Source organism: Myxine glutinosa, chromosome 2 (assembly GCF_964187855.1).
Source record: "Myxine glutinosa chromosome 2, kmMyxGlut1.1, whole genome shotgun sequence".
NCBI classification, from domain to species: Eukaryota; Metazoa; Chordata; class Myxini; order Myxiniformes; family Myxinidae; genus Myxine; species Myxine glutinosa.
Genome location: NC_136262.1, coordinates 161,797,696 through 161,869,784, shown reverse-complemented (window position 1 = coordinate 161,869,784; position 72,089 = coordinate 161,797,696). Strand labels below are relative to the sequence as shown.

Here is a 72,089-nt window from a genome sequence, read left to right as displayed (position 1 = left end):
CCTGCACTCGTTGTCCAGTTATCAACAAATCTGGGAAATGTCCCTGCACTCATTGTCCAGTTATCACCAAATCTGGTAATTGCACCTGCACTCGTTGTCCAGTTATCACCAAATCTGGCAATTGCACCTGCACTCGTTGTCCAGTTATCACCAAATCTGGCAAGTGCACCTGCCCACATTGTCCAGTTATCCCCAAATCTGGCAATTGTACCTGCCCTCGTTGTCCAGTTATCACCAAATCTGGCAAATGTACCTGCGCTCGTTGTCCAGTTATCACCAAATCTGGCAATTGTACCTGCCCTCGTTGTCCAGTTATCACCAAATCTGGCAAATGTACCTGCGCTCGTTGTCCAGTTATCACCAAATCTGGCGATTGCACCTGCACTCGTTGTCCAGCTATCACCAAATCTGGCAATTGCACCTGCCCTCATTGTCCAGTTATCACCAAATCCGGCAATTGTACCTGCCCTCGTTGTCCAGTTATCACCAAATCTGGCAATTGTACCTGCACTCGTTGTCCAGTGATCACCAAATCTGGCAATTGTACCTCTACTCGTCCAGTTATCACCAAATCTGGCAATTGTACCTGCCCTCGTTGTCCAGTTATCACCAAATCTGGCAAATGTACCTGCACTCGTCCAGTGATCACCAAATCTGGCAATTGTACCTGCCCTCGTTGTCCAGTTATCACCAAATCTAGCAATTGTACATGCCCTCGTTGTCCAGTTATCACCAAATCTGGCAATTGTACCTGCCCTCGTTGTCCAGGTATCACCAAATCTGGCAATTGCACGTGCACTCGTTGTCCAGTTATCACCAAATCTGGCAATTGCACTTGCCCTCATTGTCTAGTTATCACCAAATCTGGCAATTGTACCTGCCCTCGTTGTCCAGTTATCACCAAATCTGGCAAATATACCTGCCCTCATTGTCCAGTTTTCACCAAATCTGGCAATTGCACCTGCACTCGTTGTCCAGTTATCACCAAATCTGGCAAATGTCCCTGCACTCGTTGTCCAGTTATCACCAAATCTGGCAATTGCACCTGCACGCGTTGTCCAGTTGTCACCAAATCTGGCAAGTGCACCTGCCGGCATTGTCCAGTTATCCCCAAATCTGGCAATTGTACCTGCCCTCGTTGTCCAGTTATCACCAAATCTGGCAAATGTACCTGCGCTCGTTGTCCAGTTATCACCAAATCTGGCAATTGCACCTGCACTCGTTGTCTAGTTATCACCAAATCTGGCAATTGCACCTGCCCTCGTTGTCCAGTTATCACCAAATCTGGCAATTGTACCTGCCCTCGTTGTCCAGTTATCACCAAATCTGGCAATTGTACCTGCACTCGTTGTCCAGTGATCACCAAATCTGGCAATTGTACCTGCACTCGTCCAGTTATCACCAAATCTGGCAATTGTACCTGCCCTCGTTGTCCAGTTATCACCAAATCTGGCAAATGTACCTGCACTCGTCCGGTGATCACCAAATCTGGCAATTGTACCTGCGCTCGTTGTCCAGTTATCACCAAATCTGGCAAATGTACCTGCACTCGTCCAGTGATCACCAAATCTGGCAATTGTACCTGCCCTCGTTGTCCCATTATCACCAAATCTGGCAATTGTACCTGACCTCGTTGTCCAGTTATCACCAAATCTGGCAATTGCACCTGTCCTCGTTGTCCAGTTTTCACCAAATCTGGCAATTGTACCTGCCCTCGTTGTCCAGTTATCACCAAATCTGGCAATTGTACCTACCCTCGTTGTCCAGTTATCACCAAATCTGGCAAATGTACCTGCACTCGTTGTCCAGTTATCACCAAATCTGGCAATTGCACCTACCCTCGTTGTCCTGTTATCACCAAATCTGGCAATTGTACCTGCCCTCGTTGTCCTGTTATCACCAAATCTGGCAAATGTACCTGCGCTCGTTGTCCAGTTATCACCAAATCTGGCAATTGTACCGACCCTTGTTGTCCTGTTATCACCAAATCTGGCAATTGTGCCTGCCCTCGTTGTCCTGTTATCACCAAATCTGGCAATTGTACCTGCCCTCGTTGTCCAGTTATCACCAAATCTGGCAATTGTACCTGCCCTCGTTGTCCAGTTATCACCAAATCTGGCAATTGTACCTGCCCTCGTTGTCCAGTTATCAACAAATCTGGCAATTGTACCTGCCCTCGTTGTCCAGTTATCACCAAATCTGGCAATTGTACCTGCCCTCGTTGTCCAGTTATCACCAAATCTGGCAATTGTTCCTGCCCTCGTCCAGTGATCACCAAATCTGGCAATTGTACCTGCACTCGTCCAGTTATCACCAAATCTGGCAATTGTACCTGCCGTCGTTGTCCACCAATTATCACCAAATCTAGCAATTGTACCTGCCCTCGTTGGCCAGTTATCACCAAATCTGGCGATTGTACCTGCCCTCGTTGTCCAGTTATCACCAAATCTGGCAATTGTACCTGCCCTCGTTGTCCAGTTATCACCAAATCTGGCAAATGTGCCTGCGCTCGTTGTGCAGTTATCACCAAATCTGGCAATTGTACCTGCCCTCGTTGTCCAGTTATCACCAAATCTGGCAATTGTACCTGCCCTCGTTGTCCAGTTATCACCACATCTGGCAATTGCACCTGCACTCGTTGTCCAGTTATCACCAAATCTGGCAATTGCACCTGCACTCGTTGTCCAGTTATCACCAAATCTGGCAATTGCACCTGCACTCGTTGTGCAGTTATCGCCAAATCTGGCAATTGCACCTGCACTCGTTGTCCAGTTATCACCAAATCTGGCAATTGCACCTGCACTCGTTGTCCAGTTATCACCAAATCTGGCAAATGTACCTGCGCTCGTTGTGCAGTTATCACCAAATCTGGCAATTGAACCTGCTCTTGTTGTCCAGTTATCACCAAATCTAGCAATTGTACCTGCCCTCGTTGTCCAGTTATCACCAAATCTGGCAATTGTACCTGCCCTCGTTGTCCAGTTATCACCAAATCTAGCAATTGTACCTGCCCTCGTTGTCCAGATATCACCAAATCTGGCAATTGTACCTGCCCTCGTTGTCCAGGTATCACCAAATCTGGCAATTGCACCTGCCCTCGTTGTCCACGTATCACCAAATCTGGCAATTGCACCTGCACTCGTTGTCCAGTTATCACCAAATCTGTCAATTGCACTTGCCCTCGTTGTCTAGTTATCACCAAATCTGGCAATTGTACCTGCCCTCGTTGTCCAGTTATCACCAAATCTGGCAAATATACCTGTGCTCGTTGTCCAGTTATCACCAAATCTGGCAATTGCACCTGCACTCGTTGTCCAGTTATCAACAAATCTGGGAAATGTCCCTGCACTCATTGTCCAGTTATCACCAAATCTGGTAATTGCACCTGCACTCGTTGTCCAGTTATCACCAAATCTGGCAATTGCACCTGCACTCGTTGTCCAGTTATCACCAAATCTGGCAAGTGCACCTGCCCACATTGTCCAGTTATCCCCAAATCTGGCAATTGTACCTGCCCTCGTTGTCCAGTTATCACCAAATCTGGCAAATGTACCTGCGCTCGTTGTCCAGTTATCACCAAATCTGGCAATTGTACCTGCCCTCGTTGTCCAGTTATCACCAAATCTGGCAAATGTACCTGCGCTCGTTGTCCAGTTATCACCAAATCTGGCGATTGCACCTGCACTCGTTGTCCAGCTATCACCAAATCTGGCAATTGCACCTGCCCTCATTGTCCAGTTATCACCAAATCCGGCAATTGTACCTGCCCTCGTTGTCCAGTTATCACCAAATCTGGCAATTGTACCTGCACTCGTTGTCCAGTGATCACCAAATCTGGCAATTGTACCTCTACTCGTCCAGTTATCACCAAATCTGGCAATTGTACCTGCCCTCGTTGTCCAGTTATCACCAAATCTGGCAAATGTACCTGCACTCGTCCAGTGATCACCAAATCTGGCAATTGTACCTGCCCTCGTTGTCCAGTTATCACCAAATCTAGCAATTGTACATGCCCTCGTTGTCCAGTTATCACCAAATCTGGCAATTGTACCTGCCCTCGTTGTCCAGGTATCACCAAATCTGGCAATTGCACGTGCACTCGTTGTCCAGTTATCACCAAATCTGGCAATTGCACTTGCCCTCATTGTCTAGTTATCACCAAATCTGGCAATTGTACCTGCCCTCGTTGTCCAGTTATCACCAAATCTGGCAAATATACCTGCCCTCATTGTTCAGTTTTCACCAAATCTGGCAATTGCACCTGCACTCGTTGTCCAGTTATCACCAAATCTGGCAAATGTCCCTGCACTCGTTGTCCAGTTATCACCAAATCTGGCAATTGCACCTGCACGCGTTGTCCAGTTGTCACCAAATCTGGCAAGTGCACCTGCCGGCATTGTCCAGTTATCCCCAAATCTGGCAATTGTACCTGCCCTCGTTGTCCAGTTATCACCAAATCTGGCAAATGTACCTGCGCTCGTTGTCCAGTTATCACCAAATCTGGCAATTGCACCTGCACTCGTTGTCTAGTTATCACCAAATCTGGCAATTGCACCTGCCCTCGTTGTCCAGTTATCACCAAATCTGGCAATTGTACCTGCCCTCGTTGTCCAGTTATCACCAAATCTGGCAATTGTACCTGCACTCGTTGTCCAGTGATCACCAAATCTGGCAATTGTACCTGCACTCGTCCAGTTATCACCAAATCTGGCAATTGTACCTGCCCTCGTTGTCCAGTTATCACCAAATCTGGCAAATGTACCTGCACTCGTCCGGTGATCACCAAATCTGGCAATTGTACCTGCGCTCGTTGTCCAGTTATCACCAAATCTGGCAAATGTACCTGCACTCGTCCAGTGATCACCAAATCTGGCAATTGCACCTGTCCTCGTTGTCCAGTTTTCACCAAATCTGGCAATTGTACCTGCCCTCGTTGTCCAGTTATCACCAAATCTGGCAATTGCACCTGTCCTCGTTGTCCAGTTTTCACCAAATCTGGCAATTGTACCTGCCCTCGTTGTCCAGTTATCACCAAATCTGGCAATTGTACCTACCCTCGTTGTCCAGTTATCACCAAATCTGGCAAATGTACCTGCACTCGTTGTCCAGTTATCACCAAATCTGGCAATTGCACCTACCCTCGTTGTCCTGTTATCACCAAATCTGGCAATTGTACCTGCCCTCGTTGTCCTGTTATCACCAAATCTGGCAAATGTACCTGCGCTCGTTGTCCAGTTATCACCAAATCTGGCAATTGTACCGACCCTTGTTGTCCTGTTATCACCAAATCTGGCAATTGTGCCTGCCCTCGTTGTCCTGTTATCACCAAATCTGGCAATTGTACCTGCCCTCGTTGTCCAGTTATCACCAAATCTGGCAATTGTACCTGCCCTCGTTGTCCAGTTATCACCAAATCTGGCAATTGTACCTGCCCTCGTTGTCCAGTTATCAACAAATCTGGCAATTGTACCTGCCCTCGTTGTCCAGTTATCACCAAATCTGGCAATTGTACCTGCCCTCGTTGTCCAGTTATCACCAAATCTGGCAATTGTACCTGCCCTTGTCCAGTGATCACCAAATCTGGCAATTGTACCTGCACTCGTCCAGTTATCACCAAATCTGGCAATTGTACCTGCCGTCGTTGTCCACCAATTATCACCAAATCTAGCAATTGTACCTGCCCTCGTTGGCCAGTTATCACCAAATCTGGCAATTGTACCTGCCCTCGTTGTCCAGTTATCACCAAATCTGGCAATTGTACCCGCCCTCTTTGTCCAGCTATTCTGGCAGGATTATCGCAATGCTCACACATTCAATTTCCGCCATGTCGACCAATCAGATTTGCTGCTCGCTTTCTCAGCATTGGGGAATAGAGATTGAGATGAAATTCCGGCTTGTAGGAAATATAGTTTGTGCTGGGAAACGCAAAGCAAGAGTTGAAGAGGCCTTTTCCGCGTCCTTTTTCTCAAGACTGTGTGGAGTAAGATGTTTCATGAACTCTCTCGTTTCATATGTAAAATTTCTGTATCAGAATACCCATTTTATGACAAAAGGTAACAATAGTTTGTGTTCCACCTTTCCACTCTGGTGGGGTATTCATCATGGTCGTCCCCTCTCCGGCCTTCTAGGGGGAGGTGGATAGCATGGACAAGCCCCATAGGTTGGCATCCATGGGGAAGAGGAAATTCTTCCTTTGGAAATTCCCCAGAGTGCGGTGAGAAAGGCATCGCCATTGGTGTGTCGTTGCTGGTACCCAGAGTGCCCCAGAAAGTGACGTCACTTCCCCTAACCTCTGCGGCTAGCTTTGTTTGTCTTGTCTCACATTCCTGTGTTGTGTCTCTTGTATTTGTTGATTTAAATGTGTGTGATGTGTTTTTTGTAGCAACTCCACAAAGAGCCTGAGATTCTGTAAAATAAATAAATAAATCTCGACAGCCTCCTCGGCAGGTAAATTGGACCAAAAGTGCAGCCTTATGATGTAGCACAAACAATATCTCATCAATATCGGCCCTTCCATCTGCATAATTTCGTTTGGAGGACAGATGGGGTTAAATATCTCAGAGTGCATCTTGGTGATCATCAGTTTGAATTGGGAAAAGGTGTTAAAGCAGATTTTTGAATCATTTGAAAATATGGCAAAGACCGCTTATGTTCTTCTCGGCTTATCAAGGACATAACCTTGTTATTAATAATTAGCTTGCATCAGGATTGTGACGGAACGTTGTTGCTGTAAAAATGCCAAAATAACTAATCCTTACAAGCTTTGGTGGATTTGTTTTGAGTGGCTATCATTCGCTTCGGCCTGCTCTGCTGCATCGCCCTAGGGAAGAAGGTGGCCAAGGTGTCATTGGTATTTCGAGTCGAATTGGGGCTTTTTGCTGTGATCTGTGCAAGGATTCCTGTATATACTGAGGCGCTGCTTTGATCTTACTGCATTACCTGCTGATGCGCAGGTTGAAGATTTACAGGACGGAGGCACCTCGTTAATATGGATTTTAATTGTGTGGTTTTTTTTGTATACAGAATCGAGGCTCGTATAACAGCTAACACAATGAACATGAAAACATGCACAGACACATAAAACATGCGATGAAGGGAGCGGGAGAAAAGAGGGAGAGAGAGGGAAGCACACACGCACAACAACAGAAGAGAACAGGGTCGTCGGTAGATCTGTGGAAGGGGGAGGGCTGGTGGAGGAGGGAGGGGTACACGGTATAAAGCAAATGAACACTTCTAGGAAATTAAGGAAAGACGTTGGGATTTAAAGAGGCGGATTTGGGGTGTTTTAACGGGGGTTGGAAAGATCAAGGTTTTGGATGGGGGAAGATAAGAGATGGTGGTGAACAGCTGTTTTAAAGACCTGGAGGGATGAGTGGGATTGAAGAGAGTGAGGGAGTTTGTTCCAGAGGCGGGAGTAAAGGAGAATGAAAGAGTGAAGGTGAGCAGAGAGTCTTGATTTTGGCAGTTTCACCAGAAGAGGGTTGCTAGCAGATCTTGTGCGACCTTAAGCCTCTGTTTCAGACTAAGTCCAACGGGCAATTGGGCAACGGGCATTGGGCAATTTAAAATGTAAAAATTTTTTTTTCCTAATTTGGGCATGTGTGGGAACATGGACGAGATTGCAGGTGTCCATGAAGTGGTTGGGGGTGTCAGTATAATGAGATAGAACCAGGTACTTGTTTTCATTGTATGTATATGAATGGGATTTTACAACAGGGCCTTGACCTTTCACAAACAATTGCAGCAAACATGCAGTTGATTAACTGAGTACATACAAAAGAAGAGAAGAGCTATTCTTTATGTATATTAAGCAGCACTGCCATTTATCATAAGGTGGCCCACAACGACAACTAAACCAGAAATAATACTCCAGAAAAGCTTTCCTGCTCCTTTGGACCTCCTGATAAATTACGATGTATGCAATACAGGTGGTATATCTATTAGATGAGCAATGTGGTCACAGTATGCTCAATCAAATGCTTTAAAATTTTAAAACTGAATCGAACATACATATACTATGCCGTCATCTTCAGTTATGCATGTGCAAAGAAAACAGCGATTGAAACAGACACATTTAAGATAGAGACCTAAATGCTTGAATGATCCATCCACACCCACTGTCCACCCACTGATACAATCCATGATGAGACTGCTTCGATGGCAACGTTCTTAGTGGGCCGGTGGCTTAAGAGTGTGTCACGAAATTCAAGCAGTCAGTGGCTGAAACAAGAGGGATTATGTGAAAGCAAAGAAACTTATGTGTATTGGTACTGTGAGAGAAAGCATGGAAAAAACAATATGTCACCTTTTCGACGCAACACTGCAAGGGATTTTTGTAGGTCTGACTGTTGGTGCCTTTCAAAATGTTGAAAAGGCCTCCTTCATCTTCGCCTCCTTCATGATTCTCCATCCCACGCTGCACAAGGCTATTGCATTCTGCCCCGTGGGGATTCTCACTGCAAAGAAAATGTATTTATTGTGATGAGGCTAGAACTGCATGACTTGATATAGCCAAACTCCTTTGTGCAATATTATGGAGGTGTTCTCAAATTTATGCATTTTCTGTGCCATATTATATTCAATGGGCTATAATTTGATGGAAGGTCTGAGTATCATTTCAACGAGCTTGCTATTTTGTTCATTCCATTTCATCGAGCTTGATAAACAATACAATAAATAAACAATAAATTCGAGCTGAAACTGATTCAAGATTGGAGGTCACGATCTTTCGAAGCTGTCCATGCGCTCACGCTTTCGAAGTGAAGTAATTTTTTCACAATTGTGTTTTTGTCGATACTGTATCTATCTTTCGGTGTGTGTACTTATAGTGTGTCTTTAGTAAGATTATCGGTGTTAATTTTTCATACCTGCATACAAAATCGTCGGTTAATTCGTGTCGCGTATTCTGAAGCCTAGTAGGCTTCCGTGTCCGACCTTGAGGCTTTGTTTTTCTCTCAGCGGTTCGTCGATTGCGCTGCAATTACTTTCGTTCTTTGTTTTTTGTCCCAGTCTTTCACCCCATACTTCCTTGTTTAAAATCTCAACTCAAACAAATTTTAAAAAACAAAAAATATTTCCTTCCCTGCTCTTATTCGTTTATTTGTTGTTCTCATTTGTTCGCTCGTTCTTCGACCACGTTGTTCGTGATCATGTGATCACGTTGTTAAAAATGTTTAAACTATCCCCTGAAGAACTGTATTCTGTCGTATATTATAACACCTTTTTCTTCTTCTTCTATAAAAGGATGCTTTCGACTTGCTCACCAAATCTATTCATTCCAAAAAAAAATCCCCTCCTCCTCCTCCTCTTACAGTTCCTTTTTTAAACATTCCCGAAACTCTCCTGCACTCCACCCCTCCTTCAGCGTCCTCAAACGTATTGTTGACTCGAAGGTCTCAAGAAACTCATTTTGCAATAAATGTTCGTTTCCCATTAATCGTACACTTTTCAAAATCCAATCTCACCCCTCCCCTCCAAATCTTCCCCATCACCCCTTCCCTCCAAAACTTCCCCATCACCCCTCCCCTCCAAAACTTCCCCATCACCCCTCCCCTCCAAATCTACCCCCTTGCCCCTCCCCTCCAAATCTTCCCCATCACCCATCTCTTTCAAATATTCCCCCTTGCCCCTCCCCTCCAAATCTTCCCCATCACCCATCCCTTTCAAATCTTCCCCCTTGCCCCTCCCCTCCAAATCTTCCCCATCACCCTTCCCTCCAAAACTTCCCCATCACCCCTCCCCTCCAAAACTTCCCCATCACCCCTCCCCTCCAAATCTACCCCCTTGCCACTCCCCTCCAAATCTTCCCCATCACCCATCTCTTTCAAATATTCCCCCTTGCCCCTCCCCTCCAAATATTCCCCATCACCCATCCCTTTCAAATCTTCCCCCTTGCCCCTCCCCTCCAAATCTTCCCCATCACCCCTTCCCTCCAAAACTTCCCCATCACCCCTCCCCTACAAATCTACCCCCTTGCCCCTCCCCTCCAAATCTTCCCCATCACCCATCTCTTTCACATCTTCCCCCTTGCCCCTCCCCTCCAAATCTTCCCCATCACCCATCTCTTTCAAATCTTCCCCCTTGCCCCTCCCCTCCAAATCTTCCCCATCACCCATCCCTTTCAAATCTCCCCCCACACCCCTCCCCTCCGAGACTCTCCCTCGCTCCTCCCCTCCTAGAATCCCCTCTCACCCCTCCTCCTCAAAGCGTCCTCCCCGCTTCTTCCCCCTTCCAACTTTCACTTTCATCTCCCTCGACCTTCTGCCTCGCTCTTCCCCCTCCTCAAATAACACCTCACTGTGCCTCACCCAATCACCATCAAACCTTTTGCCTGCCCCATTCTTCCCTTTCTCCAAGCTATCCTGAAATCTCTGACACACCTTCAACAGCTCTCCCTATCTTTTCATCCTCTTCCACATCTTACCCTACCCCTCCCCCCCCCCCCCCTGTTCTGTATCCGATGCTCCCCCTTCCTTTTCATTAATGGTATGGACCTCAAACATCCAGGGCCTTCGCTCAAACTTGACTGATCTCTCCATACAGGTTGCTTCTGACAAACCAGACGTGATCTGCTTAACAGAAACTTTCCTCCTTCATGATGTCTCTGATTCGTTGGTATCTCTCCCAGGTTACTCCCTCCTCCGGTATGATAGACCTGAGCCTCGTCCTGGAGGTGGGGTTGCTATCTTTATAAAAAAAACTCTCTTCCTCACTCGCCCTGCACTGCCCTCTCTCCACCCCACCCCTAGGAATACCTTTGGCTACGGCTTCGCCTTAGCTCCCAGATTTTGTTCATATGTGTGTTGTACCGTCCACCAAACAGTGATGACTCCATCTACATCTCGCTGTCTGATAATATGGACCAACTTCTATCTACCCATCCCAACTCTCTCTTCCTCATATGTGGTGATTTCAATTGTCACCATTCCAGTTGGTTGGGTGTGGGTACCTCTCTCACCAGCCATGGCTCTTCAGCAAAGGACTTCTGCGACTCACTGGGACTGACACAATCTGTCAATTTCCCGACCCGGATCTCAGTCAACATAGCATCTTCTCTTCTGGACTTGGTTATGACTAACTTCCCTGAAAATGTCTGCTGCTCTTCTTCTGCTCCAATCGGCTCATCTGATCATGTGCTTGTTAAAGTGGACATCTCTCTGACCATTCTCAGAGAGCCTCTTCAGCGTCGAAGAGTCTGGCATTTCACTCAGGCCAACTGGCATGGTTTTCAAGCAGCCATCAATCATCTGGACTGGTCTCCCATCTCTAACGCCTCTGACATCAACTCATCCTGGGAATTCTTCCAAAGTAAATTGCTCTCTCTCATGCACAGATTTATCCCATCTCGTCTTCAGTTGTCATACCCTTCCTCCCGTCCATGGTACACGGAATCTTGTGGTGAGGCTGTTGCCCAGAAACAACTTGCTTTCGTCTCCTTGAAAGCAAATCCAACGGAAGGAAATCTCATTTCCTTTCACAAAGCCCGGAGCAAGTGTGTGTCCACCCTCAGGAAAGCCACGAAACAATATCTCTCCATTCTTAAGACTGAACTCTCTTATCTGTCTCCCTCTTCCAAATCCTGGTGGCGTCTGGTCAAATCTGTTTCTGGTGTTTGTTCCCCATCCATCCCCTCCCTCACCTCAAACGGCTACACGGCTGACTCCGCACGTGAAAAAGCTGAATGCCTCAACTCTGTGTTTGCCTCTAAATCTTGTGTCCCAAACCCATCCCTCTCTGTACCCACCATACCCAGTCGTACCCCGCTGCTCCTGGACTCTGTCTCCTTTCCTCCTGACAAGGTGGAAAAGTTTCTGTCAACCCTCGACTCTGATTCTGCAACTGGACCTGACGGCATCAGCCCACGGGTCCTAAAATCCTGTTCTTCCGCTCTTTCACTCCCTCTCTCTGTTCTCTTCACCCTCTCTTTTGCTCAAGGTCATCTCCCATCTACTTTGAAATCAGCCAACATCACCGCTTTGCACAAAAAAGGTGCAAAAACAGATCCTAGCAACTTCAGACCAATCAGCCTTTTCCCAATTATCAGCAAAGTCATGGAATCCATCATTGCTTCAGATATGAAATCTTTCCTCTTCTCCGATGGCTTGATCTCTGATCATCAATTTGGTTTCAGACCTGGTCACTCTACTCTGGACATGCTGCTTCTGCTTTCTCAACAATGGATGGAGCTCCTCAATGCCAAACAGGAAATTAGAGCTGTCTCCCTTGACATAGCACGTGCCTTCGATACGGTCTGGCACGCCGCTCTGCTCACCAAACTGTCCTCCTTTGGTATCCATCGAAATCTCCACGCATGGCTGGCGGACTTCCTCTCTAGTCGTAGTCAACGTGTGGCCCTGAATGGGTTTCTCTCATCTCCTCTTCCTGTTCAGGCTGGAGTTGCCCAAGGCGGTGTTCTGGGCCCTGTGCTTTTTCTGGTCTTCATCAATGATCTCTCTGACTCTTTTGAAAATCCTCTCTATCTCTTTGCTGATGACTCTATTCTCTGTCGCTCCATTCCTCATCCCTCAGATCGGCAGTCTGCAGCCTCCTCACTCTCTGCAGACATGGACAAAATCACAGACTGGGCAAACAAGTGGAACATGTCTTTCAATCCTGACAAATCTCACACTCTTACGATGTCTCTCTGAAAAGACCGACTGGACAACCCTCCCATCCACTTTCTGAATAATCCTCTCCAAGAAGTTCTGTCACTCAAGCTTTTAGGTCTCACTATCTGCCATGATCTTTCCTGGGAAAACCACATTTCAAATCTGGCCTCCAAAGCCAGTCGCTGACTGGGCATCCTCTGTCGTGCGAAGTCCTTCCTTGGCACACCTGAGCTCCTCACCACATACAAGGCTTTCATCCACAGCTCAATGGAATACTGCTCTCCCCTCTGGGCTGGTGCTCCTGCCTCACACCTAGCTCGGCTTCACGCTGTTGAAACCAAAGCTTTCAGAATCATTGGAATCTCCCGCGATGAAGCTAACTCCAAGGGCCTTTCACTCACTCACCGCAAGCAGGTTGGTGTTCTTTCCGTCTTCTACCGACTCCTCTCTGGCCTTGCCCCCCCAGCTCTCTGTGGGCTCTGTCCCCCAAATATTCCTACATGTCGCACAAGATCTGCCTGCAACCCTCTTATGGTTAAACTGCCAAAATCAAGACTCTCTGCTCACCTTCACTCCTCTTTTATCCCGCCTCTGGAACAAACTCCCTCACTCTCTTCAATCCCACTCCACCCTCCAGGTCTTTAAAACAGCTGTTCACCACCATCTCTTATCTTCCCCCCTCCAAAACCTTGATCTTTTCTACCCCCGCTAATTTCACCCCAAATCCACTTTTTTGAAATACCAACTTCTGTCCTGGAAGTCCTTGGTGTCCTTGTGTTTTATACTTCAAGTTCCCACGCCTCCTCCCCCCAAGCCCTCTCCCTCCCACACATCTCCCTGCTGTCAAATGTTGTGTTTGTGTGCTTCCCTTTCTCTCCCCATCGTCCTCCGCTCCCTCTTTTTATATATTTTGTTTGTCTGGTTGATTTGTTTGTGAAATAAATGTTAGCTCTTTCACGAGCCTCGATTCAGTGTACAAAAAAAAAAAAAAATACTGCTCAAAGTATTCGACACTTGTCTGGCCTTTGTGACTGCGATTCTACCGCATCATAACATAAATAAATGAATCAGACAAGGAAATCGTTACATTAAAAGCAATTTACTGTTCCACTGAATTATAGGTAGAAGCCTGGTGTTGGCTTAGCGGTTAGGGTGTCGGCTTGGGATCCTAAGATCCTGAGTTGGAATCCCGATCGATCGCTGAATTAACGCCAGGGGGGTTGACTCAGCCTGTCATCCTTCCGAGGTCGGCAAATTGAGTACCAGCTTAGCTGGGATGAATGATCCCGGCAAATTGAGTACCAGCTTAGCTGGGATGAATGATCCCGGTGTGTACCCCGATTTAGAATAGGTACACCGTACCCCTGCGCATCGTAAGAGGCGACTAAGGGTTGTTGTCAGGAAGGGCATCCGGCCATAAAAACATTGCCTCAAAAAGAGAACCCTGATTGTCATGGGGTCCGCAAGGCTAACCCCCACTCTCGCGGGGAAAAATAGCCTTAAAATTATCATTCATTCATTTTCATTTACTGAATTATAGGTTGTTCTATTGAAAAGCCCAAAGATTGATGTAAAGATAGAAATTAATAATATCTCGAAAGCATCTCTAAATTCAAAGGCCATCCGCATCAGTGTTTTACTCAAACTAAACTTTGTGAAAGTGACATTTAAAAAAAATAGAACGACACTCTTTGACGTCGCGACGTCCACCGATATGCCTCGTTATTTGAGGCATATCGGTGGACGTCGTACAAGTACAAACCAAGCTGCTGGCTTGTACTTTGCTGTGTGTTTAACATAGCAGCTCAACTGTTTTGGTCTCCACTAGTTCCTCAGGAAACCTTAAGGTAGCTGCTGGCTTGTACTTCGCTGTGCGTGTTTAACATAGCAGCTCAACTGTTTTGGTCTCCACTAGTTCCTCAGGAAACCTTACGGTAGATGCTGGCTTGTACTTCGCTGTGCGTGTTTAACATAGCAGCTGAACTGTTTTGGTCTCCACTAGTTCCTCAGGAAACCTTACGGTAGATGCTGGCTTGTACTTCGCTGTGCGTGTTTAACATAGCAGCTGAACTGTTTTGGTCTCCACTAGTTCCTCAGGAAACCTTATGGTAGCTGCTGGCTTGTACTTCGCTGTGCGTGTTTAACATCCTCCTAGTTAAGGTGCTGACGTGGTACCTAACCGTTTATATAGTAGTTTTACTGTCAAGAGAAAAAACATCAGCCTTTTCCTGGGATGAACACTTTCATTTGTGGAGAACCAGAGAATAAAAAGAAAGGAATAAAACTTACAGCAGCGAATATGAAGCCAGCAGAAGTTCGTGAGAATGTACTTACAACAATGGTTCTGATGACAAAAATGATTCCCAAATACTTCACCGTGCAGTTAGTATTATTCGCAGAGACATAGACAAATTACAACCAACAACTGAATACCCAAATACCCAAGAAATTGATCTTAATGCATCAGCTGCGTTTAATTTAAATATTATTTAAATATTATTTAAATATTTAAATTAAATTATTAAATTAATTTAAATATTTAAATGCATTGCATGCATGCATTTAAATTAATTTATTATTTAAATATTATTTAAATATTTGAATTAAATTATTAAATTAATTTAAATATTTAAATGCATTGCATGCATGCATTTAAATTAATTTATTATTTAAACATTATTTAAATATTTGAATTAAATTATTAAATTAATTTAAATATTTAAATGCATTGCATGCATGCATTTAAATTAATTTATTATTTAAATATTATTTAAATATTATTTTAAATATTATTAAATAGAATTAATAATATTATTTTTAAATATTATTAAATATTAATATTATTAAAAAGAATATTTAAATCAGATGCTGGTATCATTTTATTACAGATCAGGACACAGGGACCTTCAATGTAAAAAATAAAATAGAAAAACTTAATAAAAATGGAGGCCATCTTGATGACGTCACTTGAACATGTTCCCTCAAGGGGTTCCTGGGTATTTTTGGTGTGTGAAGTAGTCAGGGCCCATACTTTATAAAAATATATCAAAATTAGCTGGTAGGAAGCTAGTTGCCACTTCACCCTCATTTTCATGCTCAATCTGCAGCCCTATGAGCAAGAGTTCAATATGGATCACATGATCTCCTGAGTTGATTAGCTTTATTAACTACAAGTAATCCGGAAGAATTCCCATGTTTTAAACTTACGCTATGTTGAGGTGTACAGAGAAGCTAAATAGAGCAATCCACAGCATAGCATTGTCATTACAAAATAAATAACAAAAACAATGATAACATTGTAACAAAGCAAATATTAATTAATACCAATAATATAAACAACAACAATGATAGCAGTATAATTTGGCAATAATAATAGCTAACGTATAATCTCCGACCGGGCCCAAGCTTACCTGGGCTTGGTGAAAGGCAAACTGATGCATCAAGGAGTACAGCAGCAAGGTATGCTACAAGGCCGTGAAGACCAATGCAAATTTGGTCCAGATGACCAATGGGCCCAATCGTGTATCAAAAGTCCTGAAAAGGTATATGGATGTGGAATTCAGTATCCATTTATTTTATGATAATATGCTGTACGGACTGAAAAGAATAATCTTTCTATCAATGGTTGTTCGGGGGGGGGGGGGGGGCGGGGGGGGGGGGTAAGGAGTCGATTTGCTCATGACTTTCAGATCTGAATTCATATTCAGATCTTCACCAAAATCGGATCGATTTGTCCTTGTCACACACACAACCTCTCCACCAAGTTTCGTCCAAATCCGTCCACAACCTTTTGAGATATCCTGCTATGTATCGTTTTTGGCCCTATCACCCAATGGTGAAGAATCACTTGCAAAATTAAATAATTCTCATATCCGAATCCATATTCAGATCTTCACCAAAATCGAATCGAATCGTCCTTGTCAGACACCCAACCTCTCCACCAAGTTTCGTCCAAATCCGTCCACAACTTTTTGAGATATCCTGCTATGTATCGTTTTTGGCCCCATCTCCCAATGGTGAAGAATCATTTGCAAAATTAAATAATTCTCATATCCGAATCCATATTCAGATCTTCACCAAAATCGAATCGAATCGTCCTTGTCAGACACCCAACCTCTCCACCAAGTTTCGTCCAAATCCGTCCACAACTTTTTGAGATATCTTGCTATATATAGTTTTTGGGCCCATCTCCCAATGGTGAAGAATCACTTTAAAAATTCTAGTAGCCGGATCCGAATCCGGATCTTCACCAAAATCGAATCATTTCGTCCTTGTGACATAAGCTACAACTCTACCAAATTTCGTCCGAATCCGTCCACAACTTTTTGAGATATTTTGTTCACAAACAAACAGACAGACGGGGTGAAAATATAATCTCCATCCACTTTTGGTGGTGGAGGTAAAAGTTGCTGCATATTGTTTTGTGAATTGTCATTGGTGCAGAGTGTGTGCTTTAAGACGTCACATACATTCATTCATCAGACTTGGTGGTGTAATGGGTGGAGTGTCCGATCTTATCAAATAAATATAAATACTCAAAATGCTGTTTCCCAACAAGTTACCAACATAACATTCGATATCCATGATGTTTAAAGAGACGCTCCGGACGCGAGCTGCACGTGTCAACGTCTGACGTAAGGACGTCGTGTCTGACGTAAAGACGTTGCCAGCGCGTGACGCATTTCCTAGTTACCGTCTTAGCGACTGTCATGGTGAGTAAAGCTAAACCGTTGTTGGAAATGCGAGTTTGTGACTGTTCTCTATTTGGGGAAACTTGTTTTTTGTGACTTGTCTTTGTTTCCCGCGGGGTAATAGATTCCCGATGTTACGGAGTAGTCTTTGCGCTCCGTCTTTCCACCGTAGTTTCGTTTTATTCATCGCGTCCACATTAATCCATTTGAATGGGTGGCCCAGCATTTGGACCAGGCCACAAATGGGGCTCTCGGCGAAAATAACGGGATATCTATGACTGAAGAGCTAATGGCTGAGCTGAGGTGGGATCATATAGGTGGTTCAATGGTCAGGTACCGATAGTACATTTTCAACGGAAATGAAGACCAGGCCCACGTATGTGGTCTTTACTCCAGGAGGACCCAACCACAACATCAACTAAAACGGCACTCAGTCAGTAGAGAGCATACCTCCAATGTTGGCCATATCACTCAATGCTGAAGAATCACTTAAAAAATTATACTAGCCGGATCCGGATCTTCACCAAAATTGAATTGATTTTTTCTTGTCACACACACAACCTCTCCAACAAGTTTTGTCCAAATCATCCATAACTTTTCGAGATATCCTGCTATGTATCGATTTTGGCCCTATCTCCCAATGGTTAAGAATCACTTAAAAAATAAATAATTCTCATATCCGAATCCATATTCAGATCTTCACCAAAATCGAATCGATTTGTCCTTGTCAGACACCCAACCTGTCCACCAGGTTTCGTCCAAATCCGTCCACAACTTTTTGAGATATCCTGCTATGCATCGTTTTTGGCCCTATCTCCCAATGGTGAAGAATCACTTAACAAATTATAATAGCCGGATACGGATCTTCACGAAAATCTAATCATTTCGTCCGTGTCACATACGCTACATCTCCGTCAAATTTCGTCTGAATCCGTCCACAACTTCTTGAGATCTGCTATGCATCGTTTTTGGCCCTATCTCCCAATGGTGAAGAATCACTTAAAAAATAAATAATTCTCATATCCGAATCCATATTCAGATCTTCACCAAAATCGAATCGATTTGTCCTTGTCAGACACCCAACCTGTCCACCAGGTTTCGTCCAAATCCGTCCACAACTTTTTGAGATATCCTGCTATGCATCGTTTTTGGCCCTATCTCCCAATGGTGAAGAATCACTTAACAAATCATAGTAGCCGGATCCGGATCTTCAACAAAATCTAATCATTTCGTCCGTGTCACATATGCCACATCTCTGTCAAATTTCGTCTGAATCCGTCCACATGTTTTTGAGATATTTTGTTCACAACCAATCAGACAGTGAGACAGGGGTGAAAACATAACCTCCATCCTTTGGTGGCGGAGGTAAATATCATTCAAATGTCTTTGTCTTGCAAGCATTATATTTCATAATTGAAATGAATCAATCGATTTGTCCTTGTCAGACACCCAACCCAAAAATAAAAAAATAAAAAAATCCATTATTACCCATGATGCATTTCAGAAACGTTCCACAGTTCAATTTGGATACGTGGATGGTTATGAGTTGGCTGGTACAGGTGGCATATCGTGCCATGGGAGTGTGATTATGGTGCTGTAGTTTTGGTGTGCACCTCTCACCCTCACATATTAACCCCAGCCTCCTGCTATTTTGCTTGATGTGAATATAGATTTATTTTATATCTTCCAAAAAGAAAAATCATGCCCATTAACACGAAATATAATTAGTTTGGCCCTATACAGTTATAGGTCCAACAAAAGTTAATAAAACGATTTGTCCACCAAATTGTTTTATTTTGCAGAACAGTATATCATTTTACCTTACTTACGTAGACATGAAAGAGTAAATTTTTTCACCCAATTGGTAATAAATGTACAGTGCATTCAGAAAGTATTCAGACCCCTTCACTTTTTTCACATTTTGTTATGTTGCAGCCTCATGCTGAAATAGTTTAAATTCATTTTTCCCTCATCAATCTACACTCAATACCCCATAATGACAAATAGAAAACAGGATTTTAGAAAGTTTTGCAAATTTATTAAAAAGAAAAACCTGAAATATCACATTTACATAAGTATTCAGACCCTTTGCTATGACACTTGAAATTTAGCTCAGGTGCCTCCCATTTCTCTTGATCATCTTTGAGATGTTTCTACACCTTGATTGGAGTCCACCTGTGGTAAATTCAATTGATTGGACATGATTTGGAAAGGCACACACCTGTCTATATAAGGTCTCACAGCTGACAATGCATATCGGAGCAAAAACCAAGCCATGAGGTCGAAGGAACTGCCTGCAGAGCTCAGAGACAGGATTGTGTCGAGACACAGATTTGGGGAAGCCCACAAAAAAAAATCTGCTGCATTGAAGGTTCCCAAGAGCACAGTGGCCTCCATAATTCTTAAATAGAAGAAGTTTGGAACAACCAGGACTCTTCCTAGAGCTGGCCGCCCGGCCAAACTGAGCAATCGGGGGAGAAGGGCCTTGGTAAGAGGTGACCAAGAACCCGATGATCACTCTGGCTGAGCTGCAGAGATCCTGTGTGGAGTTGGGAGAAACTTCCAGAAGGACAACCATCACTGCAACACTCCACCGATCTGGGCTTTATGGCAGAGTGGCCAGACGGAAGCCTCTCCTCAGTGAAAGACACATGAAAGCCCACAGAATCTTGTTTCTCACAGTCTGAGAGTCCTTTAGGTGCTTTTTTGCAAACTCCAAGTGGGCTTTCATCTTCTCTGCAGTTATTTTGTTTTGTTTGGGAATAAACTTGTTCGGTTCTAAAAAGCTTTAATGTTCTCGTGATTCTCCTCAGTCCCGCGTGTGAGCATAAAGTCTGCAATAATTGACAGTCTGGGGGGAGTTAAAAACCTGTTCGGTCCATCCATTCAGAGGTGGTGTTAATCGCCCTGAACCCAACAATATTCACTAGCATGGATCCGCTCACTACACTCGCCTCTCCACACGTTTCTACAGAGGCACGGGTTTGTTTTAACTGAGGAGAATGATCTGACTGAACTTGAGTTGTTGTGTTAAGTCATGATTTACACCAATCATAATACAAACATTTATTTTGTACAAATTCATTTGGAATGTTGGTGATATTATTTATTTGTAATTTATTTGTAATCTAAAAAGGTCCAACTGGTATAAAATTCGAAATGATCGACGGTCTAAGCTGGTGTAATGGGTGTAAAGGGTCTTACAGGTTTTAACCCTTTGAGTACGGATGACGTCCAGAGAAAAAGTTGTGTGTACGGATGACGTTACTACACGTCATCGACTATACCTATAAATAGATCGTCAGTACGTGGTTGCATTCCTGTACCAAAATGCCAAATTAATCCCGTACCGGGGGTATTTTTATCCCCAAAAAAATCCCGTACTCAAAGGGTTAAGGGTCTTCAGGATCTTCGGGGTCTTTTGGATATTCGCGGTTTATAATGGTCTTTGGGGTCTTTAAGTGTCTTTTGGGGATATTATATATATATATATATATATATATATATATATATATATATATATATATATATATATATATCTTTAAGAAACAGGAAGTAAATTCCTGCGCGGGGCTGGTGTGAAAACTTTCTGATTCAACCCGGGACTCGAACCCACGAACCTCATCACTTACGTGGTGACAGCCCACTGAGCTATTGAGTCTCCGGTATATCCTCAGAGATTTCTCACACCAACACTGTGAACTTTACAATGGCCGATGTCTTATGTGCCTGCTAGGCAGACTCCGGATGTGAGTGTATGTATGTATGTGTGTGTGAGTGCATTGAGGATGAACTCATCTAACAATTTAAGAAACAGGAAGTAAATTCCTGCATGGGGCTGGTGTGAAAAAATTCTGTCTCAACCCGGGACTCGAACCCACGAACCTCATCACTTACGTGGTGACAGCCCACTGAGCTATTCAGTCTCTGGGATATCCTCAGAGATTTCTCACACTAACACTGCAAGCTTTACAATGGCCGATGTCTTACGTGCCTGCTAGGCAGACCCCAGATGTGAGTGTATGTATGTGTATGTAAGTGCGTGAAAGTGCATTGAAGATGAACCCATCTAACAATTTAAGAAACAGGAAGAAACAGGATTCCAACCAAACTTTACAGTTGGCACTATGCATTTGGGCAGGTAGCATTCTCCTGGCATCCGCCAAACCCAGATTTGTCCGTCGGACTGCCAGATGGTGAAGCGTGATTCATTATTCCAGAGAACGCGTTCCCACTGCTCCAGAGTCCAATTCGGCAAGCTTTAAACCACTCCAACCAAAGCTTGGCATTGCGCATGGTGATCTGAGGCTTGTGTGCGGCTGCTCGGCCATTGAAACCCATTTGATGAAGCTCCCGACGAACAGTTGTTGTGCTGACGTTGCTGTCAGAGGCAGTTTGGAACTCGGTAGTGAGTGTTGCAACCAAGGACAGATGATTTTTACGTGCTCCGCGGTTCAGCACTCGGCTGTCCGGTTCTGTGAGCTTATGAGGCCTACCACTTTGCGGTTGAGCTGTTGTTGCTCCGAGACGTTGCCACTTCGCAATAACAGCACTTACAGTTGACTGGGGCAGCTCAAGATAAATTTGACAAACTGACTTGTTGGAAAGGTGGCATCCTATGACGGTGGCACGTTGAAAGTCACTGAGCTCTTCAATACAGCTTATTCTACTGCTAATGTTTGTCTATGGAGATTGCATGGCTGTGTGCTTGATTATATATACCTGTCAACAATGGGTGTGGCTGAAACAGCCGAATCCACTAATTAGAAGGGATGTCCACATACTTTTGGTCATGTAGTGTGTATATATATATATATATGTCATGTAGTGTGTATATATATATATATATGTATATATATATATATACAGTGGAACCTTGACTTACGAGTGCACCAACTTACGAGTTTTTCGAGATACGAGCCGTCGCTCGGGCGGTTTATTGCTTTGAGATGCGAGCCGAGATTTGAGTTATGAGCTTTCGCCACCCGCCACCAGGTGGGTTCCGGTCACGTGGTTATCTTGCCGTGCAAGTATCTCTGCCGTATATCGCTGCATTTTTGTTTTCGCATGTTGGTTATTTTGAGTTTACGCCACCCGCCACCAGGTGGGTTCCGGTCACGTGGTTATCTTGCCGTGCAAGTACAGTATCTCTGCCGTATATCGCTGCATTTTTGTTTTCGCATGTTGGTTATTGTGAGTTTACGCCACCCGCCACCAGGTGGGTTCCGGTCACGTGGTTATCTTGCCGTGCAAGTACAGTATCTCTGCCGTATACCGCTGCTGTTTTGTTTTTGTTTTCGCATGTTGGTTATTTTGGAGCGTTATTCTGAAGGTTATTTTGAAGAAGAGGATGATGTGCTTGGATATAAAACACGCAATCGTCGAAAAACATGAGCGAGGTGTGCGTGTTGTCGACTTGGTGAGGCAGATGTGAAGGCAGCTGAAGATTTTATTATAACTGAGAAGAAGAAGAGGATGATATGCTTGGATATAAAACACGCAATCGTCGAAAAACATGAGCGAGGTGTGCGTGTTGTCGACTTGGTGAGGCGGATGTGAAGGCAGCTGAAGATTTTATTATAACTTTTGCCGAACTGATAGAAGCCGAACGATACATCCCCCAGCAAATCTTCAACTGTGACGAGACAGGGCTCTTCTGGAAAAAGATGCCGAGGAGGACGTATATAACGGCAGAGGAGAAGAGCATGCCAGGCCACAACTTGTTCAGAGTGCCGGCGATAGCTCGCCTTCTCTTTGTGGAAGACACGGTGAGATCCTTAACATCCAACAACTAATGGGACGCAAACGGGGCGCCCAGTTTAGCGGTACACACATTGATGAATCACCCTGCCTGTGAAACACCGACATGACAGGTTATAGCTGGGTCGGGATTCAAACCCAGGCTGGACAGTTTAGAGTCAAGTGTGCGTACCTCCAGTCCAGGCCATCCTGCCAACTTGTATGCTGCATACAGGTGAAATATAAAGCGCGAGATATTTTTATATATACTGCATATTTAAAAAAAAATTGGTGTGGTTCTTGGCGGGCTGGAACGGATTAATAGCATTTCAATGCATTTTAATGGGGAAATTTGATTTGAGAAACGAGCAAATTGAGTTACGAGCTCGGTCACAGAACGAATTAAACTCGTAAGTCAAGGTTCCACTGTATATATATATATATATATATATAAATAAATAAATAAATATATATATATATATATATATATATATATATGTATATATATATATATATATATATATATATATATATATATATATATATATATATATTTATTTATATATATTTATTTATATATATATATATATATATATATATATATATATATATATATATATATATATATATATATATATATATATATATATAAACACACCTGGTCACAAGTGTGCGGCACTGACCGGGTCCTCAGTCGAGGTCCTCAGCATCATCCCGTTTCGACCCTTCAACCTCGATACGGTCAGCTAAGGTGGGCCAGCAGGGGCACGTACACATCCACATGCAGCAACTGCATCTGGATGCGTACATACCCCCACCCCAAGCAAGTGCGAACAACAACAACAACAACAACACCTCCACATCCAGAATCCACAGCACGAAACAAACATGGTGGAACACTCAATCACCCACCTTTATACCCTTCACCAATCACCAACAAAACACACCAGATCATTCATACACACACATACACACCCATACACACACATACATACAGAACACCAACCAAACAACCACCTACACTTACATCATACACCACTCAACACACAAAAACACACACTCATGCAAAAATTAATTCATGCAAAAACACACACCCTCACCCACTCACTCATATAGGCAAAATAAGAAGTAATAATGGTAACAAAAAACAAACAAACAAAAAAACACACACATAACCAACCTACACCGTTCGACGTGCCTCCATAAACTTCCTCCATATCCAAAATGAGCCTTTCAAGGCAACCTGGGCCACCTTGTCACACATCCTCCTTCTTTCTGTCCCACACACTCCCAGCCTAGCAAGAAATGCAGAAAAGGAATTGCCAATATACCCTCTACACCCCACCTCAAATGGCTGACACGAAACGCGCCAACCCTTCTCCCGGCACTCTGCCTCCAGCTCACTGTACTTTCCTCTCTTCCTCTCGTGCACCTCCTCCATGTTCTCTTCCCAAGGTACCGACAACTCCCCTAAGATGACCTGTCTTGCTGCACTTGACCAAATTACAATGTCAGGCCGCAACCTTGTCACACAGATCTCCTCTGGGAATACCAATTGTGGCTTTAGGTCTGCCACCACCTGCCAATCACAAGCATCTGACAGCCCTCTTGCTTTCCACCTCCTCCTCCTCTTTCCACCTCTTTCCACTTGGCCCTCTTTGACAAACCACACCTCTCCCCCATCAGTCTCCTTCTCCACTCTTCTCTCTCTCGATCTCAGCACGTCTTGTTGCACCATCTGCACCACCACCGCCAGCACCTGATCATGTCGCCACCTGTATCTTCCTGCTGCCAATGCTACTGAGCATGCACTGCACTCAGTGCATGCTGCACCGTTCCCACACCTCCACACAAATAACATCTCTCCTCCTGCAACAACCCCCACAATCTCAGGTTTACTGGTGACGGAAGCACAACATGCGTTGCCCGCAACAGGAAATTCAACAATATTGGCTCCATCCTCCAAATCTCTTGCCACTTCAATATCCTCACCCGCACAACTTCTCACTTAGTCCAAGCACCTTGCTGTGCCTGACCGACTGCTTTTACATATCTCCCTCCTCTTCTTTTCTTCTCAACTCCCTCTCAACCATCTTCCTCCTCTCTTTCACACATGCCTTTCCCCACCGCTCATGCTCCATCCACCCCAAGCCATGCTTCCCATGCTGTACCATCCCCATGACCTCCTCCTGTTGCAACCGCTCCTCCATCTCGTCCACCTCTGCTCTTGCATTTCACTTCTGACTTCCCTTCTTCTCTGGGAGAGCATTCTTTACCACTGAATCACTTGAATCCCGCAACATCATGAACTCCCGCACCCTCACCACCTTAAACTCCTCGGTTAATGATGTCAAGGGAAACTGGAGTTTTCCACCCTGACCATAAAAGGCAATGTTCGTCAAACAGCGTGGCACTCCCAACCACCTCCTCACAAACCCACTCACCACTACCTCCATCCTCTCTACATGCCCAATTGCAATATCATACATCATCAATGGCCACAATACTCATGGCATCAACCCAAACTTCAAACACCATACCTTCAACTTACCTGGCAAACCACATCCATCAATCCTCTTCAAACCTCTCAAAAGCTTGTTTCTGACCTCCTCCACTCTTCCCACATCATTCAACTCCACTGTATACCATCTTCCCAAACTCTTCACAGGGGCCTCTACCAATGATGGAACCACCTCCCCTCCCAGCTCAAACCTGTGCATGTTATCCACCACTCCTCGTATCACTATCACACTCCTCGACTTTCTTGCTTTAAATCCCATTCTTGCCCACCGCATCAACCTTTCCAGTCGTCCCAGTACCTCTACTGCTGCATCAGCGGACTGTTGGACAACTGTCAGGTCATCCATGAAAGCAAACATTGCTGGCAACCTCTGACCAGGGGCTAGCTCCACTTCTTTCCCATGTCCACTCACCGCACGTATCAACAACTCCATAACGAGCACAAACAAAATCGGGGAGATGGTACATCCCATCGGGATCCCCACTTCCAACTTCTGCCACTCTGTTACATAGGACTGTGTCGCAAACCGCATCCAAAACTGATCATAATATGCCATCAAAAAATCCCTAAATCTCCATGGCACCCAAAAGAAATCCATGGCATACCTGATCAAGGCATGCGGCACTGACCCATATGCATTCTCCAAATCCAGCCATACCACCGCCACATCCTTCCTTTGCCTCTTTGCCTCCTGTAACACTTGCCAGACCATTGCCGAGTGTTCAATGCATCCTGGTGATCCTGGTATTCCTGCCTTCTGCACAGAACCATCCACAAAACCATTCCCTCTGATGAAGCCTGAGAGCCGTGCCGCAAAGACACTCATCAATATCTTCCCATCTACATCGAGCAATGATATTGGTCTAACCTGCTCCAGTGTCACAGCCTCCTCCTGCTTTGGAATATAAACTCCTTCCTATAAACTATATACAGACTTGGCATTTAATATGGAATATTTTTTTTGTGTGGGTGAACTTACTTTTCAAGATGTCTTAGAACCAGTTCATTGGAATTATGTTGAAATTATTCTAGATTTTGTTAATGTGACCTTTAAAAGAAACAAAAACCACATTTGACATTTCAAAACAAATAAATTGATCCTTGAAAGTGATGTAAACTGATATCGAACTCAATTCATGGACAGTACTGTGTTAAACTTCTGTACGTTTTCCAGAAGTATCTCTTTATTTTGCATATTAGGCAAAAAAATTTTTAACAAAAACAAAAGGTAAATTACGACTGGGATTACGGACAGTAAAATTACAGTTCAGTACTTCGTGTAACCCCCACGAGCATTCAGGAGAGCACGTACACATTGAGGCATGCTGTTCACGAGATTTGCCAAGGTTTTGACAGGAATCGCTTGCCATGCAGTGACAATAGCCTGCTGCAATTCACACACAGAGGTCGGCTGCTGGTCCAAGTGGTCGATTTGACGCGTTAATTCTGCCCACAAGTTCTCTATCGGATTCATATCCGGGGACATGGCAGGCCACTCCATATGCTCCACACCACGATCAGCAAGAAAGTGTTGGATCATGCGAGCACGATGAGGCCGTGCATTGTCATCTTGGAAGACAAAGTTTCCTGGAAAGGCTGCACGAGCAAATGGAAGCAATGTTTCTTCCAGAATGGCCCTGTACTTAAACTGGTTCAGGTTTCCATTCAGAACAACCAGGTCAGTTTTGCCCCCTGCATGAAAAGCAGCCCAAACGGTCACCCCACCACCTCCAGCTTGGACTCTTGGCACTATACAATCTTTGTTGTAGGCTTCCTGCACTTGTCTGCATACTCGGACGCGACCATCTTGACGATAGACCAGAAATCTAGACTCGTCACTGAAGGTCACGTGATTCCACTGTCCTGGCTGCCATTGACGGTGCTCTCTGGCCCACTGCAATCGGCGCTGGCGGTGTTGTCTGGTCAGGCATGGCTTTCTCAGGGGATGCCTGGCACGATAGCCTGCTTGAACCAGTCGTTGGTTGACTAGCCTTCTGGATACAGGCACATTTGTCAGTTGCTGCCACTCAGCCCGAAGCCGATTAGCTGACTTGGTATGGCCATTGCGGACTAACCGGTGCAGCTGGCGACCATCCCCCTCCTTATGGTTCTGCGGGGACGTCCTGGCCTCGGTATTGGAGTAGGGACACCCCTCTGAGCATTTCGTTTCAGGATCTTTGACACCTGACCTTGAGTGATGCCATACTGCCTAGCATTAGCATGCTGTTTCATGCCCTAATTTCGTAAAGCCACCACTCCATGACAAACAGCATTGTCGAGTTGACGGACCATCTCCAGAGGAAGCGGCAATAACTTTTGGAGACGTGCAACAGTTGTTTTCCACTAATACAGAACGCAACAACCCTTGTATACCCGACTGTGAAGCCAATCATCAAATGCACCTGTCCGTACATTTTGCCACGCCACCTATGATATAATCCTGTTGTTGACTTCTTGCTGCGACAAACAATCAGTGACATGGTTCTTTTAACAAAAAATCACCAAAGTGTAAAAGAAACTCACCAGATTGATATACTGAGTTAAGAAAGTAAACCCAAGTCAAGAAAAAAAAAATATTCCATATTAAATGCCAAGTTTGTATATATATATATATATAGACATATATACGTATATATATATAGACATATATATATATATATATATATATATATATATATATATATATATATATATATATATATATATATATATATATATATATATATATATATATATATATATATATATATATACATTGCGAATGATGGTTTCTGTCATGCATTTGTCTGTGTCCCATTTACGGCGTTTGAAAAGGTTTGATATTCACTTTTAAAATGATGGGATAGCAGACATGAATATTGTTGATGCCAAATTAAATATCAAAAGAGGAGATACAACAAGCTGTAATGGGACACTGAAAATCAACAAGACTACAAACGAATAAATAGTGCGGAGATGCTGAAGACTTTACCAGAGGAGATGGCAGAAGCATTGGAGACATTGTTCAAAAATATATATTGGATAAAGATTCAAAAAGATATATTGGATCAAAAAGATACTTGTATATTTACCATCAGAATGGAAGAACGATTTTATTGTTAAACTTGCGAAGAAAGTAGATTTAGGAGAGTGTAACAATTGGAGGAGTATACAGTAACTATACTCTCAATTGCTTCGAAAAATTGTTTTTTTTACAAGATCCATCATAGCAAGAATTAAATAAGTTTTGGATAAGAGGTTTAGAGGTGTACAGGCTGGATTTATGAAAGAACAATCATGCAGTGACCAAGTTTTTGTTTTGAGAACAGTTATGGAACAAAGTTTAGAATATTGAAAAATGACCCAACTATAAACTGTCAGTCTGATGTTTCGTATGCAGGGTGATGCTTCATTTTGCACACTACCCATCGGACGGACATTAAGCCAGATAACCCGTCTGTGGGCACCAAGGATGCTAATGGACATTAAATATGTTACTGTCTTTTTCACAAAGAGAAGTCGGGTTATTGCCGGCACTCACTAAATTACAAATTTCTGCTAGTCGATTGTTGGGCCAAGCTGTTCCAGAAAGATTTGAGCCAGAACCATTTCGCATAGCCAACCCCACAGCGTCGGAGTACTTGGGACTGTTAAAGATGAATACATGGCAAGTGGTGATTGCTCGATTGCTTTCTCACAGAATCAGTATTTTAAAAAACTGTTTGGAAGTTGTTGCTCACAAAGGGGATGAAATGAAGTTGTTTTTTTGTTTTTGTTTTTGTTTTTTTGGAGTGACATCTCAACATCATGTGAGCAAACATAATGCGCAGAGAATGCTTCCTTCCATAGTTATACGAGTAGACGGCATGCTTCGATATTGGAATGAAATTAACGCTTCCTTGCAAATGTATCGTTTGTTTGTACAGGTGGAAAACAAACAAACATCATATTGCAGCCTTTATTAAAATGCAACCTTCTGGTGGAGAAAAGTAACAAGAAAATTTCTTATTATATATTTATTTTTCTTATTTGTGGAATGTGAATATTCGATGCAAACAGTGTGGAGATATTTATTTTGTCCGTTTTCAGTTGGTTTATTTGTCGCATTCAAATGAATAGTTTTATGTCCGTGTGTACGCATACCAAAAATATGCCAATGAGGTCTGTTGCATGCATAACGTGATGAGCCTCGCTGTTACAGCCAATGCTGCTGTTTCATTCATAATGCAGAAAAAATGTATAATAGAGACTGTTTAAACAGGTCCACATTCATTACCCTGGGTCATGGATCTTTTAACTTTTTCGATAATTTAATTTTGAAGTGTTCATTGTCATGACGGCATGAGAAAACGTTTTTAACATTTGGTTGTTTCTCCTTGTAGGGTTTTGAAATGCATGTCATTTATGTGCAAATATATAAAGAATAACGAATCGGAATTCTTTCCTTCGTAAATCCGAGATTGGTTTGGTGTTGATAATTCGAGATTAGTATGCTGTTCAAGGGGAACCCAAATGCAAAAACCTCTTTTCTGAAAACCATTGAAAATCATTAATCACGGTCTAATTTTAAGGGTAGTTTTTTTTTTGTTTTTTTTTTGTTTTTTTTGCCAACCAGAAAGTGTCAAAGCCTGAGAGTTCCAATTTTCGATTTCGCCAGTAACGTCACACCATTAACCCACCTCGATCCAAATGGGGACTTGCATAGAGAAACTATTTCGAGCTCAGATTCCCATACCGATTCCACCCTCATTATAACAACTCTAAAAGTTCTTAGTATGTTTAAATTCATCAGGGGATTGTGAAGAAACTTTTAAAGACAAAATTAGTGATGGAAACACTTTCGGAGGAATTGTCGATCCTTATATTTTCGGGCCCTGTGCGAGTGAATCAGACAAACGTGGTGTTAGTGAAGAGGAATATGTTGGTGTTATTGTTGGCCATGCAGATGAAAACGCTGGTTCATGTTTACCACAGATTGGTAAGTTTTGTTTTTCCATTAAATTGACAGTTTATCAGGGGTCTTGTATTAATTGATAAATTAGTTATATATGTATTACTCCAGAAGAAATATGGAACGGACTCAGCACGAACACGGCACAAATAAGCATGATGCATTACGTACACGGCACGAATCAGCACATACACCGCCCAGGCTGTTACGGAGTCCCCCCTGCCTTACCCCTGGTCTCGGTGGACCTCCGGACCCCGAGAGGGTCCCTGGCAGAAAGCTGTTTTAATCTCTCACTGGAACCCGCAAATGGAACAGTCGAGTCAAATGATGCAACCCCACCCGGTTATAAGCAAACCATAATATATTATAAATCCCACACGAAGAGCAATACCGCAATGGGGCAAGCCATACAGCAATGGGGGCAATCACACACTTTCAAATCCTACGATAATATCCTTATCAAGCCCCTCAACCCCACACTCACGGCACCTCCCCCAATGTCTCTGCTCCACTCCAAGGCGAAGTCCCAATGTCTCTGCTCCACTCCAAGGCGAAGTCCCAATGTCTCTGCTCCACTCCAAGGCGAAGTCCCAATGTCTCTGTGCGCTCCCGCGATCAGGGAGTCGAGGCCCGATGGTCAATTGAGGCGTCGACGAGCGAGACGACCCCGAGGTCGCGTGCTCAGCCCCCATCAGCACAGCGGTGGAGAGGAACCTCACCAAGATTCGAATTGAGGCGTCGACGAGCGAGATGACCCCGAGGTCACGTGCTCAGCCCCCAGCAGCACAGCGGTGGAGAGGAACCTCACCAAGATTCGAATTGAGGCGTCGACGAGCGAGATGACCCCGAGGTCACGTGCTCAGCCCCCAGCAGCACAGCGGTGGAGAGGAACCTCACAAAGATTCGAATTGAGGCGTCGACGAGCGAGACGACCCCGCGGTCACGTGCTCAGCCCCCAGCAACACAGCGGTGGAGAGGAACCTCACAAAGATTCGCTCCGATGTACACGTTGCGGTTCAACCCGCGAGCCTCCGTAGAATTCGCACGTGCCCCTCTCTGGTACGGCCGTTCCCGGCAATCCACCAGGGAATAATGCCCAGCCGACACGACGAAAGCCTGTTGCCTGCAGGGTGCTCGCGTGGCCAGAATGGCGCGCGGCTTTCGCTTCAACTCTTCCGGTCTCGATCCGGATTTTTTCCACCACCTTTATCAGGAGCGCTTTTAACCCTTTTAACCACAACAAGCATCATCTGGAATCAACCATGAACAGGAACCACCATAATTAGGGCCGGTATCCGTAACAAGGCACATTCAGACACTGCCAACCAAATAGGCGATGAATGTTTTGTACCACCTTCACTATAGGCTGACCCAATTTTCTGAATGTAACATGATCGTCCAGTTTAATACTTTCCAGGGACGCCATTTGTGTCTGCGTCGGTGCCGTGTTGATGCGCCCCAGTGGAGGGGAGATGTGGAGTTATGGTGGAGGGGAGATATGGGATGGTCGTGGTCATTGTGAGCTAGGGTGATGGTTGATTGCGAGATTGTAGAGGAGAGAGAGTGGTGCTGGATGGTCTCACAGTTTCAAGCAACGGTTGTTTCTTCCGCTTAATCGTGAAGATGGAATCCCCTCTCAATCGTGGTTAATAGCCACAAGATCTCGCCATCTCTGTTGTTTCATCACAGTTCTCTGTAAAATGTTCTGAGCAAAAAATCAACCATTTTGTCGGCCCCATCCACAATTGGGTATTTCGAACAATCGTCCAATTTCTGGCAACCCTCGGATCTTTTGGCCATTGGTCTAGCATGAAACCATCCCGGTTTGTATCACTACAAGCACCAAGGACGCATCGACCCGGCATATTTGTATAAATTCGAAGATTATTCGCCCTTTGAGTTCAATCGTACAATGTAACCCGTAAACAACACAGAAATGGCAGTCGACTTAATGATGTGATGTCATGGCTTATCGTGAAGAAGAAGATTTCGACTTTTAAGCGCAAAATTACCGACTTTATAAATCGGAAAAAGACACATGATATCTATTTTGTTGGGTATTAATTGTCTATCTGTTGAGATTGTTGTTTACCTGTTAGTCAGGTTCACTATGTTTTTTCATTCAAAATCATGGTAGATTAGCAAACCTATACATTTTTGGAAACGTTATTACATGGAAAATCTGAAAATCAATGTTTACATTTGCCAATTCCGACCAATTCCATTCGACCAATTCGACCATTCGACCAATCGCTTCGATCGACCATTCGACCAATTCGATCGATTCGATTCGATTCGATTCATCGAATTCGATTCGATCGACCATTCGACCAATTCGATTTGCCAATCAATTTGACCGACCTTTGCTTGTGTGGAACGGACTGTGAAAACGATGCGGACTATATTGTCGGATACGACACACAGGACAGTGATGACGAACTCTAAATGGCATATTCTGTAATCGTGTATGTTTGATGCCATTGACTGCCTGTGTATATTTTGTCATTGACTGCCTGTGTAGATGTGAAGTTATACTGACTGCATGTGTATATATGATTTTGCTGACTGCCTGTGTATGTTTGGTGATATGAATTATTGTGACACATTTTGATGTTATTAACTGCCTGTACAAAATGATAACATGTATTTGATTATGCAACTTATCGCGAATATAAAGACAGTATTTTGCAATTCAAAACCTTTGATTCGTGTCTTACCATTCCCCATAGCACTAATTTGATACTTTCATTGGATTCCTTGTCCCTGAAAATATAGGTTTAGTATATTTTAAAAAGTTTTTAGGGTAATTAGAGGCAGAAATAGAACAAAATATGTATTTTACAGTGGCTATTTTGAAAATCCAAAATGGCCGCCATACAGGTATCTCTCCAAATGTAAACATTGATTTTTAGTTTCCTTATGCTATAACCTTTCCAAAAATGTATAGGTTTGCTAATCTACCATGATTTTGAACGAAATATAATTTATTGACAAAGTGAACCTGACTATGTCCCAGGGTTTGTATTGCTAGTCGTCTTCTTATTCACATTCTGATATCGTCCATCCAGCCAACAGTATTGATGTGGTTCATTTCATTACTCCACTAAAATGGAGTGAATCTCAATCGCTTGGTGTGTTAAAGATATTTGTACAAAAAAAACCTTTGTGTGAACACATTTCAGGGTCTGCTTTCTATTCTTCGGAAATTGAAAAGCACTCCTGACCAAGAGATGCGCATCTTGCTGCTGGGATTGGATAATGCCGGCAAGACGACTCTTCTGAAAACATTGGCATCTGAGGATGTTACACACATCACACCGACACAGGTCAGGTTTTCTTGTTGGGTTTTAAGATGACAGTTTCTCACAGGGTCATTGTTTTTCATCAGCCTGAGTCACAAATTAAACGAATGATTAGGACCACAGGCAACAATATATCATTTGAAAAAGCAGCTGCAGATTGATTGATTCCTCTGTTTTTCGTGACATTCCATTTTCATTGCAATCGAACTGTCAGCAACATGAAAATTACTTCCCTGTTTCTTCAAATGTTTCACAGTTTAAAAAAATCTACTGGATAATTGAGGTTTTGCTTTTGTCATGCTCATGAAAAACCCAAAGGAATGGTCACTTTTCTAGCAGTTTTTTTTTTGTGGTGTTTCACACATTTCGTGCACATGCTGGTCGTGTCCTCATATTAGAATGATCATCAAAACACTAGCTCTCATGATAGTTTTATTCCAGTCAAAAGGTATGAAATGCTGGGGGTTTCCAAAAGGAATGCTATAAAAGTTTGAAATTCACATCTGCCTCCGATGGTGGGCAGTTTTTATGTTTTCACCCGTCCGTCTGCTTGTCTGTCTGTGAACAGTATGCAATCTCAAAAAGTTGGGGATGGATTTGGACGACATTTGGTGGAGAGGTTGGGTGTGTGACAAGAACAAAATTATTTTATTTTGGTGAAGATCCACATCTCGATCAGGATACTAGAATTTTTAAGTGATCAAAACTATATATATATATATCTTTATATATATATATATATATATATATATATATATATATATATATATATATATATATATATATATATATATATACTATATATATATACTGTATATATATATATATATATATATATATATATATATATATATATATATATATATATACATATATATATATATGTATGTATATATATGTATATATATATATGTATATATATGTATATATATGTATATATATGTATATATATGTATATATATATATATTTATGTATGTATGTAGATATATATATATATATATATATATATATATATATATATATATATATATATATATATATTTTTATTTATATATATATATATATATATATATATATATATATATATATATATATATACATATATATATATATATATATATATATATATATACTGTATATACATATACATACAGTCACGTGAAAAAGTAAGTACACCCCATGTAAAGTTTTGACTTTTTCAACATATTTCAACATACAGCTATTTGATCTTCATTTCAACAATATTGATAGATAAAGGTGATATAATAAAACAAATATCATGAAACATTTACATTTTGTCATCCATTGTATAATTTAAATAAACATAAGTGCAAATTTCTCATGTGGAAAAAGAAAGTACACCCTTGGCTCCAATAGGTGGTATTGCCCCCTTTGGCAGAAACAACCTCAAGTAGGCGTTTCTTATAACTGTATACCAGTCTCTGACATCGACCGGGAGAAATTTTTGCCCACTCCTCCATGCAGAATTATTTCAGCTGTGCGATGTTTGAGGGGCTTCTTGCATGCACAGCTCGTTTCAAATCTCCCCACAACATCTCGATGGGATTTAGATCCGGGCTTTGACTTGGCCATTCCAGAACCCTCCATTTCTTTCTTTTCAGCCATTCCTTGGTGGATTTACTGGTATGTTTAGGGTCATTGTCATGTTGCAAGGTCCACGTTCGGTTGAGCTTCAACTTTCTGACAGATGGCCTCACATTAATTATCCTCAAGCACCCTCTGGTACAATGAAGAATTCATAGTGGATTCTATGATGGTGAGCTGCCCAGGCGCTGATGCAGCAAAGCTGCCCCAAACCATAATATTTCCACCACCATGCTTTACAGTTGGTATAAGGTTCTTGTGGTCAAATGCTGTCTTTGGTTTTCGCCAAACATGTCTTCTGGTACTGTGGGCAAATAGCTCTACCTTTGACTCATCTGTCCAGAGCACATTGTTCCAGAAGTGCTGGTCTTTGCCAAGGTGTTCGTTGGCAAACTTTAGTCTTGCCCTGATGTTCTTTCTGGACAGCAAAAGTTTCCTCCTGGCACACCTCCCATGTAGATCAAATTTGTGCAGCCTCTTTCTAATGGTAGACTCGTGCACTTTGACATCAACAGTGGCAAGAGCTACCTGTAGGTCCCGTGATGACATTCTCGGGTCCTTCGAGACTTCTTTCAGCATCTTGTGGTCTGCTCTCGGGCTGAACTTGCTGGGGCGGCCTGGCCTAAATAAGTTGGCAGTTGTTTGGAATCTTCTCCACTTGTAGATGATCTTCCGGACAGTCGAATGATTGATTTCAAATTGTTGGGAGATCTTTTTAAATCCCTTCCCAGACTCGTAGGCATCTATAACCTTCTTTCTGAAGGCCTCAGAGAGCTCTTTTGATCTTGGCATGGTGATGCCGCACACTTCAACAACAAAGAGCAAACCAAACTAAATGTCTGAGGTTTAAATAAGACAGGTTCCTCCAAAACCCTCTCCAACGATGTTCTAATCATTTGCACCTGAGCTGGTGCACCTGATTCTAATTTTAGATATTTGAAGTCGTGTTAAATGTAGGGGTGTACTTACTTTCTCCACATGCGAAATTTGCATTTATGTTTATTTAAATTATACAATGGACTACAAAATGTAAATGTTTCATGATATTTGTTATATTTTATCACCTTTATCGATCAATATTGTTGAAATGAAGATCAAATAGCTGTATGTTGAAATATGTTGAAAAAGTCAAAACTTTACATGGGGTGTACTTACTTTTTCACGTGACTATATATATATATATATATATATATATATATATATATATATATATAGATATATATATATATATATATATATATATATATATATATATATATATATATATATATATATATATATAGATAGATACGTAGTGTGTTCAAAAAGTATCCGACCTTTATTTTTCGTGCGTAAAAAAAAAGAAGCTAGGGAGGCGTTGATTGGTGCACGTATGGAGGCGATCCTAATGTGCACGCGTGAATTTTTTCCCACCTGCAGAAGCTGTCATTCGATGGCAGACCACCGATGAGTGAGGACATGTAAGCGAGCGCCGTCGGATTTTCGTTTTTGACAAAATGACGGAAAAACTTGAACAACGCTACTGCATCAAATTTTGTGTTTTTTGGCCTCAGGGATGTTGGATGCTTCCATTGTGATGACTGCAACTTGGTTTCTGGGTCGTACCCATAAACCCAGGACTCATCACCAGTGATCACTGTGTTGAGGAAGCTGGGATCGCTGTTCACAGTCTCCAGCATGTCCTGTGCGATCTCCAAACGGAGTTGCTTCTGCTCAATCGTTCGCAGCTTTGGTACGAACTTCGCTGAGATTCTCCTGAAGCCCAAATCCTCCTTCATAATGGAATGAACGGTGTTGAATCTTGCGGATCGTTTCCACTTGGGAATCGCCAAGCTTTACACAAAATTTGATGCAGTAGCGTTGTTCAAGTTTTTCCGTCATTTTGTCAAAAACGAAAATCCGACGGCGCTCACTTACTTGTCCTCACTCATCGGCGGTCTTCCGTTGAATGACAGCTTCTGCAGGTGGGAAAAAATTCACGCGTGCGCATTAGGATCGCCTACATACGTGCACCAATCAACGCCTCCCTAGCTTCTTTTTTTTTACGCACGAAAAATAACGGTCTGATACTTTTTGAACACAGTAGTATATATATATATATATATATATATATATAAATATATATATATAGATGACGTCTCAAAACGTTATGGACTAATTCGGACGAAATTTAGTGGACACGTTGGGTGTGCGACAAGAAAGAATTAATTCAATTTTGTTGAAGATCTGAATCCGGATCCAGATACGAGAATTTATGTGATTCTTCACCATTAAGGGATGAGGGTAAAATCGATATATAGCTTGATATCTCAAAAAGTTGTGCATGAGTTATGATAAAAGCAGGTGGATGACTTGTTTATGTGAAAAGAAAAAGCCGATTAGGTTTTGGCTCAGGTCCGGATGGAGATCCAGCCTATCGGTGGAATACAAAACGTAAACTGTTCAGCCTGGCGGAGGTATGCGCTCTACCGAGTGTCATTATTGTTGTCTTTATGTATTCGGCATGTGGATGTGATTTTGTATTATTTGCTAGAGAAGTGGCTGTGCCCCTGACGCAGTGTCTCCTGTAGGTTATAGCAGAAACTTGCAATTTAGTCTGGGTGTCAGTGCCAACTCATCTCACAGGTCACCATGGGATCTTTCATTTTCATCAACTAATGCCAGACTACAGGACACTCAGTTTGACGTCAGTCCGAGGGACAGCACACACGTTGATAAATTGCCCTGCATGCGATATACTGCTTGACAATTTATAGCTGGGCTGCGGTTCAAACCCAGGATAGACAGCTGAGAGGCGAGTTCAATGTTATCAAAAACTGACTGGTTTTCTGACTTGGTAAAATTGCAGTGAGCACACAGACTACAAATATATTGGATTGTGCCTAAGTATGCGGATTGCCACCAATCTAGGACATTTCTGTAGGTATGTGCTCTCTCCTTTCCTGGTATTTATTAAATGCTCTGAATGTATCTGGGTTTTTTACCACTGCTTACCACTGCATTTGTTTTCAAATTGGTTTGGGTTATAGCTTACTATATTTTTCTCCTTTCTGTAGGGATTCAACATCAAAAGTGTCCAATCACAGGGTTTCAAACTCAATGTTTGGGACATTGGAGGACAACGCAAGATCCGTCCTTATTGGAGAAACTACTTTGAAAACACCGACGTGTTGGTTCGTTTCATTTCATCATGCATTATGTTATCCGAGGCTTGGTAACTATAATTTGAAAATCATGTAATATGATATTGGAAAATTCCTTGTGTATTAACCGTTCCTAATTCAATTTACGTTTCCTCTGAGTTGATGTTACAATTAGCACATGCTAAGGCCTTCCATGAAATCGAGCTGGGTCTTCTTACACAATCTTCCGACCGAATAATAACTTTTACATCCTCTTTAATGTATGTTTCTTTTTTCGTTGTTTCGTTATTTGCATGATTTACAAAAGACACATTGAAATATTTGCATGACACATGAACTACTCCTGATATGTGTGCGTGCATGCGTGTGCACAGTTTTATGTCATCGACAGTGCTGACAGAAAACGATTTGAGGAAACTGGACAGGTACGCATTGCATTTTCACATTATTTTAAATCTTTTTTTTTGACCAGAAGACATACATGGAGGATGTCACACAATAATGATTTTTCATGTCTTTGAAAGTTGCATGAGAAAAAAAATGTGTTGTTAAAAGTAATTGCAGAAGGAAAATAAAACCGACACAGTCTAAGACTATTTGGACCATTAAACCAGGCCTTGTTGCATCCATATCCTATGTATTTAAAGTGAAACACGATACAAGTTTGAGAAACTGAGAATACGAGATTTGATCATTATAGTTTCGGTGCCGAAGCAAATATGGTGGAATTTTTTTGTTTAACTGTTTACACCCGTCTGAACGTCAGGAAATGGAAGCCAGCAGGTCATGCCATTGTTGAAATCAGAACACGCAAGCTAAAAATCAATGACAGATCAGGCCAGAAGCCCTTTAAAACAATGAGCCTTTCCTTCTTCTCTTATCGACCAGAACTTGTTGAAAGTTGATTGTGACATGTTCCAAGCTATGCTTGTTGCCGAAGATGCATCAACACCAAATTATTAATTAATGGTTGTGAATTCATAACCTTGTATGTTTACTGGCTGTCCCAAAACTTTTTGTAATTGTAGGTATCTGTATGACATGACGAACCAAAATCAGTGGCGTAATGATTCGAGTGTCCGCTCTGAGGCTGGGAGGTCAGTGATTCAAACCCCGGCCGAGTCGTATCAAAGAAATTACACATTCTGCTTCCTTGTTTGATGCTCAGCAATTAATAGGATAGAGCATGGACAAACGATGCTGGGTAGGCAATGGCAACCCACCTAGTGCAACCCTTGCCAAGAAACTGCCTCAGTAGCCCCAATGCTCTGTAAATAGTACGGTACATCAAAATGAAAATCAAAAACAGAATGACTTGTCGGTGGTACCTTAATACTAGAAAACAGTGCTCAATGATATCCTGTTCTAACCATTGCGTAAGCAGCCATTTTACCATGGAATTCATTTTTGTTTCAGCTCCTTTCATTGCATTAAATTGTTTTAGCAACGTTTTGTCAATGGTTGTGGATTTGTTATTGTGTATTTGATTCGGATATTATTTGGCTGTTAGTAAAGAAATTTAATTCAGAGGCAAACAAATTTTTTTTTTTTTTTCCCTTTTTGTTTTGATTTATGGCCACTTCCATGTTCTTGTACTGTCCATGTGATTGATCAATTCCCCAACTCACTTCCTGCCTACCATGCTCCCTGAGTGGCTTCTAACCTTAACCTTTCCTCCTCTCCATCTTCTCTTTCAAAATGAGTTTTTGCTCTTTCTTGGGGGGAGATGGGTAGGGGGGGATCAAGACCTCGGTTTTTGATGTCAGGCAATCTTGCGTGTAAGTTTCTCTCGAGGCCAAAAGTCTTTGTCCCGATCCTCTTTTGTTAAACGTTCTCTTCCAGCTTGTTATTGGAAACGTCAGGACCAGACCACACATTCTGGGCCAATTTGGGCCCGTGCATGCTTTTCCCGCCCTCATCCTTATCTCTTCCACAGTGCAAGTAATTACTTATTCACATATCTACAGATATAATTTAGTTGCAAATTTAAGATGCCAAATCGCATGTGAACATATTACTGCTTTTAAAGTTGCACATTTTGAACAAGGAGCTGTTTATTCTCCTATTTATATCTCTGCAGTCTAAGTTTCAATTACTAGTGGTATCGAAAAATTCGACATTGATTTTGATTCCAGTTGAGATGGTAACTGAGTGATGCAAAGCTTTCCCGAAGGAAAGAGATCATCATGACATCACAATAAGTTGAGGACCTCACACACATCACTGCATTTTGTAATGAGGAAAGAGATCATCATGACATCACAATAAGTTGAGGACCTCACACACATCACTGCATTTGAATGTTTGGCATTTTCATATTTCCAAACCTATAAAACAAAGGATTGAATGATTAAACAAGATGGTATTCAGAGAATACTTACCCTGCACAGTCATCTTGGTACGAGCCAACTCTTCTGTTTTTCAAGGGTATTTTTTTATGATACAATATGGCTGCCAGACCACGTGAGCGATGACATCATACATTTACATTCTCTAATATAATTGAGTAGATCACGCTCAAGAAATTCCAAACTGATCAGACTAAGTATTGCCCCTGTCAAATTATCACGTCATAATTAAGACACCAATGACGTCAATGTTAACATCACTTATTCCCCATGCGGAGGTCTTTACTTACAATGAGCCACATTTCAATTTTTTCCATGGAGCGGTTTCAGAGATATAGAGGTGCAATGTTTTTCGATTTTTCCAAGATGGCGCCTGTACCACGTGACCTATGACGTCATAATTATCATTAAAATATTCTACAGGAGTACGTTAATTTTGTGTCCCTCAGACTAACAGTTGCAGAGAAAGAAAATCATGCTGATCGGATGTGGTGTTATACTTGTCGAATAACGAAGGCACCGATGATATCATCATTAACGTATGTTATTCCCCATGCAGAGTACTTGACAATGAGCCTTGTTTCAACTTTTTCCATTGAGTGGTTTGGGAGATATAGAGGTGTAACGTTTTTCAATAGAGGTGTAACGATATAGAGGTGTAACGGCTTGATTTCTGATCATCAATTTGGTTTCAGACCAGGTCACTCTACTCTGGACATGCTGCTTCTGCTGTCTCAACAATGGATGGAGGTCCTCAATAACAAACAGGAAATTAGAGCTGTCTCCCTCGACATATCACATGCCTTCGACACGGTCTGGCACCCCGCTCTGCTCACCAAACTCTCCTCCTTTGGTATCCATGGAAATCTCCACGCATGGCTGGCGGACTTCCTCTCTAGTCGTCGTCAACGTGTGGCCCTGAATGGGTTTCTCTCATCTCCTCTTCCTGTTCAGGCTGGAGTTCCCCAAGGCAGTGTTCTGGGCCCCGTGCTTTTTCTGGTCTTCATCAATGATCTCTCTGACTCTCTCGAAAATCCTCTCTATCTCTTTGCTGATGACTCCACTCTCTGCCGCTCCATTCCTCTTCCCTCAGATCGGCAGTCTGCTGCCTCCTCACTCTCTGAAGACCTGGACAAAATCACAGACTGGTCAAACAAGTGGAACATGTCTTTCAATCCTGACAAATCTCACACTCTTACTATGTCTCTCCGAAAAGATCGACTGGACAACCCTCCCATCTACTTTCTCAACAATCCTCTCCAAGAAGTTCTGTCGCTCAAGATTTTGGGTCTCACTATCTGCCATGATCTTTCTTGGGAAAACCACATTTCCAAGCTGGCCTCCAAAGCCAGTCACCGACTGGGCATCCTCCGTCGTGCGAAGTCCTTCCTCGGCACACCTGAGCTCCTCACCACATACAAGGCTTTCATCCGCAGCTCAATGGAATACTGTTCTCCCCTATGGGCCGGTGCTCCTGCCTCACACCTAGCTCGGCTTCACGCTGTTGAAACCAAAGCTTTCAGAATTATTGGAATCTCCCGCGATGAAGCTATCTCTGAGGGCCTTTCACTCACTCACCGCAGGCAGGTAGGTGGTCTTTCTGTCTTCTACCGACTCCTCTCCGGCCTTGCACCCCCAGCTCTCTCTGTGCTCTGTCCCCCAAATATTCCTACAGGTCGCACAAGATCTGCCAGCAACCCTCTGATGGTTAAACTGCCGAAATCTCGGCTCTCTGCTCACCTTCACTCTTTCATTCCTCTTTTCTCCCGCCTCTGGAACAAACTCCCTCACTCCCTTCAATCCCACTCCTCCCTCCAGGTCTTTAAAACAGCTGTTCACCACCATCTCTTATCTTCCCCCATCCAAAACCTTGATCTTTTCTACCCCCGCTAATTCACCCCAGATCCACCTTGTTTGAAATTCCAACTTCTTTCCTGGAAGTCCTGGCAGTGTCCATATGTTTTATACCTCTCCCACCGCCCCCTTCCCATGCCCCCCCCCCCCCCCAAAGCCCTCGCCCTCTCTCAGATCTCTCGATGTCTCCATGTCTCTCGGTCCCTGCTCTCAAATGTTGTGTTTGTGTCCTTCCCCCTCTCTCCCCATCTTGTCTACCGCTCCCGATGTTATATGTTTTATGTGTCGGTTTGTCTTTCTGTGTGATTAATGTTCGCTCTTTCACGAGCCTCGATCTTGTATACAAAAAAAGAAAAAAAAAAAAAAAAAAAAAAAAAAAAAAGATGGCGTCCATACCACGTGACCTATGATGTCATAATTATGAATTTAAAAAATTTATACAAGCGGAGGCACTTCTATCGTAAAATGTGTCAATCGGACCAACGGTTGCCAAGAAAAAGAATTTTTTTAATTAAGACATGTACGTACGCAACCAATTGCCCAACTGTTTTTTGCTTCTCGAGCGCAGGGTAACTAGAACGGCACTTGGTACAGCTCATGCATTTAGTATCCCACTGATAGGCTGCATCTGCATCCAGAACATTTGTCCTTGAAACACACCAAAATGTTGTCAACTTGTTCTTGTCACTTACCCAGCTCATCCACAAAGTTTTGTCATAACTCGTTCACAACTTTTTGAAATATCATGTTATATACAGTGCATTCAGAAAGTATTCAGACCCCTTCACTTTTTTCACATTTTGTTATGTTGCAGCCTTATGCTGAAATCGTTTAAATTCATTTTTTCCTCATCGATCTACACTCAATACCCCATAATGACAAAGAGGAACCAGAATTTTAGAAAGTTTTGCAAATTTAATAAAAAGAAAAAACTGAAATATCACATTGACATAAGTATTCATACCCTTTGCTACGACACTTGAAATTTAGTTCAGGTTTGTTTCTCTTGTTTCTTGATTTTTCTTGATTTTTTCTTGATTTCTCTTGATTTTATTTTGATGGAGGTATTGGAGGTATTGGTTTGGAGGTATTGGAGGTATCTTTCTTGGTTTCTCTTGATCATCTTTGAGATGTTTCTTCACCTTGATTGGAGTCCAGCTGTGGTAAATTCAATTGATTGGACATGATTTGGATAGGCACACACTTGTCTATACAAGGTCTCACAGCCCTGCTCCCCCGATTGCTCAGTTTGGCCGGTCTCACAATGCATATTGGAGCAAAAACCAAGCCATGAGGTCGAAGGAACTGCCTGCAGAGTTCAGAGACAGGATTGTGTCGAGGCACAGATCTGGGGAAGCCCACAAAAAAATTTCTGCTGCATTGAAGGTTCCGAAGAGCACAGTGGACTCCATAATTCTTAAATGGAAAAAGTTTGGAACAACCAGGACTCTTCCTAGAGCTGGCCGCCCGGCCAAACTGAGCAATCGGGAAGATGGGCCTTGGTAAGAGAGGTGACCAAGAACCCGATGGTCACTCTGGCTGAGCTCCAGAGATCCTGTGTGGAGATGGGAGAAGCTTCCAGAAGGACAACCATCACTGCAACACTCCACCGATCTGGGCTTTATGGCAGAGTGGCCAGACGGAAGCCTCTCCTCAGTGAAAGACACATGAAAGCCCGCTTGGAGTTTCCAAAAAAGCACCTAAAGGACTCTCAGACTCTGAGAAACAAGATTCTGTGGTCTGATGAAACCAAGATTGAACTGTTTGGCTTCAGAAAGTATTCAGTTATTATATTACGGAAGCCTCTCCTCAGTGAAAGACACATGAAAGCCCGCTTGTAGTTTGCAAAAAAGCACCTGAAGGACTCTCAGATTGTGAAAAACAAGATTCTGTGGTCTGATGAAACCAAGATTGAACTGTTTGGCTTTCGTCTGGCCACTCTTCCATAAAGCCCAGATCGGTGGAGTGTTGCAGTGATGGTTGTCCTTCTGGAAGCTTCTCCCATCTCTACACAGGATCTCTGGAGCTCAGCCAGAGTGACCATCGGGTTCTTGGTCACCTCTCTTACCGAGGCCCTGCTCCCCCGATTGCTCAGTTTGGCCGGCGGCCAGCTCTAGGAAGAGTCCTGGTTGTTCCAAACTTCTTCCATTTAAGAATTATGGAGTCCACTGTGCTCTTCGGAACCTTCAATGCAGCAGAATTTTTTTTGTGGGCTTCCCCAGATCTGTGCCTCGACACAATCCTGTCTCTGAACTCTGCAGGCAGTTCCTTCGACCTCATGGCTTGGTTTTTGCTCTGATATGCATGTGAGCTGTGAGACCGTATATAGACAGGTGTATGCCTTTCCAAATCATGTCCAATCAATTGAATTTACCACAGGTGGACTCCAATCAAGGTGTAGAAACATCTCAAAGATGATCATGAGAAATGGGAGGCACCAGAGCTAAATTTCAAGTGTCATAGCAAAGGGTATGAATACTTATGTCAATGTGATATTTCAGTTTTTTCTTTTTATTAAAATTGCAAAACTTTCTAAAATCCTGTTTTCTCTTTGTCATTATGGGGTATTGAGTGTAGATTGATGAGGGAAAAAATGAATTTAAACGATTTCAGCATAAGGCTGCAACATAACAAAATGTGAAAAAAGTGAAGGGGTCTGAATACTTTCTGAAGGCACTGTATATATCGTTTTTGGCCCAATCTCTCAATGGTGAAAAATCACTTGCAAAATTATATAATTATCGTATCCGAATCCATATTCAGATCTTCACCAATATCAAATCGATTCGGTCCTGTCACACACCCAACCTTCCCACCGAGTTTCGTGCAAATCTGTCCATAACCTTTTGAGATATCCTCCTCCATAGACAGACAGACAAACAGACAGGTGAAAACATAACCTCCGTGCAACTTCGGTGATGGAGGTAAGAAACACACAAACACTTAAGAAAATATTTATCAGATGAGGCTTACCTTTACAAACTCACTAGTGGAGGGAAACTCCACCTACCCGTTTGTATTTGACATTGATTGTCTGTGTTTTCAGTGTCTTATCATTTTATTACCCCCAACACCTGCCCCACCCCACCTCCTCCACCATCCTAGCTATGCCGGCATGCCTCAATGTTAATGTTATCTTTTAAAATGCTTTCGCACATAAAAATTTGTCCCTCCACACTCGTGATTTCTTTGTTTTTGATTTTTTCTCATTATAATGAATATTCAAAACTGAAGGTACCACCAACCAGTGTTGCTGCTGAATAGGTGAGGCTCAGGACGTAGCCTTGCCTATTTAGCAGCTACATGTTTGTACCTTCACAACTACAGATTCTGAACTGTGATGAATGTCTGCCATAAAAAAAAATACCAAGCCATTGGGATGTATGGATTGGTTGTGGGCTGATCATGGTGAAGCTTTCTATCATGTAATTCATTACTTTCCTGTGACGAGTTAATCCTCGCTGATACACCTGATGATGTGTGACATCAGCCAAATGTATTTCTGTGTTTTTCCACAATGATTGAAAACTCTTTAGAGAAGCTTGTACACAGGATATAAAATGTGATGCTGCAGTAAGCAGCAAAATGAAAGGTTGTGTGACACCTGAGTGCCTCTCGGCTGTGCGAGAACATATCCCGAGGAGGTTAAATGCCTAAATAATTACAATTTATTATCTGATAAAGGGAATATGGATTGTGGTTGCACTGCTTGTTCCACAGGTGACTGCGGAGAAATCTGTTGGGGAATCTATGGATATATGCAAATGTAACAGTTGAATAATCTATAAAACTTGCTTTATATTCAGAGTATGTGACGAAACGACTCACCGAACCTCCACTGACATAGTCCTCCAATGTTGACCTCTTCATTTTTTACACCTCTATGTTTATCCTTATCCTTATTATATTACTTTTCTTATTATATACTTTTTAAAATGCTTTTTCTCTCCGTTTTTGTTTCATTTCTTCCAAAAATGGTCTCAACATGGTTAAACCTTACTTCCTGGCCTTATTGAAAATGAAGCTTCACCTTGAATTTCAATTATATAAATGACATTGAGGCCATGCTTTGGATGCTTTGATAATAAAACTTTACTATTTTTTTATTTACTTTAATTTAATTTGTGAAATACTATTTTTTTATTTACTTTAATTTAATTTGTGAAATACTATTTTTTTATTTACTTTCATATAATTTGTGAAATACTATTTTTTTTATTTACTTTCATTTAATTTGTGAAATACTATTTTTTAATTACTTTAATTTAATTTGTGAAATACTATTTTGTTATTTACTTTAATTTAATTTGTGAAATACTATTTTTTAATTACTTACATTTAATTTGTGAAATACTATTTTTTATTTACTTTCATTTAATTTGTGAAATACTATTTTTTTATTTACTTTCATTTAATGTGTGAAATACTATTTTTTTATTTACTTTCATTTAATTTGTGAAATACTATTTTTTTATTTACTTTCATTTAATTTGTGAAATACTATTTTTTTTATTTACTTTCATTTAATTTGTGAAATACTATTTTTTTATTAACTTTAATTTAATTTGTGAAATAGTATTTTTTTATTAACTTTAATTTAATTTATGAAATAGTATTTTTTTATTTACTTGAATTTAATTTGTGAAATACTATTTTTTTTATTTACTTTAATTTAATTTGTGAAATACTATTTTTTTATTTACTTTAATTTAATTTGTGAAATACCATTTTTTAATTTACTTTAATTTAATTTGTGAAATACTATTTTTTATTTACTTTCATATAATTTGTGAAATACTATTTTTTATTTACTTTAATTTAATTTGTGACATACTATTTTTTATTTACTTTAATTTAATTTGTGAAATACTATTTTTTTTATTTACTTTAATTTAATTTGTGAAATACTATTTTTTTATTTACTTTAATTGAATTTGTGAAATACTATTTTTTTATATACTTTAATTTAATTTGTGAAATACTATTTTTTTATTTACTTTAATTTAATTTGTGAAATACTATTTTTTTATTTACTTTAACTTAATTTGTGAAATACTATTTTTATTATTTACTTTAATTTAATTTGTGAAATACTATTTTTATTATTTACTTTAATTTAATTTGTGAAATACTATTTTTATTATTTACTTTAATTTAATTTGTGAAATACTATTTTTATTATTTACTTTAATTTAATTTGTGAAATACTATTTTTTTATATACTTTAATTTAATTTGTGAAATACTATTTTTTTATATACTTTAATTTAATTTGTGAAATACTATTTTTTTATATACTTTAATTTAATTTGTGAAATACTATTTTTTTATTTACTTTAATTTAATTTGTGAAATACAATTTTTTTATATACTTTAATTTAATTTGTGAAATACAATTTTTTTATTTACTTTAATTGAATTTGTGAAATACTATTTTTTTATTTACTTTAATTTAATTTGTGAAATACAATTTTTTTATATACTTTAATTTAATTTGTGAAATACTATTTTTTTATTTACTTTAATTGAATTTGTGAAATTTTTTTTTTTTATATACTTTAATTTAATTTGTGAAATACTATTTTTTATTTACTTTAATTTAATTTGTGAAATACTATTTTTTTATTTACTTTAACTTAATTTGTGAAATACTATTTTTATTATTTACTTTAATTTAATTTGTGAAATACTATTTTTATTATTTACTTTAATTTAATTTGTGAAATACTATTTTTATTATTTACTTTAATTTAATTTGTGAAATACTATTTTTATTATTTATTTTAATTTAATTTGTGAAATACTATTTTTTTATATACTTTAATTTAATTTGTGAAATACTATTTTTTTATATACTTTAATTTAATTTGTGAAATACTATTTTTTTATATACTTTAATTTAATTTGTGAAATACTATTTTTTTATTTACTTTAATTTAATTTGTGAAATACAATTTTTTTATATACTTTAATTTAATTTGTGAAATACAATTTTTTTATATACTTTAATTTAATTTGTGAAATACTCTTTTTTTATTTACTTTAATTTAATTTGTGAAATACTATTTTTTTATTTACTTTAATTTAATTTGTGAAATACTATTTTTATTATTTTATTTAATTTGTGAAATACTATTTTTATTATTTACTTTAATTTAATTTGTGAAATACTATTTTTATTATTTACTTTAATTTAATTTGTGAAATACTATTTTTTATTATTTACTTTAATTTAATTTGTAAAATACTATTATTTTTTTCCTTTCATTTGGGCTTTAGTTTTGTCATTACATACTGCAATGTGCACAGCCCATACGGGTGATCATTTGCACGCATGGCATCACCCCCAAAATAACCGAACGGTACCAATTTGCTCAATCGATCATTTGGCAGGGACACTCATGTCACCCAATTCTCCCACCAGATCTAATGGTCATGCTACCTCTCTGACTCTTCCTGTACAAATGGCAGAGATAACATGCTACTGGTTAACGATCTAATAACAACAGTGACTATCGAAGTAATGGGAATCATGATAACCATTTTGTTTAATAAGTAACATGTAAATATACAAGGCACAAATCCTGCCATAGCCTCGATGAAGGACCGAAAAGATGCACCACCGCCTCCCTGGCACAGTAAGCCACCCCTGGATCTCCGTGTACAGTGAGGGCTCAAGGCCGACCCTAGGGAAATGGTTTAGGCCAATAACATGGCCTCGACGCGTGGGACATACCAATTAAAGATGGGAAATAGGAGATGTGGGATGAAGGGAATACCAGATCTTCTGGACAATGTGGCCTTCTACACTAAATAATTTTCCATATTTGATCATGCATGTATATGCATATGTGGCAATGCTTGCAATCCACACAAATATCACCAAAGAGGGGCTCCTCCTCTTTATCTTACTGGCAATACTTTATTTTGTGACCAAGTTATATATTAGTGCTGGTTTCCTCGTTTTCATCTCCATCTACCTCCTCCACCCTTTCAGTCTTCTCATCCCTACTCTTGGAACCTTCATTTCAAGTGCGTTTCTTTGGGCAAGAAAGGACAGGAAGAATAGTTTGCTTATAGCTAATCGATAGCACGGAATGACTAATTGATTTTACACTGTGTTGCTCCAAAGGACTAGTAGAAAGTGTCTTGCCCTCAGGAACTCGCTGAGCTGCTCGAGGAGGAGAAGCTGGATGGAGTCCCTGTGCTGCTGTTTGCTAATAAGCAGGACCTCCTGACGGCAGCGCCTGCTTCAGAGATTGCAGAGGGTCTTAATTTGCACACTATGCGTGACCGTATATGGCATATCCAGGCTTGCTCAGCTCTCACCGGTGAAGGTGTCCATGTGAGCGCTTTTTTGATTTATTTTCCCCCTAAACAGCCATTTCGAACGAATGTTTTGCTTTGTTCTTTGCTTTTATGACACACTAGCCGAAAGCACCCAGGTCTTTTTGAATGAATTTACTACTATACTGCAGCTTTTACTCGCGGCCGTAGAAGATTGACGACTATAATTCAGCTCAGCTTTTAATTGCGAAATGGGCCCACCCCAGCCGAGGTGGCCTCGATCGGCCTCGCCACCTAGCCTATAATCTTCCCGGGGCCCGTCCTGACATTTTTAGTTCTTTTTTAATGAATTTATTACTATAATTCAGCTTTTACTCACGGCTGTAGACGATTGACTACTATAATTCAGCTTAACTTTTAATTGCGAAATGGGCCCAGCCCGGCCGAGGTGGCCACGATCGGCCTCGCCACCTCGCCGAAAACCTTCCCGGGGCCCGTCCTGACATTTTTAGTTCTTTTTGAATGAATTTATTACTACTAGGGCATGCCCGTACTATATATAAGCTAGGACGTGCCCGTACGTGGGTGCCCGTTCCTTGCAAAAAAAAAAAAACTGCAAAAAAAAAAAAAACTGCAAAAAAAAAACAATGGTTTGGTCCATTCGCAACGACCACAGAACCCCCCCCCCCCCTCTATTTACATGAATGGTTTGGTCCATTCACAAAGCCAAAGCGAACGACCACAGAACCCCCCCCTCTATTTACATGAATGGTTTGGTCCATTCGCAAAGCCAAAGCGAACGACCACAGAACCCCCCCCCCTCTATTTACATGAATGGTTTGGTCCATTCGCAACGGCAAAGCGAACGGCGAACGGCTAAATCGCCATAGCTCGGTAAGTACTTGTCCGATTAATTTCAAACCTTGAAAAGGCACATCCTCGGGTCCCCAGCAATATACCTGGCAAGTTTCAAGTATATCGGACCGGTAGTTGTCGAGAAACAGCGGTCACAGACAAACGTACAGACGTACAAACGTACAAACGTACAGAGATTACTGGAATTATAGATAGATAATTCAGCTTTTACTCGTGGCTGTAGACGATTTACTACTATAATTCAGCTCAGCTTTTAATTGCGAAATGGGCCCACCCCAGCCGAGGTGGCCTCGATCAGCCTCGCCACCTAGCCTATAATCTTCCCGGGGCCCGTCCTGACATTTTTAGTTCTTTTTTAATGAATTTATTTCTATAATTCAGCTTTTACTCACGGCTGTAGACGATTGACTACTATAATTCAGCTTAACTTTTAATTGCGAAATGGGCCCAGCCCGGCCGAGGCGGCCACGATCGGCCTCGCCACCTCGCCGAAAACCTTCCTGGGGCCCGTCCCGACATTTTTTGTTTTAGAGGTTTCCTCCTATCTTTCACCGTTCAGGAGATTAGCGCGTGCAGATAAACAAACAAACAAACACTTTCTTTTATATACAGTCACGTGAAAAAGTAAGTACACCCCATGTAAAGTTTTGACTTTTTCAACATATTTCAACAAACAGCTATTTGATCTTCATTTCAACAATATTGATAGATAAAGGTGATATAATATAACAAATATCATGAAACATTTACATTTTGTAGTCCATTGTATAATTTAAATAAACATAAATGCAAATTTCGCTTGTGGAAAAAGTAAGTACACCCCTACGTTTATCACTACTTCAAATACCTAAAATTAGAATCAGGTGCACCAGCTCAGGTGCAAATGATTAGAACATCGTTAGAGAGGATCTTGGAGGAACTTGTCTTATTTAAACCTCAGACATTTAGTTTGGTTTGCTCTTTGTTGTTAAAGTGTGCGGCGTCACCATGCCTAGATCAAAAGAGATCTCTGAGGCCTTCAGAAAGAAGGTTATAGATGCCTACGAGTCTGGGAAGAGATTTAAAAAGATCTCCAAACAATTTGAAATCAATCATTCGACTGTCCGGAAGATCATCTACAAGTGTAGAAGATTCCAAACAACTGCCAACTTGTTCAGGCCAGGCCGCCCCAGCAAGTTCAGCCCGAGAGCAGACCGCAAGATGCTGAAAGAAGTCTCTAAGAACCCCGGAATGTCATCACGGGACCTACAGGTAGCTCTTGCCACTGTTGATGTCAAAGTGCACGAGTCTACCATAAGAAAGAGGCTGCACAAATTTGATCTACATGGGAGGTGTGCCAGGAGGAAACCTTTGCTGTCCAGAAAGAACATCAGGGCAAGACTAAAGTTTGCCAATGAACACCTAGGCAAAGACCAGCACTTCTGGAACAATGTGCTCTGGGCAGATGAGTCAAAGGTAGAGCTATTTGGCCACAGTACCAGAAGACATGTTTTGCTTAAACCAAAGACAGCATTTGACCACAAGAACCTGATACCAACTGTAAAGCATGGTGGTGGAAATATTATGGTTTGAGGCAGCTTTGCTGCATCAGGGCCTGGGCAGCTCACCATCATAGAATCATTATGAATTCTTCATTGTACCAGAGGGTGCTTGAGGATAATGTGAGGCCATCTGTCGGAAAGTTGACGCTCAACTGAAGGTGGACCTTGCAACATGACAATGACCCTAAACATACCAGTAAATCCACCAAGGAATGGCTGAAAAGAAAGAAATGGAGGGTTCTGGAATGGCCAAGTCAAAGCCCGGATCTAAATCCCATCGAGATGTTGTGGGGGGATTTGAAATGAGCTGTGCATGCAAGAAACCCCTCAAACATTGCACAGCGGAAAGAATTCTGCATGGAGGAGTGGGCAAAAATTTCTCCCAGTCGATGTCACGGACTGGTAGACAGTTATAAGAAACGCCTACTTGAGGTTGTTTCTGCCAAAGGGGGCAATACCACCTATTAGAACCAAGGGTGTACTTACTTTTTCCACATGCGAAATTTGCATTTATGTTTATTTAAATAATACAATGGTCTACAAAATGTAAATGTTTCATGATATTTGATATATTATATCACCTTTATCTATCAATATTGTTGAAATGAAGATCAAATAGCTGTATGTTGAAATATGTTGAAAAAGTCAAAACTTTACATGGGGTGTACTTACTTTTTCACGTGACTGTATAATGTATATAGATGATGTCCATACAATGGTGAAATTAATTTGTTTTACAAATATAACAATAATAATGTTTAAATTTTCTTTATCCTCTTGTGCAGACATGTCAGCTGTTTAGATCTCAAAGTTAAATTTGAAGAAAATTGACAAAAAGGATCGAGTTTGACAACATAGCCTCAGTTTCTTTTTCTTCTTCTTCTTCTTCTTTCGTATGCAGGCTGCAAAGTAGCATTATTGTCTGACAGCCCAGCCATTCATGAAAAATTCCCTTTGCAGGTAATGGCGTGAATTTGTTTTTAATCAGGGTGCCAGCGATAACTTGCCTACTCTTCGTGAAGGACAACATGGGATCTTTAACATCCACCAACTAATGCCAGCAGACGGGACGCCCAGTTTAACGTCCATCCGAGAAACGGCACACATATTGATGAATCACTTTGCCTGTGAAACAACAGGTTGATAGTTTATAGCTGGGTCATGAATCAAACACAGGCTGGACAGGTTAGAGGTGAGTGTGCGTACCTCTAAGGCCTAAGCCATCCTGCCAACCCAGCTTCTGCTGCCCACGGCTACAGGTTTAATCTCCAATTTACACATAATAACTGATGGAATGGTTGGTCTAAAGTTGCTCTTCAGGAGGGTCTAGTAGGAGTCCCCAGTAGCTCTTGCCTGGATGAGGTGGGATGAGGGAGGGGAAGGGATGGGGTGAGTGGCTGGAGAGAGGGGAAGGGGGGAGGTGTGGGAATCCGGCAGGAAGGGGTGCGGTGGGATGAGGGAGGGGGATGGGTGGGAGGAGGTAGGTGAGGGGGTGAGACGATGCAGGGTGTCTTTGCTTTTATATATACTAGGGCATTGCCCGTACGTGGGTGCCCGTTCCGTGGCCAAAAAAAAAAAAAAAACGCTACCCGTACGCTCTACCCCGCCCGTACGCCCGTAAACAAAAAAAGCAACGCTCTTCGCTTCCGCCCTTCGCTCTGACTGAATTGGGAGAAATAATGCGCATAAGAAATCGAATTACGTACCGTAATGGCGGTCAGCTCGTAACGCGCTCAGCTCCGCTCGTCTCACATCGGCCACGCCTACGCAACAGAGCGTTCTGTGATTGGCTGCCGGAAGATAAGTCGTCACTGTCCGGAAGTTCGCAAATCGCAGTTAGGATGAATCGTTTTAATTTAATCGCAGTTTGAATTCGTTTTAAAACATAGTTTAACGGCAACATAGTTTTCCAACGTGAAATAAATGAATACGCTGTCAAATGTGCCGTCCGAGGCAGAGTCTGATCGCCACGTTCGGCACACGTGATAGCTCGCTGCTCTCTGATTGGTTGAAGCGTTTTTTGGACATAGCTCGGTAAGTAATTGTCCGATTAATATGAAACCTTGAAAAGGCACATCCTCGGGTCCCCAGCAATATACCTGGCAAGTTTCAAGTATATCGGACCCGTGGTTGTCGAGAAACAGCGGTCACAGACACACAGACACACAGACACACAGACACACAGACACACAGACACACAGACACACAGACACACAGACACACAGAGATTGCTGGAATTATAGATAGATATATATATATATATATATATATATATATATATGTATATATATATATATATGTATATGTATATATATATATATATATATATATATATATATATATATATATATATATATATATATATATATATATATATATATATATATATATATATATATATATATATATATATATATATATATATATATATATATATATTGTTACGGTTCTCTACACCGGCCTTCTTCCCCTTATCAAGGGGGGATTAATCCCCTTGTCTTTACTGGCCTGGCAGAACCGAGACTTATTACGTCCCTCCCGGACACACGCGGAGTAGGGTTTCGGGACTACTTTCTCGCTCGTACCTAAGTACCCGCGCTGCCCTGGGAGTGAGGAAACAAGCCTCGCACGAACCACATATGATGTTAGTACGCTGAGCGGATTGCGTACACGTGGCCCGCGCAGTCTTAACTAGTGGAACCCGATTGGGGCGATCCTATTCGTGCCACGCTTAGTCAAATGGAGAAACCACAGGAACGATCGAATCAAGAAGAAAGGAAGAACAGATGGGTTTAATTATTCCCACACGTATATACAGTTCATGGACGAAGAGACACAGAATAGCCTTAAACAGTCTTAACTTATCCCTGGGACAATGGGCCCGTCTCACTCACACTCACACAGGGGATTGCAGATGGGCAGGTGTTCCCCACGTGTCGATGTCGTCGTCCAGAGACGGCCTCCGTCCCGGCTCTCTACGGCCCCCGCACGTCCCGTGAAGATGGTGGCAGGCGAAGGCAGGGACTCGTGGTGCGTCGCTCGAACAAAGGGATGATGTTGGGTGAAACGGTAGAGGGCGGACTTTAGCGCGGCTGGCGGTTACTCAGCCTTGTTCATTCGCGTGGCTGAAATGCGCTATTCGTTCATAAGCGTGCCTGGCTGCGCCCACGTATATGTAGCGACCAACTCCTCTTCTTCAATACACTTGGTGTTGGTTCGCGCACGTGTTCTCGTGCAATGGTCAAGTTCATCAGGCAGTACAACGCGAGTCCTTTTATCTCTCTCTCTCTCGCAGCAAGTCAAGTCCTCTTAGCCCTCCGATGCAAGTCCTGTTACCGCAAGCTCCCTCTGTAAGTCCTGTCGAGGGCTTGCAGCGGGTTTTTATAGCTACGCCCCCCGAACCTTCTGGAACTCAACAGACTGTTCTCACCACGCCCTCTGATGCTACACCGCCGCCATCTCCCTCGAGCTCTGACTGGCGGCTCGTGCTTACTGTCATTGCTTCTGCCGCTCCACCTCGACTCCGCCCCGATCCTTCCTCGGCCTACCTCTTGTTAACTCGGCCAATGATCACCCAATGCTTAACAAACTGGATCGAGGCTAGGGTGGCTGGGAAATCGGTGGCAAGTAGAGCCTATCTCCTGGCTCCTACTCAATGCAGAATTAACACTGGAAGGGAACTAAGCTCACAAATACTAAGACATAACTATACTATTGCGAGGCTACATGTTGCTCTTGTGACTAACTATGGGGGGACAGACTTTAACCTTTATTACACTCACTTGACAGACTCAAAACCGCAACAATATATTGTTACGGAAACGGAGTACGGCGCTCCCCCTTAGTGGGGGGGGGGGGGGGGGCGGGGGGGGGTTAATCCCCCATCTATTTGCACTGGCCGTATCCGCTCCTGAAGCTGCCCAGCTCCCTCCACGAGGCAGGTGAGCAACCCCGTTCGAGACCACGGACAAGATGTTATTTTGCCGAACGGATTAGCAGCCCGCGGCTCGAACCATTAGCAGTACTAAACCCGATCCTAAACGTTGGCCAAATCGTGCCACAGGTGTTCAATGATGGAAACCTCTAAAATGAACGGATGTGAAGAAAAGAAGGCAGAGTAAGGAAGAACAGGAATTTATTACTAACTATTGTACAAAACCAAAGAAACCAAGGAGAAGGAAAGAAATGAAAATAATTTACAGAAGAAGAAGAAGAAGAAGTCCCAGTGCAATTCTACTTATCTATACAGTCTTACTTATACCTAGGGACAAAACAGACGACAGTCAGATTTACACGGGGATGATGACAGGAATGGCAGGAGGTGGATGGCTGGACAGATGAGGAGGTGGGACCACAGGGCTGGAAGGGTGCGGGTCCGGCTCGTGTCAACGGCAAGGCTCGAGGTCAGCAGCCGCCGACCCTCCTCAATCTCGTTCGTACGGCGGCGTTGCTTCGCGGCCGCGGGTCGAACTGCCGTTAAAGCTCAACTCCTTCTCAACTCAACTCAGCTGCGGTGGACTCCTCTGTGGTGGACTCCTCACTCATCTGCTTAAGCAGTCCCTCCCGACGTCCTTTTATAAGGCGCGTGGCGATCAAGCCGCCAGCCTTTTAGAAACGCCCATCGGTGAGCTCGCCTCGGCCTGGATTGGTCGCGAGGGCTCACCGATCCCGCCCCCTTGATGAGGCGTTGGCAAAGCCACGCCTTGTTCCTGGCGCTTGGCTGACTCCTCCCACCTTCTTCTCCGAGATGACCTCGCCGTAATGGCGGCAAATGTAGTTGGCAATGCGATTGGCAATGACGCAGTTGGAAATGGAGGTTTTGGGGGAATTTGAACAAGGGGATCTATCTTATTCGATTTGGTGCAATGCAGTGTCAATTAATGGGCAACAGAGCCTTAAACTGGAACACATAATAAGGAAATAACTATTTAGAAGGGTATATGATTTTCTACGTGCATGCGATGGACTAACTAAGGGGACGACCTTTGACCTTTACAATTAACGGAGGTATTTACAAGGATCATTACATTTACACAGGGTGATATTTACAAACAGGATTCTCAAATCCGCAACAATATATATATATATATATATATATATATATATATATATATATATATATATATATATATATATATATATATATCCAAATATATGTTCAGTTCTGCAGCTTTCAATGAGCGCAAGTAATGACGTCACTGCCATGTACATACGCTCTGCCTGTCAAGCTCTCAAGAGAACCCTCTGACAGAGCAGAATTTTGATCTTAGTTCAGATACTGTCATAAGTGTATGTAAAACTCACAGTTACCGACCTGGTTTCGCCCTTTTTTGGGCTCATCAGGGCAACGCAGTGAGTACTGCATACACTTATGACTGAAAACCTTTTGGTTATATACCAGTCACTATGCGATTTCATACCATCAGTGGTGAACCGCCATTAAGGTATCCCATCCAGCTATGCTGTACCTTAATGGGAGCGATAAGTGCCATCTGCCACATGGCACATTATCTCTGGTATCCACTCATTATATGGAATCCCATGGATGCAGCCGGGAGCAAACCAATCCAAATATATGTGTATAAATACTCATTACCCATAATGAGTGGATACCAGAGATAATGTGCCAAGTGGCAGATGGCACTTATCGCTCCCATTAAGGTACAGCATAGCTGGATGGGATACCTTAATGGCGGTTCACCACTGATGGTATGAAATCGCATAGTGACTGGTATATAACCGAAAGGTTTTCAGAGTCATAAGTGTATGCAGGACTCACTACGTTGCCCTGATGAGCCCCAAAAGGGCGAAACCATGTCGGTAACTGTGAGTTTTACATACACTTATGACAGTATCTGAACTCAGATCAAAAATTCTGCTCTGTCGGAGGGTTCTCTTGAGAGCTTGACAGGCAGAGCGTATGTACATGGCAGTGACGTCATTACTTGCGCTCATTGAAAGCTGGAGAACTGAACATATATTTGGATTGGTTTGCTCCCGGCTGCATCCAGGGGATTCCATATAATGAGTGGATACCAGAGATAATGTGCCATGTGGCAGATGGCACTTATCGCTCCCATTAAGGTACAGCATAGCTGGATGGGATACCTTAATGGCGGTTCACCACTGATGGTATGAAATCGCATAGTGACTGATATATATACACTCAACCCTCGGCTATCGCGCCTAATTGGTGCCGCTATCGGTGCGCGATAGCCGAAATCGCGATAGCCGAGCTGAAGAACGTATGGTAATAATTCTAATTGGTGCCAGGACCCCCAAGTTGACCACATATTTAACCTATTTTTGCCACTTTTTTACCAAGTGTTTCTACCATATAAAGAAACATTAACATATAAAGAAACATTAAAACAAGAATCACAATATGTAAATAAAAATAAAATGGTAAAAAAAGTACTTTTTTACTATTTTATTTACCTTTTTGGGAACGATGAGGGGCTTAGGTAGGTTCCGAGGCTTGGGTGGAGTCTTATTGACCACCCCTACGTGCCTCTAACTCGTCCAGGATTGCGTCAGCTGAAGCACCAGAGAAGCGCTCAACGTCAGAGGGCTCGTCAAACACAGAGGGCTGTGCCTCGTTGCGACGCCATAAGCAGTGTCGGCGTCATGGGGGGGCATTCGCGGGCCATGCCCACCCAAATGAGTTATTGTGCCCCCACCCCCACACCCACCCGCAGGCCAAGCCTTTGGCGCCAAACTTGCACGTCGGCTATATTTTGTGCAGTGTGTGTGTGTGTGTGTGTGTGTGTGTGTGTGTGTGTGTGTGTGTGTGTGTGTGTGTATGTATGTGTGAAAGAGAGAGACTTTGTAGCATGTTTTTAAATTGGAACTGGGTTGGTGTGTTGGTTGTTGACGGCAAACTCTTATTATCAAGCATTTACATCATAGATTGAGGTCTCGAACGGCAATTTGTGCCCCCCCCCCCCCTCCTGCGGTTACCCTAATGTCCCCCGATTAGACTTGTTCTGACGCCGAATCTGGCCTCAATAATTCGGTGATCTGGCGTTGGCGGAGGGAGTTGACGTGGGCATGATACTGCTCCTCGTAACCTGCCAGAGCCGTATTAATAAAGGAGCACCTTGCTTCACTGTTGATTGTTAAATCTTATCTACGTTTCTACGATAATCACGGTTTTGGTAAATACCTCGCACTGTTGACTCATTTATCCAAAATTTCTTTCCAACACTTCGCTTTCTTTCACCATTGTCTATCAACTGCACAATTTCGAATTTCCGAGCATAAGTTAAGTTCTTCCTCTTCTTGATTTCCCTTGATTTCTCTTTCCCCACGCTCGGTGATGACGTAGCACCCTTTCCACCATTTCCGGTGCGCTGTATCGTGTATTTGGGGCTTGATGATCAGCTCCCAATTATCAAAAGCAAATTAGTCGTGTGTTGTGCAGTTTTTTAGGGAGCCGCGATAGCAAAGAAACGCGACAGCCGAGTCCGCGATAGCCGAGGGTTGAGTGTATATAAATAATTTTAAAAATAACCACCTTTAGAGGCCATTTTTCCCCGCAAAGCGGGGGTTGGCCTTTTTCGGGGACCGTGGTTGTTGTTGTTTTTTTGGTCCCCTTTTTGAAGCAATGTTTTACGGCCGGATGCCCTTCCTGCCGCCAACCCTTTTTGTCGCCTTTTTACGACAAGCAGGGAATTACCAGTGAACTGGTACTCAATTAGCCGACCTCGGAAGGATGACAGGCTGAGTCAACCCCCCTGGCGTTAATTCAGCGTTCGACCGGGATTCGAACACAGGATCCTAGGATCCTAAGCTGGCACCCTAGCCGCTAGCCCAACACCAGGGGTCCAGTGTATATATATAATATATATACATTGTAGCGGTTACCGCTGGATGCACACAATCGCCTTGCACCGGCCAGAACACGGCCAGACGCGCCTCTCCCGGGCATGCCCGGACTCACTGTTCCCGGGCCCGCCCGAACCTCCCGGGCACGCCCGGTCTCGTCTTTCCCGGGCATGCCCGCTCTCGCCTTTCCAGGGCTCGTCCAGAGCGCCCGGGCACGCCCAGCCTCGACTTGCCAGGCCGCAGCCAAACACGCCCGGGCAGGTCCAGACTCGCCTTTCCAAGGCTCGCCCTTGACACCCGGGCATGCCCGGTATAGCTTGTGCCGGGCAAACTTCCCGACATAAATGTGTATATATATTGCTGCCCGATAAACGGGCTTTTGTCAGAATACCTGAGCTGTTTTGTTTCAATAAAGCAACTCGGACGAATTCCGTCTTTGGTCGCGTCACTTCTTTCGACTCGCGTTGGAGCGCCGCTCCTTCACTGGTGACCTACCGACATGGACACGGCAGTGACTCTTAAACTGCCTACCTTCTGGGAGGCTCACGCGGCTGTTTGGTTCGCCCAGGCGGACTCCCAGTTCGCCCTGCGAGGCATCACCGCGGACGACACCCGCTTCCACCACGTCGTGGCAGCGCTCGGTTCCGCCACCGCGGCCCGCGCCGCGCCCTGAGCCTCCTCGAGCACCCGCTGGCTGCCGACAAGTATGACGCGCTGAAGACGCTCCTCCTCGACGCTTTCGCCCTCTCACCGGCGGCACGCGCACGGCGCCTGCTCGACCTGCCCGAGCTCGGCGACACGCGCCCATCCGAGCGCATGGACTATATGCTCTCGTTGCTCGGTGAGCACTCTCCGGATTTTCTGTTCCGCGAGTTGTTCCTTCGCCAGCTGCCTCACCCGGTACGCCTCGCCCTGGCTGGCACGTCGATCACCGATCCCCGTGCCCTCGCCAGGGAAGCCGATAAGATCTCCTCGGCGGGCCAACACATCGGCGCGGCTACCTGGAGCCTGCCGCCGTCCGAGGCGACGCCCACGGCGCCCTGCGCGGTTGGAGGCCGAACTGCCGGTGAAACTGGCGGCCGCCACGCCGCACCGACCGCTTCCGACACGACGGCCGGGGCCTCCACCTGACCAGGCGTGGTGTTATTACCACGCCAGGTTCGGACACAAGGCTCGGACGTGCCGACCCCCGTGCACTTTCGGCAAGTCGGGAAACGGCCGGGCCGGCGTTCATTCCCAGCCATGAGCGCCGGCCACTCGGGCAACTTGCTTTTTATTCGGGACAAAGCGTCCGGGCGGCGTTTCCTTTGTGACACCGGCGCCCAACTGAGCGTCATACCCGCCTCCGAGCAGGACAGGCGGGACGCCGTTTGCGGCCCCTCTTTGGTCGCTGCTAATGGCTCGGCCATACGCACTTTCGGCCCGCGCAACGTCACCCTCTGCTTCGGCAGCCAGCGCTTTCAGTGGACCTTTGTGACCGCCTGCGTCCCCATGGCTTTGCTAGGCGCCGACTTCCTCTGCGCGCACGGGCTGCTGGTCGACGTCAAACGTCGTCGCCTTGTCAACGCCGAGACCTTCAGCTCCCTGGCGTGCACGATGAGCAGCTCCGCGCCGACCGAACTGGCGTGCGCCCTCCCGACGGCGAACGAGTTCGCTCGCCTGCTCACGGAATTCCCAGCCCTCACACGGCCGACGTTTTCGGCCGTCGCAGTGCGGCATGGGATCGAGCACCACATACCCACTACGGGCCCGCCGGTCTACGCCAGGGCCCGCCGCCTCGACCCGGCCAAGCTCGCCGTGGCAAAGGCCGAGTTCGACGCGTTGGAGCACCTCGGCATCGTGCAGCGCTCTAATAGCGCGTGGGCCTCACCACTGCACATCGTGCCAAAGCCGGGGGGCGGATGGCGCCCGTGTGGCGACTACCGCCGCCTCAACGACGCTACCACCCCCGAGAGGTACCCGATCCCGCACATCCAGGACTTTTCCGCCCGTTTGGCGGGACGGGTCATATTTTCCAAAATTGACCTGATACGGGGATACCACCAGGTACCTGTCCGGGCGGCCGACGTCCCGAAGACGGCCGTCATCACGCCGTTCGGCCTGTTCGAATTTTTGAGGATGCCGTTTGGCCTCAAGAACGCGGCCCAGGCGTTCCAGCGCTTAATGGACGGCGTGCTGCGCGACCTGCCATTTCTTTTCGTCTATCTGGACGACATCCCTGGTGTTGGGCTAGCGGCTAGGGTGCCGGTTTAGGATCCTAGGATCCTGGGTTCGAATCCCGGTCAATCGCTGAATTAACGCCAGGGGGGTTGACTCAGCCTGTCATCCTTCCGAGGTCGGCAAATTGAGTACCAGTTCACTGGTAATTCCCTGCTTGTCGTTAAAGGCGGCAAAAAGGGTTGGCGTCAGGAAGGGCATCCGGCCGTAAAACATTGCTTCAAAAAGGGGACCGAAAAACAACAACAACCACAGTTCCCGAAAAAGGCCAACCCCCGCTTGCGGGGAAAAATGGCCTCTAAAGGTGGTTTTTTAATTATTTTTATCTGGACGACATCCTCGTCGCCAGCACATCCCGCGCCGAGCACCTCCTCCACCTCCGAACACTGTTCGGTTGCCTCAGCGAGCACGGCTTAATTGTCAACCCGGCGAAATGCCACTTTGGCACGACGACCGTTGACTTTTGGGCCACCGCATCACCAAGACCGGGGCCGTGCCGCTGCCGACCAAGGTCGAGGCCATCACCACGTTCCCGCGTCCCCGTTCCATCAAGGCCCTACAAGAGTTCCTCGGCATGGTGAATTTTTATCACCGATTCGTGCCCCGCGCTGCTCAGCTCATGCGGCCCCTTTACGAGGCCCTCCGGGGCAAGCCGGCCAAGCATGACATCGTTTGGTCCGCGGCCATGGACGCGGCCTTCGCGAGCGCAAAACGGGCCCTCGCCGACGCAACGCTGCTGGCTCACCCGGTGCTCAACGCGCCCATCGCCCTCACTACGGACGCCTCCAACTACGCGGTGGGCGCCGTCCATGAACAATGGGTGGACGGGGTTTGGCAGCCACTCGCTTTTTTCAGCCGGCAGCTCCGGCCGAACGAGTTAAAATACAGCACGTTCGACCGCGAGCTGCTCGGTCTATTCCTGGCCGTTCGCCATTTCCGACACCTCCTGGAGGGCCGCCCGTTCACGGCTTTCGTCGACCACAAGCCGTTGGTCTATGCAATGGCCAAAGTCACGGAGCCGTGGTCGGCCCGCCAGCAGCGCCACCTCTCCGCCGTGTCGGAATTCACCACGGACATCCGGCACGTTGCCAGCAAAGACAACGCTGTGGCCGACTGTCTTTCTCGGGCCAGCGCGAACGCGGTCCACCTCAGCGTGGACTTCGCGCTCATGGCGGCCGACCAGACCACCGACACCTCGGTGCAGGCCCTCCGGGCGGTGGACACGGGCCTCCGCCTGGCCGACATCCCCTTCGCGGGCACCGTCCTGCTCTGCGACGTCTCCCAGGGCCAGCCTCGCCCGATCGTGCCCGTTTCCTGGCAGCGCCGCATCTTCGCCTCCATCCACGGCCTTTCTCACCCGGGCCGGAAAGCTTCTCAGAAGCTGGTGTCGGCGCGTTTCGTCTGGCACGGCCTTCGACGGAACGTCCGCGACTGGGCCAACGCTTGCACGGCCTGCCAGCGGGCCAAGGTCCACCGCCACACCCAGGCCCCGCTGGCACCTTTCACCGTGCCTGCACGGCGTTTCGACCACGTCCACGTGGACCTGGTGGGTCCCCTGCCCCCATCGCGGGGGTTCACCCACCTGCTCACCATGGTGGACAGGACCACCAGGTGGCCGGAGGCCGTGCCCCTCACCTCCACCACCACCGCCGACGTGGCGCAGGCGTTCATCGCCACCTGGGTCGCGCGCTTCGGCGCACCGGCAGACATCTCGTCCGACCGCGGCCCACAGTTCACGTCCGAAGTTTGGGGCGCGGTCGCCCGCTCGTTGGGGGTCACGCTGCACCGCACCACGGCCTACCACCCCCAAGCCAACGGGTTGTGCGAGCGGTTTCACCGCTCCATGAAGGCCGCACTCATGGCCGGCCTTCAGGACGACGGTTGGACCGACCGGCTGCCGTGGGTCCTTTTGGGCCTCCGCACGGCCCCCAAGGAGGACCTCTGGGCGTCCGCCGCCGAGCTCGTCTACGGCCAGCCGCTCCGCGTCCCGGGCGAGTTCGTGCCCCTACGCTACCAGTCCCTGGTCCGCCGCACACCAGCGCTCGGACCTCCAGGAGGCCGCCCGCCGATTTGCCCCCGTGCCAACGTCCCGCCATGGTGGCCCCCAGTCCTACGTCCCCCCGGCGCTTCGCACAGCGGAGTACGTCTTTGTGCGTCATGACGCGCACCGGGGGCCACTCCGGCCGCCGTACGACGGGCCCTTCCGGGTCCTGCGACGGGGCGACAAGTCCTTTGTCGTCGACGTTGGCGGCCGGTCGGACCGGATCTCTGTGGACCGCCTCAAACCGGCGCACATGGACGTCGACCGACCACCACGGTTGGCCCTTCCTCTGCGGCGAGGCCGCCCCCCATCCACAGTTCCCCCCGCTCGACCACCCACCACCACGTCGGACCCCTCCCCACGACCCTCCAGGGGTCGCTTCGGCCGGGTCATCCGGACCCCCCTTAAATTGACCCTGCCGGTGCAGGTCGATTCTGGAGGGGCGTGTGTCGCGGTTACCGCTGGATGCACACAATCGCCTTGCACCGGCCAGAACACGGCCAGACGCGCCTCTCCCGGGCATGCCCGGACTCACTGTTCCCGGGCACGCCCGAACCTCCCGGGCACGCCCGGTCTCGTCTTTCCCGGGCATGCCCGCTCTCGCCTTTCCAGGGCTCGCCCAGAGCGTCCGGGCATGCCCGCTATCGCCTTTCCAGGGCTCGCCCAGAGCGTCCGGGCATGCCCGCTCTCGCCTTTCCAGTGCTCGTCCAGAGCGCCCGGGCACGCCCAGCCTCGACTTGCCAGGCCGCAGCCAAACACGCCCGGGCAGGTCCAGACTCACCTTTCCAAGGCTCGCCCTTGACACCCGGGCATGCCCGGTATAGCTTGTGCCGGGCAAACTTCCCGACATAAATGTGTATATATATTGCTGCCCGATAAACGGGCTTTTGTCAGAATACCTGAGCTGTTTTGTTTCAATGAAGCAACTCGGACGAATTCCGTCTTTGGTCGCGTCACTTCTTTCGACTCGCGTTGGAGCGCCGCTCCTTCAACATACTAGGAAGAGTATCCACCCCAAGTGACAGGAAGAACTAGCATAGGATCCCACTCCCCTATCTCCTCCCTCCCCCACTCTCTCTCTCTCCCCAACACCCTCCCCTACTCTCGCCCCCGCTCCCCTCTCTTCCGTCTCCCTCACCCAAACCCCTCCCCCCCTCTAACCCCCTTCACCCCAGCCCCTGCCTCTCCACACTGTCCCCTGTCTCCCCTCTCTCACACTCATCTTCATGTGCATTTGAGTGGAATACATAACCATGCCAATGGTTTTTTTCAACCAAGTAAATCGATGATTACCTTTCCAATTGTATATAGTTAGATAATGAGGTGAAGGTACAGGGCAGAGGTTGGAGTTCAAAACCGCAAACAGATGTTTTGGGAGCGAATTACATTGCCAGTGAAAGAAGAACAAGATGTCGTAGTGTGTGGACATACATGGAAACACTCCGCTGGGACCCATATGTATATTTTCAGTGCCACCTGTTTCCAGTAAGCTGATACACATTTTGCTGACCTCGAAAGGATGATAGGTTGAGTCAACCCACCTGATATTATTGAACGGATGAAGGTCTTAAGCCAGTCATCTTAACCGTTAAGCCAACAACAGGCGTTAATTTTCTTCATAATATAATGGAACCTTCTCAAAATTATGATATGGAGTGTGATACATGTTGTGATCAATAAAGTTTGTTTGAAAAATAACAGATTGTAAAGTGCATTTCCAAAAATGTGCCGCAGCACATTGCCCACCGGAGGTGGGCCACTGGTTTATATGACTGAAGCACAAATACTTTCGGTTTTTATTAATTTCCAGATGGCATGATTGGCCAAATGGCGTCGTCCCTCACCAAAGTTCCTTGTTGATCTTGAAGCACAGATTGTCTTTGAGTGACGATCTAAATAAATTGACTTAAATTGAAGATCTTCAATAAAATGGTGTGTGCCAAAAGAGTGACCCATCAGCTGATCGCTGAACGAAAATGGAAATTGTGCGACAGTTGTGTCAAAGGGAAGAAACTCCAAGGATGAATTGTGACTTCAGAATGGCTGGACTATTAGTGAGAGCCACAAAATTTGAAGTGGAAAAAACTATACATCGAATGAATTGTGTGAACAAATCTCTGTTAGAAGTAATTTGCACTTGTTCAATCTCATTGTCAACAATGAAACCTTCTTTCCATTTTATCCCTATCTCCACATCATAGGATGGCATGACCTGGGTGTGCAAGAACATGACGAGAAAGAAGAAATGAAGTCTACAATTATCTTTCAATTTGACAGCTCTTTTGTATTTCTTTCCTGTTTTGTATCTTTCTATTTTTGGATGGGCTTTACATTTTGAGATGCTTTCTAGTTGTATCATGTTTCCATTTTTATATAAGTTTATGTTATGTCATTCATATGATATTCTTAACACAAAAGAGCTGACAAATTTCTTTGTGTTTCTTTTTTTTGTATACAAAGTTGAGGCTCAGGGAGTCGCTGGGACATAGAATGGAGCAGGACATAACAGAACAAAAGGAACAGTATAAAAAGTAGGAGAAACACTAACAGCAGGGATTAGGGACAAATTAGAGGGAGACCTCGGACAAATAAGAGCTAGAGGAGGACACACGAGGTGCACTAAGGAAGAAAAAAGTTTAAACCTGGAAAGGGACGGAGTTGGAGTAGTCAAACGGGTGTAGAAAAGATCATGCTTTGGGATGTGGGTGATCTGAAATGGTGGGAAACAGTGGTCTTGAAGACCTGGAGGGAAGACTGAAATTGAAGAGAATGTGGAAGGTGGCTCCATCGGCAGGAATAAAGAGGATTAATTGAGTGGAGGTGAGCAGTGATTCTGCATGTTCGGAGTTTCACCTGAAGAGAAGGGGGTTGCTGGTGAACCGCGTGCACCTTTTAGAAACCCGGGAGGAGGAAGACAAAGCGTAGAGTGCAGAGGCGGCAAGGCCAGAAAGGAGGTGGTACAAAGAAGATAGAGAGACTACCAACATGTCTGTGATGTGAAAGTGATGGGCCCATCGACTCAGCTTCACCGTGGGATATTCCAATGATCTTGACTGACATGGTATCTCGTCAAGCTGAGCAAGGAGAGAGGTAGGGATGCAAGCCCAGAGGGGAGAACAGTACTCCACACTGAAGATGAAGCCCTTGTTGGTGGATAAGACTTCAGTTTTACCAAGTAGGGACTCTGCACGACAGGGGATGCCCAGTCTATGACTGCCCTTGGAGGCAAAGTTAGAACTAGGGTTTGCCCAAAAAAGATCATGACTGATAGTGAGGCTCAAAAGTTTGAGTGACTGAACTTCTTCAAGAGGAATGTTAATAAGTAGATGGGAGGGTTTGCCAGATGGTCCTTTTGTGGAGAGACAGTGTGTGTGTGATTTGTCGGGATTGAAATACATATTTCAAGTGTTGGACCAGCTTGTGATTCAATCAAGGTCTGAAGAAAGAGAAATGGCTGCTGCCTGGGTATCTGAAGGATGACAGATGTTACGGCAGAGGAGTCATCACCAGTGGAGTCATCAAGGAGATAAAGGTTTTTCCAGAGAGTCAGAGAGAGATCATTGATGAAGATTAGGATTAGGATTAGGACTGGGCCTAGAACATTGCCTTGGGGCACTCCAGCCTTAACAGGGAGAGGAGATGAAAGGATGTGACACGTGATGGCTACGAGAGTAGAGGATGTCAATAAGCCATTTGGGGAGACCATGTTGGATGTCATCGGTAGACAGTTTGGAGAGCAGGGCCGGATGCCAGACTGTATTGAATGCTCGAAATATGTCTTGAGAGACGGCCCTGATCTCATGTCTGATTTCATATCTGATATCTGACACATCCATTATTTGGAGTGTAGAAGCGGCATGTCCAAGGTAGAGTGAGTGACCTTGGCTGAATATGAATCGATGATCTGAGATGAGGCCAATGGAGAAAAGTAAGAATTTGATTGTAAACTGCGCTGATTAATTCCATGACATTGCTTTCCATTGGAAGTAAGTGGAGTATATCGTTCTGTAGTTTAGAGGATCAATTTTTTGCACCTTTATGGAATGAGGTGATGTTGGCTAACTTCCAAGCACAGGGAAAATTACTCGGGACAAACCATAGGGTGAGAAGAGTGCAAAGATGATGTGCAAGAGCAGCAGAGCAGATTTTTAGGAAACCTGAGTTGACGCCATCCAGTCCAATTGCAGAATGAGTCGACAGCCTCCTGAAATTCGTGCAAAGTTTCGGTTGCCCAGGTCAATTGTTTCAATGTTGTTGTTGTGGAAAACCAATCAGGTCCACACAACTTTAGTCCAACGGGTTGGTTTAATTGCATTTAGATCATGACATCATCCTGTAATGTAGGAAATACAATTCAGTATACGATGTGACATCACATGGGACCATTCATATCATTCAATGCAAGCAAGCTGGATATTTCTATGCAGGCGTACCGTTAGCGAGTCTACTAGATGTAACGTGTCACAGGAGAAGTCTCGGAGCTCCGTCCGCCGCAGCGGGTCTTATAGTCACGCCCCTAGTGGTGTCAACGAGCAACGAGCATCACCCCGGGTTCAGTACGAATACGATTTCACTACATTCTCCCCCCGTCAGAATTATACGGCAGCGCGGCTAAAAGCGAGTGAGCGTCAGCACGAATAGGGTGCGGAACATCAGTCGACCCAACCGTATCGGGCCGGGCGGCGAATTTCTCTGCCAGCACGCGTCCGAAATTCCCCGGGTACGGCATCACGAATCCCCGTGTCCCCGGCGTCGGAGGCGCCAACAGGGTCGGGTGACGAAGGGGGTAACTCCAAGTTGTCGGGCCCAGGTAGTCTCGGCGAGGGTCGGGTCGGTAGACTTTCGGCGATGGGAGCGTCGGGAGAGGCCATAGTCTCATAGATGGGTTCGATCGGTTCGTCCGATTCCCTACTTAGGTCGTCGACCCCGCAAGGGGCAAGGTGACGGACGGAGACAGTAGTCTCACGGCCATCAGTCGTCATCACACGAGCATGCTCAGGATTAGCCTGGAGAATCTGCACTTTGTCCACTAGGGGGTCGTACTTGCTCGCGCGAACCGCCCGTTTAAGGTAGGCCGGCCCGGGCCCAGCGAGCCAACTGGGCAAAGACCGTATACACCCCGAGCTCCTGGGGTGGTGGAAAAGTCGCTCGTGGGGAGTTTGGTTGGTTGCCGTACTCAGGAGAGCCCTGATCGAGTTCAACGCCGCAGGTAGCGACCAAGCCCATTTATCGAGGCCCCGGCCGAGGGTCCGGAGGTGGAGCATGACGGCCCTCCAGATAATCCCGTTGAAGCGTTCGATCTGCCCATTAGCCTGGGGTCTGTACGGCGTGTTGTAACTTGAAGCAATGTTATTTTGGAGCAGATAGCCGCGCACCTCCTGAGACAAGAAGACCGCACCCCGGTCGGTATGGACATAGGCCGGGTAACCGAACATTGAGAACAAGTTCTGTAAGCATCGCATCACCGTGGCAGCAGTCATGTCCGCGCACGTATAAGCAAAGGGGAATCGCGAGTACTCATCAACGATAGTGAGCAGGTAGCGAGAGCCGCTCGACACCGGCAATGGTCCCTTGAAATCCATCGCCAAGCGTTCCCACGGGCGCGTAGCCTTCACCAGAGTCCCCATGGGAGGGTTATAGAAACGCGGTTTGATTTCCGCGCAGATAGCGCAGTCGCGACAGATACGGCGGATATCGTCAATCGAGTATGGGAGATTCCCACACCACACAAAATGAGCGAAACGCGTTACGCCGGGATGGCCCGCCGTGGCATGCAGCACCCGTAGGCCCTCCAAAGAGGTGATACCGCACATGTAGCCGGTCGTGATAAGGCATCGGCGGCCTGGTTATCCTTCCCCGGGCGATATTTGATGGTGTAACAGAAGTCGGCGAGTTCGATACGCCAGCGAGTGATTTTCTCATTCTTAATGCGCTGGGCGTGTAAGGTGTCGTACATGAACGCAACGCTTTGCTGGTCCGTGATGATTTGGAAGCTCCGCCCGAGTAAGTACGGGCGCCATCGCCGAATAGACTCGACGATCGCATACGCTTCCTTTTCAACGGACGAGTGTCTCCGCTCAGCGGTGGTAAGAGTCCGTGAAAAGAAAGCCACGGGACGCCCCCCTTGGGAGAGGGTCGCCGCGATGGCCTGATCCGAGGCGTCACTTTCGAGGACGAACGAGCCGCTCTCGTCGATTGTCGCCACGGCGGCTCGGGCGATGTCGGCCTTAAGGCCTTCAAAGGCCGCCAAAGCGGCCGGATTCAGGGGAAAGGTGTCGCAGGCCACGAGGGGGCGAAGTTTCGCGGAGAAACTTTGCACCCATTTAGAGTAATGGGCGAACAGCCCAAGGGCGCGCTTCAGGGACGCCCGATCACAGGGAGGGGCCATGTCGAGCAAAGGTCACAGACGCTCCTTATCCGGAGCGACAGAGCCATGGGTCACGGTGTACCCTAGAAGATCTATCGTGCGTAGGGAGTATTGGCACTTATCTTCGTTCATAGTTAAGTGATACCGCTGCGCGACCTCAAGGAAGCGCTTCAGATTAGCATCATGGTGCCCTTGGTCATATCCACAAACCGTAAGATTATCGAGGTAGACGAAAACATCGGTTAAGTGCTCCCGCGCAACGAGGTCATCCATGGCCCTCTGGAAACAAGCGACCCCGTTCGTTACCCCAAAAGGCAATTGCGTAAATTGGTACAACCGCTGCCCCGACTCAAAGGCGGTATAGATACGATCCGCCCTAGAGATAGGGATCTGGTGGTACGCACTACGGAGATCGAGAGTGCTATAGACCGAATACTGGGACACCTGTTGCACTAGCGCGTCCATCCCCGGAAGGGGGTAGGCATCCAGCTGTGTAAAGCGGTTAATCGTTTGGGAATAGTCGATTACCATGCGTCTGCGATGGGCCTCGCTGCGCACCACCAAGACCTGGGCGCGCCACGGCGACCTACTAGGTTCTATGATGCCGTCTTTCAAGAGCTGAGCCGTTTCGTCCGCAATGAATTGCATGTCTGCGCGAGAGTAGCGCCGTGATTTCACCGCGACAGGGGTGCAGTCGGAGGTTAGATTGGGGAACAGCGAAAGCGGCTGGACGTCCATTTGTGCTAGGGCGCACACCGCAAGCGCGTCGTCCGCTCCCACAACAAGCGTGTCAGGCCCACCAAACTCCATTACCAGACGTCCATGCAGCTTAAGAAAATCATGTCCTAACAGAATATCAGCACATAAAGCGGGTAAAACCATAAGGTGTACATCAGGGAAAACCCGTCCCTTTATCACGAGTTTCAATCGGCATTCCCCCTTCGTGCTGAGTCGAAGCCCCTGGGAAGCCATGAAGATCCGTCTCGTAGACCTCCAGATCCGCCATCCATGCCTGAGCACAAGTCGCTGGTCGATGAAACTATCCGTAGACCCTGTATCCACCAAGGCTCGAACACAATGGCCTTCGACCATAAGGGGAATAAGGGCTTGAGCCAGGCCAGACGAGGCTGCTGGGAGCGGGACTGAGCCCCCCGAATGGGTCGGACCAGCCTCGCGGGTGGATCCTACGCCA

At 44.5% G+C, this 72,089-nt stretch overlaps 1 protein-coding gene across 1 annotated transcript; it reads left to right on the top strand.

Annotated features, from left to right (window-relative positions):
• The first annotated feature begins 17,285 nt into the window (after nt 1-17,285).
• On the top strand, nt 17,286-66,962 carry ARL3 (ARF like GTPase 3). The gene is made up of 6 exons (XM_068106851.2): nt 17,286-17,320; nt 33,672-33,815; nt 38,454-38,570; nt 38,915-38,965; nt 49,901-50,086; nt 66,732-66,962. The coding sequence occupies exons 1-6, from the start codon at nt 17,318-17,320 to the stop codon at nt 66,777-66,779; spliced, it is 549 nt and encodes a 182-aa protein (XP_067962952.1). The 5' UTR covers nt 17,286-17,317; the 3' UTR covers nt 66,780-66,962.
• The last annotated feature ends 5,127 nt before the right edge of the window (nt 66,963-72,089 follow it).

Bases quoted from the DNA above. Each gene is read 5' to 3' on its own strand.
- ARL3 (XM_068106851.2), top strand. The intron at 38,571-38,914 runs GTTCGTTTCATT...GCGTGTGCACAG, and splicing joins TTGAAAACACCGACGTGTTG to TTTTATGTCATCGACAGTGC. The intron at 38,966-49,900 runs GTACGCATTGCA...TCTTGCCCTCAG, and splicing joins GATTTGAGGAAACTGGACAG to GAACTCGCTGAGCTGCTCGA.